The sequence below is a fragment of the Brachypodium distachyon genome, chromosome 4 (genome assembly GCF_000005505.3).
Source record: "Brachypodium distachyon strain Bd21 chromosome 4, Brachypodium_distachyon_v3.0, whole genome shotgun sequence".
In the NCBI taxonomy this organism is placed as follows: domain Eukaryota; kingdom Viridiplantae; phylum Streptophyta; class Magnoliopsida; order Poales; family Poaceae; genus Brachypodium; species Brachypodium distachyon.
Window position 1 is genome coordinate 37,278,451 of NC_016134.3, and position 69,884 is coordinate 37,348,334.

Genomic DNA, 69,884 nt, shown 5'->3' on the forward strand with positions numbered 1-69,884 from the left:
TGAAGAAAGCGGGCTCAACATTCCAGCGTGCATTGCGTGAGTGTTTGGAACCCCAGCTAGGCCGAAACGTTGAGGCCTACATGGATGATATCGTCATCAAGTCAAAGCGCGGGGACTCGCTTATTGATGACTTGCGGGAGACGTTTGATAACCTCCGCAAGATCAAGTTCAAGTTGAACCCTGAGAAATGCATTTTTGGTGTAGATTCGGGGCAGCTTCTGGGCTTCTTGGTTTCACACAGGGGGATTCAGGCCAACCCAAAGAAGATAGAAGCTATCAAGAAGATGGAGGCTCCCCGCAGGGTGAAGGACGTCCAGCGCCTCAACGGCTGTGTAGCCGCGTTGGGGCGCTTCATTTCAAGGCTAGGTGAACGTGTCTTGCCTTTCTTCAGGGTAATGAAGAAGAGGGGCCCAATTGATTGGACCCCCGGGGCTGAGGCGGCGTTCCAGTACCTGAAGCGGTACCTGAAGTCGCCGCCAATCCTCGTCGCCCCCAATCCGGGCGAGCCGCTGCTGCTCTACCTAGCGGCGATTGACGAACTGGTCAGCTCGGTGCTTGTTGCTGAGAGAGAAGAAGATCTCCCGAGAGCTGAGCCTACGGGGCTGGAGGCTGAGTCAGCCCCCGGCAACCGCCTCGGACCCGGGAACCGCCATCGAGCCGGCGGCGTCGACGCCACGCAAGCGACTCATGCAGCACCCTGTGTACTTCGTAAGCACGGTGCTGCACGACGCCCGCGTACGGAACCCGCAAGTGCAGAAACTGTTGATGGGGATTCTGCTTGCATCATGCAAGCTGCGCCATTACTTCCAGGCACACCGCATCACGGTGGGTCAGGATTCTGCCTCGAGCGGGCCCTCACCAACCGCGAATTCACCAGGAAAGTGGCTGAGTGGAGGATGGAGTTGTCGGAGTTCGATCTGAACTTCACGAACACCAAGAGTATCAAGAGTGCCGCTCCGGCTGATTTCATTGCAGAATGGACCTCGACAGGCATAGAAGAAGAGGAGCCGGAGACCAGCCTGCCCGGCAAGCTGGACGAAGGCCACTGGATCATGTACTTCGACGGCGCGTTCAGCCTGTAGGGGGCTGGCGCCGGAGTCGTCATCGAGTCACCTACGGGCGACCAGTTGAAATTCGCCATCCAACTCGACTTCCCCAATCCACCAACAACAGGGCTGAGTACGAGCGGTTGCTCGCCGGGTTGCGGGCGGCCATCGCCCTCGATATTAAATGCCTGGTTGTTCGCGGGGATTCCCAACTCGTGATCAACCAGGTTAACAAGGACTACGACTGCCTGCAGATGGCAGCGTACGTGGATGAAGTCCGCAAGCTGGAACGCAAGTTCAAGGGTTTGCGATTTGAGCACATCAAGCGCAAGGATAACTTCGCAGCTGATGAACTGTCCAAGTGGGCAGCGGAGCGCCGGAAAGCCCCGGCGGGAGTGTTCTGGCACAGGCAGATTGCACCTTCAGTCACTCCCAAGCCGGCTTTCGAGGAAGCCCTCCGGCATCCGAAGGAAACCCCGCCACAACGGAGGTCCATGCCGCTGACGTGGCGGCATGCATGAGTAGGGAAACCCCGCCTTGGGCAGTGGACATCGCCCGCTACCTCAAGGGGGGAGCCCTCCCTGAAGATGATGTTGCCACGGAGCGTGTAGCCCGACAAGCCAAGATGTACGCTTTGGTAGACGAGGATCTCTACCGGAAACGTGCAAATGGAGTAAAGCTCCTCTGCGTGCCCCAAGACGATGGGCGCGCACTTCATGAAGACATACACCGAGGCACATGCTCGCACCATGTGGCCTCTCGGGCTTTGGCCGGCAAGGCTTTTCGGCACAGCTTCTACTGGCCTACAGCATTAGCTGATGCCGAGCAACTAGTCAAGGCATGCGAGGCGTGTCATTTCCATGCAAAGAAGAGTAATCAGCCGGCACAAGCCCTGCAAGTTATTCCATTCTCCTGGCCGTTCGAGGTCTGGGGGTTGGACACCGTCGGCAAGTTGCCGAGAGCGGTGGGCGGCTACGAGTATTTGCTCGTGGCCATCGACAAGTTCTCCAAGTGGGTGGAAGTGGAACCAGTACAGAAGGTGACTGCTCAGGCGGCCATCAAGTTCTTCAAGGGCATTGTGTGCCGGTTTGGTGTGCCTAACGGCATCATCACCGATAATGGCACAAAATTTACGAGCGCCGTGTTCCAAGCTTACTGCGAGAACATGGGCACCAAGATCCATTTCGCCTCTGTTGCTCACCCGAGGGGCAACGGACAGGCGGAGGGAGCCAACGCAGAGGTACTGCGGGGGCTCAAGACGAGAACCTTTGACAAGCTCAAAGGCCACGGGAAGCACTGGGTCGAAGAACTCCAGCCCGTGCTGTGGTCGATCAGGACCACACCTAGCCGGGCAACGGGTGAAACTCCTTTCGCCCTTGTCTACGGGGCAGAAGCGGTGCTGCCCCTCGAGCTCAACCACGGATCCCCTCGAGTACGCGCGTACGGCAAGCATAGCCAACACGAGCAGAGGGTTGACGATCTTAACTTCATCGAAGAACTTCGATGCCGGGCTGCTGTGCGAGCTGCGCTCTATCAGCAGGAACTCCGCCGTTATCATGACAGGCGGGTTCGTCCCCGGGAGCTCGAGGTCGGAGACCTTGTCCTGCGCGGGATACAAGGAACGAAGGCCGAGAACAAGTTGGCTCCGAAATGGGAGGGGCCCTTCCGGGTAGTGCAGGTGACCAGGCCGGGGGCTGTCCGGCTGGAAACTGAAGAAGGCTTGCCGGTGCAAAACAGTTGGAATCTTGAGCACTTGCGCAAGTTCTACCCGTGAAGCGGCGGAGCCTGACCCATGGGTTATGCTGCTGCAGCATGCCTCTCAAACTAGTGTAGCCGGGCAACCCCCAATTGTAATCCGCTAGTTTCTATGAATAAAGATAAGTGGTTTCCTCTGAATTTCAAGTTGATTCGATTATTGCATGTGCTTTCTTCTGTCTCCTGCTCTAGGTGCACAGAAGTCTCTTTCCATCCTTGGCTGTGAGCAGGGGGCTGCCAGAGCCTCAAAAACAAAAATCGTGTCATTGCCGGATCCCCCGCACCGCACACAACGCAGAAGCACCGTCCTGGAAACGAAAGAGTGCTCACACCAAAGTTTGGTATCGACCCTTCTGTGCCCGGGAGCTGGGAGGCAGGAGGGTTGTCTCTGCTGTACCGTTTTTTCGTGCATTTCAAAACAATTTGCAGCATCTCGGGCTTGGTAAGAATCTGACATGCAGGATAAGGGTAGGGATCTGGCACACTGTGATGCTCGTGGAGTACTCACGGGCCGTGTTGTCTAGCAGGGAGCCACTGGTGCAGGATTCTTTGCCGTGCCTACAAAAGGACATGGTGGCCACAGAGCAACTCAGGGAAAAGCCAAGGAGATGGCTACAAAGGCGAGGGAGGCCACATAGACACGGTGGTGGTGCATGCCATCCGTGCTCAGTGCCGATGGGTGCATCGCCACCGTGCCCTTGCCGCATCCCTCCAGCAGGCGGTTCCAAGGCGAGGGTTGCCGCAGAGATGCTTTGGTGGTGCATGCCATCAGTGCTCAGCGCCGATGGGTTCACTGCCACAGCGTCCTTGCCGCGCCCCTCCAGAAGGCGTTCCAAGTGCAGAATTGATACGTTCAACATGAGAACAGACAGCTAAGTGCATTATCCTAGGCGCCTAGCTTTTTAATACTCAACGCTGGCTCGTTGGTGTGGGTCGGGTCTGGCGTGTGGCTGGAGTGTTAGAAGGACATTTGCGAGGGAAGTGTGCTCCTCATGCGGCTTGCGGGTCCGTCCCGTGGGCGCGTGCTTGGGAGTAGCTAACCTGCAAGCGGAGTGGCTTGCCGCTGCTGCTTGGCCCCAGGTTCTCACCACGGGTCCGTCCTGGGTCCCTGGTCTGGTTAAGTGGGTAGCGTGCGAGTCCCTTGCAACACAAAGCGCAACACACGAGGACAGGAAGATCCGCCCCACGAGTCAATTCCAGAAGCAAGTGCCAAGTAGAACCAGAAAGCAAGATTTCTAAAAGTAGCAAATGATTACGTGGACTAATAAAACCATCATTGTTCAACGGCGGCAAGCGCCACTTGCAGGAAACAAAAGGAAAAACAAAAGCTTGCAGGGGACTATGACGCTGGTTGCCGAGGTCTTCCGCAGGGGGCTCCGGCTCTGGCTCCGGCTTCCTCTGCATCCGCTCCACCACTTCGTCGATGAACCTGCCCAATGCCCTAGTGTGGGAGGGGCCGTCCTCGCTGTCCGATCACGCGTCCAGCAGCGTCTCGAAGGAAAAGTCGCGGTGGTGGTAGTGCACCCGGGGGAGGATCGTCTCGGCGATCTCCCTGGCGCACGACGCTATCTCCCCGTCGCAGAACTTGGAGATCCACACGTCTAGCGCCCCGAGCTTCCCCACCATGTCGAAGAAGAATGGGATCAGGGTGCTGACGTCCGTGCCATCCACCTTCGCGGCCTGCAGCTCGAAACTCGGCAGTAGCTCGCGTACGGCCTGGGCGATCTCGTGCACCTTCTCGGTCTTCCTCCGCCGTTGCTCCGCCAACTTGTCGTGGTTGCCGCGCGCTAGCGCCACCGCATGCTTGGCCTTGCGGAGGAGATCCATGATCCGCAAGATCTCCTTGGGCTTGCCCACGTTATCCTCGCCCATCTTGACGAGTTCGCCCTGGGCAGTGGCCAATTCGGACTCGAGATCGGCGCTCCTTTCCTTGGCGGAATTGAGCTCCTTCTCCCGCCGTGCCAACGCCGCTGCCGCGTCCTCCGTGGCCTTGGCCTGCTCCTCCAGCTTCGTGCGCAACGCCTAGAGCTGGGAGGAGTAGCTGTTGACCAGCTCACTCTTCTCGTTGAGGCGAGCTTGGGCTGTTGCAAGCACCTTCTCGTGCTCCTTGTTGGCCTTCTCCCGCGCCGCGGCCAACGAGTCCAGTACTTGCTGGTGCTCGGCGCGTTGGGCCTCCAGCTGCCGGCGGAGCTCTGCCTCGGGGACGACCGGCGTTGTGGCCTCGTCCCTGGCCTGCCGAGCCAGGCGGGTCTCCTCCCTCAGCCAGGAGAGCTCCTACCGCTCCCTCTCGACATCCCACCACACTTCGCCCAGCTGGCCCTTCGCGAGCTCGTGGTGCTCCCTCACCTTGTTGAACGAGGTGACGAACGCCAGTTGCTGCTCCTTGATGGTGTCGAGGAACTGGTGCCCCTAATCGTAGATACTTGGGTCCCAGGTGATTGGGTCCCAAGTCGCCCCGGCAAGGACGCCGAGGTCCGGGCTGGAAGTAGCGGTGGACGAGGGTGAGACCCCCGCTGCCCTGGTCTAGTCGGGGGGAGCATCGTCCCCTTGCAGGGGAGGCGCCTGCTGCTCCCCAGCCACGTCTTCCTCCACACTCGCGCCGGCAGGTTGCGGGTCTGGAGGGGGGGGGGCACGCCCCCGGCAGGAGTCACCTCCTGCTGAGCGGCCGCGGGGTCCGCGCCTGTGGGGCCAGGGACGCGCCATCGAGCCCCACTCCGGTAGCGGTGGCGGGGCTTGGCGTGGGAGCCGCCTCCGGCTCGTCCCTCAGCTCCGCGTCCTCGACGTCGGAGGTGAGGTCGCTAGGCATCGACAGGAGGCAGTATCCTAGGGAAAAGGCCGAGCGGCGATTGAGAAGTACCTTTGTGGGCGGAGGGAGATGGAGTCATAGAGGGCCGGCGCTGGTTGTAGAGAGATACCAAGCTCCTAGGCCACATAATGCGGTAGTTTGGACAACCGCCTAGGATATCCACGCCTTCCTCCGGAGGTAGCGGGATAGCATAATCACGATGCTCCTCGACGACGGAGTCCACCATCACACTCACTTGTGTGTCATTCATAAAAATGCTGTGCATCAGTGGCGGTGATTGTCTTTGCATCAGGCGGCCAATGGCGCCTACAGGCTTCCCAGGCTTGTCTACGTGGATACGACACTTCACCGGTGCCTGCGCGTAACAAGAAGAAGGCATATGTGTGTAAGATCTTTATTCATGAAGGTAAGGAGTGAAAAATAGTTTGAAAAGTATGCTTACAAGGATGTTGTCGCTCGGACCCGGATCGTTATCCCGGATGCCCTCGCTTGGGTCCGGTTGGCTAGCGGGGGGCTTGTCCATGCTAGGAGCCCGGGCTGTAACCTGGGGTGTATGTGTCATCGTCTTCCATACGTGTGTCGGAGGCGGCGCTGCTCTTCAGCGGGGTGCTCTTTCGCGGGGGAAGAGGAGGAAGGAGGTTCCTCAAACCGTCCACTCCTCCCCCGAGTATGGCGTCAAGGGCGGGGTGGTCTTTGGCCAATGCCGACACCAAATGATGGACGGCTTGCACTGCATATTCTCGAGACACCAAATGATGGACGGCTTGCGCTGCCTCCGCCTTAGCTTGTTCTATTATTTCAGCAGCAACGGGGAGCTTTTTCTGGACCCTACTTCGCTTCGGAGCAGGCGAGAAATAATCATCCCAGCAGGCCCCTTCGCCTTCCCCTAGAACACGGCCCGTGTGCTCCGCCTTTTGCAAGCCAGCGGTCACAGCCGACTCCCACCTCTTGCTCTGCACGGAGTCGGCGGATGTTTCTGACCTCTTGCTCTCCTCCCATTTGTGGGCATTTTCCTGTTATCATATAAGACAGGACGTGAGTCTATATGGATCATGAGTGTCATAATTAACGCCGAAAACAAATTAATGCACGTGAACCCTTACCGTAAAATTTTTAACAGGCGGCTGCATTGGCTCAATGCCCGTCCACTCCTCTGGTGTCATGTGCTGACACGTAAATTCTCTAGCACGTTTATCCTCCAGCATGTTATGCACTGAAGGCACCCTGCCTGCCGCCTCAAGAATTTGGTCCTGCTTGCGCCAGACCTTCTTCTTCCCCTCTTTCCCTACACTCCCTAGCCTATGGTTCAAGGGCTTCCTCACGCGCAACGCCCTCATACGTTCACTCTTCGCAATGAAGGCAGGGTCAGATGATTCCTTCTTGAATTTTTCCCATTCGGCCTCATCAGTTATCGACGTCCATTTCTTCTTGATGATCTCATAGGGTTTGTCCATCCACTTTCTGGCGGTACATTTTCAAATAGCAAGACCATTCCGCACTGCTATGTTGATGGACACTAGGAATCGCTTGCGCCACTCGTCAGTGACTTGGAACCTCCTTGCAACGTCCGCTATGCACGTGTTTCTAACGATGTCGGAGATGTCATTCCACTCGTCGGTGATCTTGCAATATTTACGTGCAACGGCTCCACAGGTGGTTGCGAAGGCCTTCTGTGCCCTCTCAGGCGACTCCGGGCGGCCTCTGTTAGAGTGCCGGGTGACCACGTAGCAAAACTCCTTCAAGTTGTGGCTCCCCCTCGGCGTCTTCTTCCTTGGCTTCTTAGCCGTACAAGCAATTGGCTGCGGGTTACTCTCTTCCACCCGTTGCTCGTTGTCTTGCTCTTCTGAACGAGAGCTACCTTTGCCAGAGCTGGCAATTTGCTCTCCCGATGAAGACTCTTCATTGACACGATCTACCTCCTCAGGAGCTACGTCCTCAAGAACTGATTTCTAGCTACTCTTGCCCATTTCGTACCTATGTCATCAAAACCATCAAATATATTTCGGCCAAAAATTTCGGCATGACCTATGCTATAAAACTAGCAAATTTTGTCTACCAGGAGCTCGAAACCTGCATAAAAAAACCCACCCGCATATGTACCCCCTCGGCACGATGGCCGGCCCCTTCTCCAATGACCCAACACGACGGTCGGGCCCACAATTCATTACTCAAGTCTCCAAAATAGCATATAAAACCACATGTATAGCATTTAAAACACCTAAAATAGCATATAAAACATCATGTATATAGTATATAAAAAAACTAAAATCATATATAGCATGTATATCATATAAACAGCATGTATATATCATGCAAACAGCATTATTCTCCTATGAGCATATATATGACAATATATATGATTGTATTATTCTCCTATGAGCATATATATGACAACATATATGACAGCATTATTCGATCTCCTATGGGCATATATATGACTGTATATATGACAACAACTAATTTGACACACTTAATATGAGCATATATATGACAACATATATGATAGCATTATTCTCCTATCATATATATGACAGCAACTAATTTGACACACTCAAATCCAAACCCTAATTTGATAGGGAATCAAATCCTAACCCAAACCCTAACCTGTGTTGGAGGAGGAGGGCGCGGGCTCGGGCCTCGGGGAGGAGGGAGACGGCGGCACGGGGTCGCAGGACATCGGCAGCGGGCCCGGGGAGGAGGGAGACGGCGGCGTCATGCTCGGGGAGGAGGGAGGCGGCAGCGGCGGGCTTGGGGACGAGGTCGACGCGGGGTCACAGGACGTCGGTGGCGGGCTCGGGGAGGAGGGAGACAACGGCGTCAGGCTTGCGGTCGAGGACACGGGGTGGCGGCGGGCTCCAGGTGCGGTGGCGAGGACGACGAGGCGGCGGGCTCTGGGCACGGTGGCGAGGACGAGGAGGTCGGTGGCGGGCTCGGGCAGCGCGGGGTGGACGACGACGGCGGCGCGAAATTTCGGCAGGGCATCGCCCGCGCGAGGGTCAGAGCGCCCACTGCTGGTCGACTGTGAAGTGACGCGCAGGCGAGAAGAGGCGAGAAGAATAACGGGTTAGGATTTGGGGTGTTCTTTTATATGCCGAAGCACATCAGTAACGGGCGGCTAGTAAATCGACCGCCACTGATGAGTTTCTATACATCAGTAACGGGCGAGCCACTAAGCGACCGTTACTGATGTGCATCTATCAGTAACGGGCGACAGAGCGACCGACCGTTACTGATGAGCCCCTATACATCAGTAACGGTCACAGAGTAGTTGACCGTTACTGATGTGCTCCTATGCTTGTTGGCATTTGTACCAATTTAAATTTAGAAAACCCGTCCCTTCGAAATTATGTTTGATGAATAAATTCATGCATTTGTCTAGTATTTGTGCTAAATTATATTAAAAAAATTCATCACATTCATACACAAAAGTATATCGATCACACATAATTTCACTTAGTACAAAGTTTGGCATTGCAATTAAGTACAAGTACATTACAATGTGAATACTAGGCCTTCTCCTTCCTTCGGTAAGTCATAACTTCACTCCTCGCAGTACTGCTTCTGACGTAGGGTTTTTGTGGTATTTTCTTGCTCTCGCTCCCATCAAGTCTTCTTTTCCCTCTCCTTTTCCTCGTTAATATCGTGCGTTCTACTTCTTCATCATCTGCGACGGTCGTCGGATCATGGAAACCTTCGTAGTTTTCTTGTGAAGTAACTCCGTCCACTCCAACAATGCTTCTTTTCCCTCTTCTTACTACGACGCGTCCTTTATTTGCCGGGTCGTCTATGTAGAATACCTGCTTGCATTGTTTAGCAAAGACCCATGGTTCCTCTCTTGCCGGGATTTTTGTCACGTCAACTTGTTCACGAGGGATCTCAGGAGGTAGCACCATCGTCCTGAACCCGTGACTTTCACCTTTGGTCCATCTTACACGGAACATTGGAATCTTTGTGATCGAGTACTCCAATTCCCAGATCTCCTCGATAACCTCGAAGAACGTTTTGGTTTTGCTGTTATCGTCGGTCGCGGTCTCAGAAGTCATGACTACACTACTATTTTGATACGTACTTTTACAGTCCTGAGACGCAGTGTGGATATCATAGCCGTTGATCGCATATGATTGCCAAGTAGAGACGTGGTGAGCAGGTTCCCGTGACAAACATGCAACCGTCTCTTCAGATTCATTGGTCATCTCCCTGCCGTACCAATAATTCTTCAGCCACGCTGCGAATGTTTTATTGTGCTCCCAGTGGATCCAGACTTCTCCTCTTTAAGGGTTTTCATTTCGCAGTTGTTCCATGTGCATTTCCTGATAAGGCCGGTAGCAATCGACAGTTTGCAACACAATCAAATGTGCTCTTTCAAAGTCAGCTTCCTTTCCTCTTCCATAGACATTAAGGAATGTATGTCCAAGGCCACCTTCGCCTTTGAGCTTGCCCTTGTGCCGTGATTCAGGAACACCTATTGATTTCTGATCGGCCAACCAATCCGTGCAGAACTCGATGCACTCTTCTTCTCTAAACCCTTCCACGATGCTACCTTCTGGACGCGATCTGTTACGAACGTAACGCTTCAGAACCCCGTTGTATCGTTCAGGGCCATACATGTTATGCAGGAACGAGGGCCCTAGGGACAAGATCTCATCGCATATGTGGATCATTAGATGGACCAGGATATCGAAGAATGATGGAGGGAAGAACATCTCGAGTTCGCACAGAATCTGTATCATACTATCCTGCAGTATCTGGCATCGTCTAATGGTGATTGACTTCTGCGAGATGATGTCAAAGAAGTCAGAAAGCTTCATGATTGTCTCCCTTACGTGCGGCTCCATGATACCTCCGATTACGACTGTAAGTAACTGAGTGAGTATGACATGGTTGTCGTGAGACTTCATGCCAGATAGCTTGTGACTCTTCATGTCAACTAGATGCTTGATGCTCAACGAGTAGTTCGATGGGGCTTTAATGCCCTGCAGGCACTGGCACATCCTATGCAACTCATCTTTGTACAGTTTGTAACATGCAAGACGACACCGCGAGGTCACCGTCACGAAACCATTCTTGTCAGCTGCCGACACTTGATCTTTGCCCCACAACTCTTTTTTGATAGACATGAGTTCCAGGTCCTTCCGTGCATTGGGTCCATCTTTCGTCTTCTCTGGAATGTTCATCAGCAACCCCAGCACGTTGTCGCATGCATTTTTCTCCACGTGCATGACATCTATGCTGTGGCGGCATTCTAAATGTGCCCAGTACTCCAGGTCCCAGAATGACCTCCTTTTCCACACGACGCCTTCAGGTTCCTTATATTTCTTCGCAGCAATCTTTCCGGGGACAACTTCAAGATCGTTCACAATTTCGAGGATTTGCATACCAAACTTCTCCTTCGGCACTGTCCCGTGCTCCGTCTTCCCATTGAACCTTTCCTTGTCATCCCTCCAAGGGTCTTTAATATCCAACCACTTTCGGTGACCCATGTAAACAATTTTGGATGAAGCGGGCAACTTCTCTGATTTCGTGTTTTCCACGCACTTTGTACAAGCTTTGTAGCCATGTGTCACCTGGCATGAAGTATTTCCATTCGCGGGGTAGTCATGCACGCAGGCCAGAAGCGCTGCTCTCATCGTGAAGTACTCCCTCCTGTTTGCGTCCCAAACCACTCTGCCAGGGTTCCAAAGTTGCTTCAGCTCATTCTTCACTAGCTGCAGATACACATTTAGGTCAGCTCCTGGCTGTTTGGGACCCTGTATGAGCATGCACATGTGGATGTACTTTCTCTTCATGATTAACCATGGAGGAAGGTTGTAAACAAACAAGATCACTGGCCATGTGCTGTGCTTGTTGTTCATGTTTCTGAAAGGATTTATCCCGTCAGTGCTGAGCCCGAGCCTCAGGTTTCTGGGCTCTGCCCCGAAATCTGGAAATGCCGTGTCGAAGTTCCTCCACTGAGTCCTATCGGCAAGGTGTCTTAGGACCCCAGCTTCCTCCACACGGTAGTGCCCGTCAGGATCGAATGCAGCCTACGCCAGATCGTGATAGATGAGATATCTCGCGTCCTTAACATTCTGCATCCAACGTTCAACTCGGCCACCTGCCGTAAGATACCAGACAGTCTTTGCCGGCCTGCCCTTCATCACTTCTTTCCCATCGTCTTCGCCAGCTCTGGCGTTTTTCTTCTTGTATCTCGATGCACCGCATATGTGGCAGCTCTCATTGTTCTCGTACTCTCCAATGTATACCATGCAGTCGTTTGGACATGAATGATGTTTCACGCAATCTAATCCAAGCGGGCATGTAATCTTTTTCGCCTCGTATGTGCTCTTGGGCAACTTGTTTGGCTGTGGAAAAACCGAAGCAAGGTAACTCAACAAGTCGTGAAGCCCTTGTCTGACCTGCATGATGCTGCCTTCAGCCTCCAAAGTTTGAACGTTACTTCTAGCACGTTGTTTTCTTCGCCAGCTCCATCATACAAGGGTGTGTTTGCGTCCTCCAACAATTTTTTGAACTGAGCAGACTCTGCCTCATCTTCGGGGTCCTCCAGTTGGTCCCGTAGGTACGGGTCGTCTAGCATTTCGGCAATCCTGCCACGTGGAGCTCCTTCACCTTCCACATTAGCCTCCTCATCGACCCTTGTTTCTTCCTCAGAATCATTCGGCAGATCATATCGCAGGACATCATCATCTTCACTACCGCTACCGACATCAACCACATCCTCCCCGTGACAAGTCCAGTGAGAATAACCTTCCACAAAACCCGATACCAGCACGTGAATCTAAACATCTTCAGGCTTCATCATGCATGTGCTTCCACATTTGCGACATGGACAACACGTCATCACAAGTCCTTTTCGTTCCATATCACCTTTCGCGACTCCAAAAAAGACTGTCCATTCGGTTATCCATCGAGCATTGATTCTTTCCGTGGCATACATCCAAGAACGGTCCTTCGATCTACAACACAATACACAAGAAAACACAAAGCAAAATAGTTAGCCGGCCTAATCATTAACAAGAGGATTAAGGTGTTAATTAACCAGGGCTGACTAAAAATTTGAAATTAGAGACAATCAGAGAGAAATTGGAGGCCGACGAGAAAGATCGGGAGGGAGAGAGAGAGCTCGCAAGGGAGAGGGAAGCTCCGGGCGACGACGAGGAGGCCGCATTTTGGCTGGCAGTCGGAGCTCAAAAATTTAAAATTGGGGAACTTCGGAGAGAAATTGGAGGCCGGCGAGATAGATCGGGAGGGACAGAGAGCTCGCAAGGGAGAGGGAAGCTTCGGGCTCGAAGATTGGAGCTCGTCGGCCGCCCGAGCTCCAAAGTTGGAGCTCGCCGGAGATGGGCCGCCGCCGGCCGGGGGAGAGAGGAGGTAGGGAGAGGGAGGAGAAGGGGCTACCTGGGATCGCCGGCGGCCATGGCGGCCGATTTCGACAGCGCTTCGCCGTTGCTGGGGAAGAAGGGCCGTAGGTGGTCCATTACGGCGCGCAGCGCGACCAGCTGCAGCTCTGCCCCGCGCACTTAAACCCGGACAATCATCAGTGGCGGTCGTGATTTGGGCGACTGTTACTGATAATAGGGGATACATCAGTAACGGTCGCTTTAGTTCGGCCCGTTACTGATGTATCACACATCAGTAACGGTCGGGCCGAGGCCGCCCGTTACTGATATGTACCACACATCAGTGGCGGTCACGTTAGGGTGACTGTTACTGATGTGTGGTACATCAGTAACGGTCGTCTCTTACTCGACCGTCAGTGATGTCTCTCGCGAGGTATGATGGTACATCAGTGGCGGTTGCCTCTCGCGACCGTCACTGATGTATGACTAGGCGGGGACGGGCAGACCCCGCTATGTTCATCAGTAACGGTCGTGTCGGACCCGTTACCGATGTGCCGTGAGATAATAGACCGTTTTGTAGTAGTGAGGGGAATCTGGAGGCAGAGGATTGGGCGTGACGAAGATCGAAGAAGGAAGATACCTCTAAGGAGCCCGTGGCGGCCCTTGTCCTGGAGGTCGGGAACGCAGGCGACGATGGCCTTCTACTCGTCGGGGGAGAAGACGGCGGTGTGCAGCTCGAGGCCTTGGAGCACGTTGAGCATCCAGCCTCCGCCTTCTCCATGGGGCAGAAGTCCTTCTTCCGCCGCACCCTGTCTATCCCCCTCGTCCCATGGTGGATTGCCCCCAGGCCGCCCCTGATTCCGCTTCGGAGGCGCCTTGCTAGCCCGCTCCCGAGGCTCAGAGCTCTGGTGGCCACCAGCGGAGAAGGGGGGTCAGAAACCGCACGCGGGTCCCTCGTTGCCGGCGTTGTCGGAGATCCGTTGGGGAGAGGAGCTCGCGTCAGCCCCAGATAACGCCGCGGCCGTGGCGCTGAAGGCGGCGCGCGAGGGTGAGCGGGGGCGCGCAGGGGCGAGCAGAGCCAGAAGAGGAGCTTCGGTGGGGGAAGGAGAGAAGCAGAGGAAGAGTCTCAGGAGAGAGAGGAGACAAAGTCAATTGCCACGCTGGAAGGTCACGTTGGCCTGACCGGTGGACCTCATCCATCGGAAATGGGCTTAGACGCTAGCGATGTAAAGGTTAAGTAAATCTGGTGGGTTTTAGGAAGTAAAATAGAAACCGGTATCTACGTGAAACACTAGTCTGGTGATTTTTTGTAATTTAATTTTTCTCACGCCCATAACAACTTACTCCCAACGTAAAAAAAAGTAATACTTCTCAGGCCCATGACAACTTTCTTCCAACGTAAAAAAAAAAGTCTAATCGAACTTTGGTGCATGCTGTACCTACCCTAGTATGCCTACTATGTAAGACTATGGCTCTCTCTGTGATCGTTGGAGCACGAAGAAGAACATTTTTATTTTGCTTGTCTTGTAGTGTAAGTATTCTACGCACTCGAATATTTAATTACGGTGCGGTAGTTCAGTTTAAAAATTGAAACGTGTGTACCGGGAGATTATGTACTCTCTCCGTTCCTAATACTTGTCGTTGTTTTAGTACAAGTTTGGAAAAAAACAGCGACAACTATTTAGAAACGGAGAGAGTAGTAGTGTAGGAGTGGATTATAATCCTGTACTAGACCATGGTCGTGCGCGTTGCCGCGCTGTCCCTTAGTTAAGAATAGTTGAGAAAGATAAGTTTGGATGTAATAAAAAATGAAGTGATCGATAAAGCACTTGAAATGAGAATATTATTTTGTTGGATCAATACTCCCTCTAGCCCATATTAAGTGACTCAAATTTGTTTAAATATGGACGTATCTATATACTAAAATACTTCTAGATACATGCAATATTACAACACTTAATATGGGACGGAGGGAGTATATAGGCGACTATACATGACTTTGAAAGTAGCATAGGGACCATGAAAATACCTACGGAGTATTTATCTTGTTTGGCATGGAAATTAAGTTAAAGAAAGGAAGCATTGCATTCTTTTGGCAGACATATAGTGTTCCCATAGTAGATGAGCTCAAGTATTGAATGAGCAGTCTATTTGTGTTGTGATGCGACAAAACAATGTTAAAAATAAGAACCAGGAGAAGCCAATAATGTGATGCGACAAAACAATGTTAAAATAAGAACCAACTGACAGTATCATTTCAGCATAAGTATATTGACATCAAATTAAAACGGTTTCGCTTCTCCTTCGTGTATCATGGACCATATTTCACTGTCTAGTAACTTCAGATTTCTAACTCCGATCTACAAAATACCGTATCATAGGCACATCATATGCAATATGTGTGCAACTAAACCGCTGCAATGGCATTCCAGTGTCAATTTGATTCCTTACATATTTCTTTTCGGAGCTATTTTAATCTTCTCGGCACTTTGTTCAACTTCACTTGCATATGTAATAGATCGTGCAATCAATACTTCAATTAGAAATGGGTGACCACTGACCAGATCCAAGTTAAGCATCCGTACCTGTGGATATGAGACATTCAGCATAGCGAATACCAATAAATGCAGTTCCAATTCGGTCAAAAACAAATGCAGTTCCAAACTACAACATTTTACATTGATATCTTCTCTTCCAGAAGCATGAAACTTGAAACCATCACATCTGCAGATGGTACGTACATCTCCAATAATGTCCTACAAAAGGGTGTAGCAGTTTTCAACTGTCTCTCTTCTTGAGTTGGGACTTGACTCTTGAGACAGAGAGAGGGAGGCAGTGTGTTTTACCTCAACTAATGCTCCCCCCTTCCTTCATCATCAATTATCCACCATGACTGACTTACATTTTGTGAAAGCTGACAATAGGGAATAGTATCATGAGGGATTCATAACCTGTTTGTAATATCAACTGAAGAGCAAACATAGATTCAGCAAACATAGACGTAGTATGCATAGAGAAGCACTTACCAAGTGACATAAAATTGATATATGGTGCAATGGTACATTATTATATTTTTTAAAGAAATATACTTGATTTTTTAACCACCTTTAATAAGGTTGGACAGTGACTCACAGAATTACATAATTCTTGACGGAAGTAATTCTGCGAGGAAGCAGTGATTAACAAAAAAAATTCATAAGTTTGCTATTGGGAAAATTATTCCTTATTGATCGACAACAGAGAGGTGCATTCTCTGCAAGTGACAATTCTCGTAAGCATACCTTCAACTATCTTCCACAATAAGTATGGACAATGTTAGGCAGGATATCACAAGATGGCAAAGTTTTAACATCTGAAGGGGAATCATGTCGACCTGAAAATCAGTAAAAATACATGGCCAATATCTTGGGTAAATGAATCTTATAAGTAGAAAATTGGCACCTTTTCAGGAGGGAGCTGAAATAAACTACAAAACTCAATATGTGTTTATCATCGTCTGTTTCACTCAAGGGTTTTGTGAGTGAATGAATCTGTTTCACTCAACATGTGCTTATCATTGTCCGTTGAATTTCTTCTAGAATCAGTCCACTCTTGATCTTGAATACACTCAAGGGTTTGGTGAGTGAATGAATCTATTTCACTCAATATATGTTTATCATCGTCTGTTGAATTTCTTCTAGAATCAGTCCCTTCTCTTGATTCTGCTAAAACATCATGTAAATCAGAATATGAATGAAAAATAGATGCATACAAAAGGATGATTAAATTAATTTGTTAAAAAAATGGCCACTCTTCAAGAAGTTCACTCGGTTTTTGCGGCGATGCCTTATCTGCTTTTCTTTTACGATTACGGTCATTTGGCAATAAACTTTTGAGCTTTTGTCTATGCTTGGAGAGAACACCTCTGCCGCCTGCCTTGCCATCGCCTGAAGAGGGAGTCACAGCCGTCTGTATAGTCTCCGCCGTGGTAATATCGAAGCAAGACATAAAGCTAATTCCCTGCAATCAACCAAACCAGCTGGAACCCTTCCCCAACGACCCCTGTGGGAACACAGCAACAAAGCAGGTGAATTAGCATGTTCCAGAAGAAAAACAACTTCAAAGCTGGATTGTATTTATCCATACATGACAAAACAAAACCTCTTGCATAGTAATTTTCCTGCCTAAACATGATGTATAACTTGTATGAAAATATGAAAGATATAAGCATACAAATGGCTACCGTACTAAGACAAAATTAAGCTGACATCCATAGGAAAAAAAAACCTACCTAGGCAACAATCATGGCTGTTGGCAGGGGAAGTGGAAGGGATGAGATTAGCAAAGATGGAAAAGAAGTATAAATAGACGGGAGACCAGAAAATTGTAGGCAACTGGAGGTCGAGGGGTACCAATACCATAGCATTGAAAACCATCTTGAAGGCGGCAGTTTCCGTACGGGAGCGCCTGCTCACCTCCTTCGGCGCCGCGGTGCGCCTGTCCGTCTCCGCGACGGCAGCGCACGAGGGTTGGGGTTGGGCCGTTGGGGACTGGGGCACCGAGGCCGCCGGGCTGCATCGGCCACGTGCCTGCGCCCAAAGATTTGGGCAAAATGGGAGGAGAAGCGAAGGAGGGACCAAGGAGCCAGGCGACGTGAGAAATGGGCCGTTTACCGGTTTACCAGCCTGGTTAACCAACGGCCATATTCCTGGCCGAGCAGCGTCCAGCCCAACCGGAGAAGCCCAGCCGCGAGGCCCAGGTGCCCTGAGAATGCTCGAAGTCCGCCCCATTTTGTTGTCTCTAATTCGTACGGGATTTTACGTTCTCTCTTGTAAAAGTAACTAGACCTGGGCCGACTGCAGTTTCAATACTTGCTTTTCCGTTGGTCTTGACAGATTCCGGGATGAGATCGAACTGACTCAGCGGCGAGTCGGAAAGTGCCCTTTCCTACGAGAAAAGCAAGAGGCAGCAGCTTGGGTGCATCGATCTCGTCTTAGGAAAATTAAAAACATGTTTAATCACTCGCAACTGGGTGAGGCGGCAGGACCAGTTCTAACTGTTGGGTTTGACCTGCCGCGACACGAAAGTACCAAACATCCCAGCGGTTTACGGTAGTAGAGCTAGCCCAGCAGCCACGAGCTTACTACGAGCCCATCCGCGAAAGCAACCCAGATAAAACAATTCTGCACACGTGAGCGGTGAGCCGATCCCGCGCCCAGCGGTTCGAACGGTTCACCCAACAGGCCAACACTGTGGAATCGTTCGCCGAACCACCCTGCGAGTTGGCTACATGCACACGACGGAGACGGACGAAGGGTCGTCTCCCGCGCGGTTCTCTGGTTCTCTGGCCCGGCAGCGGTCAAACGAGCCCGGCTCGCCCTTATATAAGGGCGCGACCCCCGCCTCCGGATCTCCTCACAAACAATATTCCTTCTCGACCCATCTCACGGAAGATTTGCTTTAGTAATTCGATCGCTAGCTCGTGCTGTGCCATCCGTCAGTCCGGCCGTGTGATCAATTAACGACGCTCGGGAGCTTAGCTAGCCAGTGGCATGGAGCTGGAGATGGGGAGCCACGCGGCGCTGATCAAGGTCGGGGTGTTCGTGCTAGTGCAGGCGCTGGTGTACCTCATCCTCGCCCAGTCCTCCGGCGTCTTCTCCAGGGCCAAGAGCCACGGCCTCCGCCCGGCGCGCTCCCTCAGCGCGCGCGGCATGGTCGCGCTGCTTTCCGACATGCCGCTCGGCGGGGAGCCGTCGCCTCGCGCCGTCTCCGGCGTGGAGCAGTCGCCCGTACCGAGCGCCCACCAGAAGAAGGATTAACTCCACTCTCGAAGGAAAAAAAATTAAATGGAGGAGGATGGTTAACTCGAGGCCATTTTACCTTTTGGTGGTTGATGAATGATGATACTTTAGCTGATTCCCACTTCTTTCTAACAGCAAGTGGCTAGTGTAGGCGTGTAGTTATGGAAGATTACCATTCTTTGATTGATCTGTTTAAAAGATGTGACCATGTGTTGCTGTATCTGGTCGTGGTTCAATTGTTCTTGTGTTTTGAGCAGAGATTTGTGGTGAACGAAGCAGTGTTGGCACACGATGGTGATGCGTTGATCGTTGTCCTAGTCAACGTACAACCATTGGATTTCGCCCACTTGTCACTTAATACTAGCAGAGTGCCCACGTTTTGCTACGAAAAAAATAATAATAGACAAAAACAGTTTGGAAAAGATGGATTATCATAAAAGCGATGCCAAATTCAGCCTATGAATTCAACAAATTCAAATTCTTTTTCTTGTGTCCTGCACAAATAGTCGGACACAATGCCCACAGACTTGGCTTGTAACCTAAAAAAATGCTTCAAAATTACTGCCAGCAAGATTCAACTTATATAACTCGTAGGGTAGGGTCCAACTACCACAATGTACTCATTAACGTGTATGCGTCGGTAAAGTTAGTTTCTTGATGAACCAAGTGCATGGCCCTTTTTAACTCCCTCTAATCCCAAAATCATTCACGTACTGCCCACTGCTCCCACAAATACTAAAAAGGAAACAATCAAGCAGCACTAGCGAATACAAACTCGCCATATTACTAATGTAGATTCAATTCGGAGAAGGCAGCAATGGAAGCTGGCGACAACTGTGGAGTTATTGGGGGGAGGGTTCGAGATAATTATGGAAGATGGACATAACTGTGCAGTTTGGGGATGCCGGTTAGTTGCATGATGGGATTTTTGGATGGGGTGGGCAGCGTTGTCGTGGTTGATTTGGAGAATCGATGGGCATTTTGTTGTGGGCCTGGGATCGGGGGACCGCTGGAGGGAGGACGCACTGATGGACGTACCAACTGTGGCTTAAAGAATAGTATAGATTATGAAAGATGGACATAATTGTGCAGTCTGGGGATACCGGTTAGTTGCATGACGGAATTTTTGGGATGGGGTGGGCGGTATTGTCGTGATTGATTTGGGGAATCGATGGGCGTTTTGTTGTGGGCCTGGGATCGGGGGAACCGCTAGAGGGAGGACGCACGGAAGGATGTACCAACTCTGGCTTAAAGAATAGTATAGATATAGATATACCTATACGGCGAAGTATCCGGTGAAAACCCTCATTCAGTGCAAACCGTGCAAACTCCATAAAAACCACATTTAGAATTTTCAAAAAAATTCTAAAAAAATACCATATGTTGGGACTGTGATGTTCCACAAACCTGCAAAATTTTAAGATCAAAATCAAAAGCATTTGGGAGAAATTAAAAAGATAAATTTACAATGAATAGTGTCAAACACTGAAAAACCACTATTCATGCAGAATTTGTCTTTTTCGCTGCTACCAAACGAAATTGAGTTTGGACTTGAAATTTCACACATATATAAAACATCAGTTTTCTAACATATTTGATTTTTTTTTGAATTTTTTGAACATTTTTTGATGGAGTTTTCACAGTTTGCACCGTAGAGGTGGTTTTCACTGGATACTTCGCCTACCTATACAGCCCAACTTACTACTACTATTTATACCCTGACATGTAGAAAATTATGATAGATTTTGAAGGGACGTATGCATGGAAAACTTGAAAGGGGGCAAAAATTATAGGCGAAGTATCGGTGAAAACCCTCGTTCGGTGCAAACCGTACAAACTTCATAAAAACCACGTTTAGAAGTTTCAAAAAAATTCTAAACAAATACCATATGTTGGGACTGTGATGTTCTACAAACCTGAAAAATTTCAAGTTCAAAATCAAAAACGTTTGGGAAAAATTAAAAAGAGAAATTTACAATGAATAATGTCAAACACTTAAAAACCACTATTCATGCAGAATTTGTCTTTTTTGCTGCTACCAAACGAAATTGAGTTTGGACTTAAAATTTTACAAATATATAAAACATCACTTTTTTAACATATGTGATTTTTTTGAGAATTTTTTGAACTTTTTTCGATGGAGTTTCCACAATTTGCACCGTAGAGGTGGTTTTCACCGGATACTTCGCCAAAATTATATGAAGGAGAGACCAAAATCCTAACCATCCAATTTGATCGATCATTCACGACTAAGGAGATCTCCAACAAGATGAGTTAGTTGTTTGGCAGAAGATAAGAAATGGAGGGAGTAGTTTCTCTCTAGGGAAATTGGTACTACAAGGTACATGTTCTAAGTAACAACTAAATACACTGCTGAGGAAGATGAGTTGTTACTTAGCACCATGTTTCAGTGGGACCAACTATATGAACAATGTAAATGTTTTTTTTGCGAAAACAATATAAATGTTTTTAAGTCATATTAGTACTAACAAGGTGAAGAACTATTTATTGAAGAGTCTGTTACGACCTTTAAGTTTGATTGTCCTCTCTCTCCTCCTGGTATCAACCATTGTTGAGCATGACCTAAAAAATTTAGAATCATGAAAATTGAAAAACAAAAGACCATAGTTCTGTCTGGACTTCTGCATATAGCATGGCTTACCTTGTCACCAGTTGTAAGGTTGCACCGGCTGCGCGTAATGGTAGGGATCAGGTGCGGCTCAGCTTGTGTTGTGAACTGTGGAGGGCAAGGCGGACCGACGAGAGCATGCGGCCTAGCGGTGAATCGCCCTGGCCACGGTTATCACCAGGAAGAGGCGCCAACGGTAATGGTCAAGGGCTCTGGGAGTCCGGTTGGCAATGAGTATCCGAAACCCGGACACCCGACGGTTCTAGACCCGATTAGATGCACGTCTGGGGGGAAATGAAACCCGCAGGTATGTAAATGGGAAAATCTTGGACCCGTCGGGTACTCGGGTGTGGTGGGTCCGGGTCTGGTAGTGCCCTACCCGAACCCGGAAACCCGGTTATTTGTCTAGACCCACATGTCATTAGTCATTGCACTGTCTACGGTTCCCAATTTGGCCTGGCCCAAAATTCCTAATCCGGCCCAACTAAAACCCTAGCATCCCAAATTCCCAATCTGGCTCCTACCTGATTCTCTTCCCAACGATGCCTCCGCGCCACCGCATCCATACGCACAGAACCCTATTCGCTTCTCCTCCTCGGCTCCTCGCATTCTCCTCTCTAGTCCCCACTCCCCATCCCTCCGCCGCCAAAGCAAGCGTCGATGACCGGTGGCCAAGCGCCGTCTCTCCATCACTCCCTCTCCCGAAGCCCCAGTCCCCATCGCTCTCTCCCCTCACCGAAACCAAGACCTAGCCGCCGTCGCTGGCCACCTCCTCCAACCCGAGTCCCCCAGCCACCTCTTCCACCACCAGCAACCGCCACCTCATCCAGCCACCCGCCGGCGCCACCTTAGGACACGCAAACGGAGTTGAGGGAGGCCAGGCCCTCGCACGAGTCGCCACTGCCACCAACTCCATCTGCCGCCGCCAACCCCGACTCCTCGAGCCACGCCTCTCCGCTCTCGCCTCCTCCTGCCCTTCTGCATCCGGATACTTCTACGTCACTGTAGAGTTCGTGGTCAAACTGCGGTGGAGAAGGGCTCCTAGGACTTGATTGCTTTTTGATATTTTGGTTCAGGGTCCTTTTTGTAAAATCGCTAGAGCCGGGTCGGGTATACTCGTGGGTCCACAAGACCCGAATCAAGTCCGGACTGATAAATTTTCAGACCCGGCACCGGATCCCGGTCCTGGATCGGACGTGGGTGGCCGGGCCCGGGTCTGGCATGGCCGAAATCGGGTGTGACTGCGGCGTCCCCTCGTCTATTTCACGGGCTGGCTGGGGTCTATTGGCTGAGGTAGCATTTTTCTTATACCTGGGCCGTATACCAGCGGGCTGAAAATGTAAGCGAGCCGTAGGAAAATCCTACGGTGATCAACGACTGACTAGGCACCCACGGACCCACTCCTCTTGGGAAAAAAAGCTGCTCCGCATCACAACTGCATGGGCGTATATACTGGGATCGCTCCGTTGGTGCAGGCTCCAGATCCGAACCGGTCGGATCGGACGGTGTAGTTGAAAGTTGACCGATCGGGCAGTAATCACCAATTCACCCTGCAGGTTAGCATACCCATCTAGAGAATACAGGAAACGTCTCCCCGTGCTCATCTGCCACATGCGACCGAACAGACCATGGACGTGGCCAGCAGCTAGCAGCACGCTCCACCAAAAATTGCCTCATCTATCTCTACTCTGCGTGACATGTAAGCACCTTCTTGTTAGAGCAAAACCAAGATGCGTGACTACAGCTTACGCTCACGTGAACGAAAAACCACACAATTCCAACGTTTGTCTGCAGCAAACGCTCGGTAAAGCGAGACGGAATTTTTTTTTTCCTCACACGCCGTGCTCATGAGCTGATTCCCAGGACGCGAGCGAGCGAAGCCGCCTCCAGAAAAGCTTTTGCGGTACCCCGGATTTAATATGGGTCGTCCATTTGTCCCGATCCAGCGGTTAGTATTATTTGGCACTCCATACTTAATTCCACGGAGTACCAAGTCGAAAACCACCGGAGTACCACGGGTTTAGGGTAAAATCGTAATTGTGTAAGGGTATTTTGGTCTTTCTCATGCTCAACTGGATAAAAAAAAGAAAAAGGCTTCATGTGGCGTGGAGCGGACGAGATCGTCGTGCCGTTGCAGCGGACAAAGGCGCCGCTCAGGTGACTGAACGGACGAGGCCGTTGTGCCAGCAGGAGCGGACGACACTGCTGCTCGAAGGACCGCTGCGTTCGTGGGACGGACAAGGCCGGTGTGCTGCAATTGGGCGGACGACGGTGCCGCTCGAAGCCCCGCTGTGCTGGAGGGGACGACGCCGTTGAGACGGCGGGAAGGACAAGGCCGCCGCGCTGCGATTGGGCGGCCGCGCCGCTCGATTAGGCCATTGCGCTGTATTAGGGGGGCGAGCGGACAAACGCCAAGCCAACACCGGCGGTGGCGCCTTCCAGCGCGCGGAGAAGAGGCGACCTAGTCGGTGGTCCGGCCGGCGAGCGGGCGGCGACAAGGTATGAGCGTCGATCGATCATTCGGGAGGCAGTGATGAGAGGATTCGGCAGTGAGGCCGCTGTCCAGCGCCCGAAGAAGAGAGGATTCGGCCGGCAATCCGATGACGAGTACACAACGACGACGAGGTCGATCGAATATCGGGCTGGGGCTGCGCCGTGGCTCGATTGGCGCTTTCCAGCGCTCCGGACGGCGAGCGGACAGTGAGAGCAGGCTGGGGGCGGCGGCGCAACTGCTCAATGGAGACGAGGATATCCGAAGCCAGTTGAACGCACCTGACGTGATCAGGACGGCGTGAGAGAAAAATTACCAAATTACATTTGCAAAATGACTAAGTTACCCTTTCTAACGAACGGTTAGATATACTTGGTACTCCATGTTTGTTTTTGGAGTACTGGATACTGTAAAAAATCTCACAGAAAATGGGGAGACTTGTCTAATGGCAGCATCGTGCGCGCGTATCGTCGCTCACATCCACAGCTCTGCAAGAACCCTATCTTCTCCCCTGGATTGCAGTCCATCCTCCATCAGTCCAATCCAAGATAGACTCCCCCACAAAATCCCATCCGGCGTCCGTACCCAAACACCCTAAAAAGCTTCTCATTGTCCGGTGAATTCGGGTAGCCAAATCCTATGGTTTACTACGTTGGTAGAGCTAGCCCAGCAGCCACGAGCTTACTACGAGGAAGCCTATATATCCGCGACAGCGACCAAGACAAAAAGAATCTGCACACGTGAGCGATGACTCGATCGGTGAGCTGAGCGCCTACCGAGCAGGTCGAACAATTCACCCAACCCCGTGGAATCGTTCGCCGAACCACCCCGCGAGTTGGCTACATGCACGACGGAGACGGGCGAAGGGTCGTCTCCCGCACGCGCTCTGCCCCCGCCCCGGCAGCGGTCAAACCGGCGTCGCGGCTCGATCGCCACTATATAAGGGCGCGACCCTCGCCTCCCGACCTCCTCACAAACAAAACACAAGCAACGACCTATCTTGATTTAGTAATTCGATCGCTAGCTCGTGCTGTGCCGTGTGTGTGATCAATTAACGACGCTCGGGAGCTTAGCTAGCCAGTGGCATGGAGCTGGAGATGGGGAGCCACGCGGCGCTGATCAAGGTCGGGGTGTTCGTGCTAGTGCAGGCGCTGGTGTACCTCATCCTCGCACAGTCTTCCGGCGTCTTCTCCAGGACCAAGAGCGTCGTCGACCTCCGCCCGGCGCGCTCCCTCAGCGCGCGCCGCATGGTCGCGCTGCTCTCCGACCTGCCGCTCGGCGGGGAGCCGTCGCCTCGCGCCGTCTTCGGCGGCGAGCAGTCGCTCGTACCGAGCGCCCACCAGAAGAAGGATTAACTCCTTTTTTTTGGAGGGGAAAAGAAAGGAAGAAGAAGGAGGGATTAATTAGCTGGAGACCATTTTACCTCTTGGTGCCTTGGTGGTTGATAGCTTAATTAGCTGATTCCCGCTTCTTCTAAGAACATGTGGATAGTGTAGGCGTCTAGCTATGGAAGATCACCGTTCTTTGATCGATTTGACGAAAATGTATTGTTGTAACTTGTATCTGGTGACAATTCAATTTGTTCTTCTGTAATTTGAGCAGACATATGTGGTGAACGAAGCAGTTGGCACACGATGGTGATATATGGGTTGATATCTGTCCTTGTCAAGCTACGACAGCCTGTGGATTTACCCGCTTGTCACTTGCCATACGCCTACAGTGTCCAACCTACTACTCAGAGCATACGTAGCACCCCCGTATTTCGTTCCGGTCCGTAATACTTACGGGTTTAGCCCGAAAAAATGCACCGAATACAACATGTAATACGGTGCGGCCTGTAGAAAAAAATACGGACCACCCTAAATCGGCCTCCTCGCATGCCATATCTAGGGCACGATTGGCGATTTATGGGTCGGCCTCATCATATTTGCCGGCAACCAGCGTAAACTATCTTCCCCCACCAGATATGGCAAGCCCGACGCCCAATGTACCCCGTCAATTCTTAATCATCGGAGGGTGCACGGGAATGCGGTGCCCTTGTCCGGGCCAACTGGGCTCTAGGTCGGCCAACGCATCCTCGCCGTCCGCCACGCCTTGGAGAGGGAGCTCGCCGCTCTTAACCCGAGTCGGAGAGCTCCCTGGCCGGCATCCAACGTGCAATACCGGAGCCTGAGAGCTCCAGGACGCCACCCACCCTTCGACTCCGACGAGGAGGAGGCGTGTGGGTCGTCTGGCACGTCACCCAGAGAGCGGCCGAGGAGGACCGCCGCCGGGCATTCAACAACAAGCAGCTCGAGCGCAGCATCTACAAGTCAGAGGAGCTCGCAAGGAAGACGACGACGTGGCATGCGGAGGCGGGCCTGCAGACCCTCATCGAGCTCTCCTCCAACTTCGAGTGAGCTCGCTTACGACACCACATCCGAGTCCGAAAGCTCCGGTGAGTTCGGACATTTTACTACAAATTTTTAGGTTGATAAATGTATGAACTATTGTTTGTGATGACGTGATGTACTACTAGATGTTGCTATGTCTTCAAATTCTCGCGCGGATGTGTGTTTTAATTTAGGGTACTAGTTTTAGGTACTTGTTCTGTCCACCGCAAATTGAAATCGTAAAACGTTTTTCGGCAAACCTTTGGACAGATTTTGATATATCGAAGGAATCTTTGCATATTTCACCTCTTAGTTGTGGATTTAGTACATTTTGGTTTGTTTTCCAAATAGCAAGCTGGTCTGGCATGTAAAGATATAAACGGGGTCCGCATATGGCTCACTTTTAGTTCAGCTCTCAAATCTTCTAATTAGATTTTGAGCCACCTTTCGACAAAAAGATTTGAGAATTTAACCAGAGTGAGCTTTATGTGGGATCCCGCTTGCATCCCTGCTCACATGTCAGGATGTCACGGGAACTGATTGGACGACTAGTCGGACATGTATTCATTGTAAACTTATTTGATACTGGACTCTATGGTGCGGCATTTAGGATTCAGCCTTCGCTCTCTGTCGATTGTTGTGATATCCCGGACCATCATTGTGAGAGTCTGGAGCAGTTCATGTTAAAATGTCGTGAGATTAGCCCCACATGGCAAGTTTAACTTAGTTTTATGTTCAAACATAATGTTTAAAAATAAGTTAAATATATCACAAGATTACGAGTAAAGGCACAAGGTAGAGGAGAGCCTATTTTTTTTAGCGGAAGGAGAGCCTACTTTTTTTTAGCGAAGTACCCCATTTTATTAACTCAAAACCTATGTTGGGATACAGGATATATCAGGAGAACTAAGCAGCCATACACGGCGCCCCTGTCTAGAGCTGAAGCAGCCTTAGAAAGATTACGAGCATCAACGTTTGCCTCCCTCTTCTCATGCCCCAGGAGAACCTGATCAAAGTGCTTCTTCATCTCCAGAAACTCCCTAGCCATCGTGCTGTATGGACAGAGGTTATCTTGATGGAAATTCTTCACGACATTATAGGGTGACGACATGGGTTCATGTCGTAGCTAACATTTTAAACCAGGTGGTCCAATTGACGTTTTTTCCCCATAATATAGCATGTAAATATACTACTCCCTTGAGCCCACACAGATTAAAAAAAACATACCCATTTGGGCTTGTTTTGGGCTGAAGATGTAGGAGGTATGAACAGTAGCAAAATCCTAGGATGGTCGGTCACCCTGCCACCAATCTGGAAAAAGAAAAGCGACACCGCTGCATGGGCCTGCTAGGATCGCTTTCCTCCGTTGGTGCAAGCTCCAGATCCGAATCGGTCGGATCGGACGGCACGTGTAGTTGATTCACTTGAGTTGAGTGTTGACCAAATCGGGCAGTAATCACCAATTCACCCATCTAGAGACTACAGGAAACGTCTCGCCGTGCTCGTCTGCCCCATGCCACCGAACAGACGAGGGACGTGGCCAGCAGCGGCAAGCTCCACCAAAAGTTGCCTCATCTATCTGCCCTGCGTGTCATGTAAGCACCGTCCTGTTAGTGCAAAACCAAAACCGGCGCCCACAGCTCACGCTCACGTGAACCGAACAACACACAATTCCAAAGTTCGTCCGCGGCAAACGCTCGGTAAAGCGAAACAGAAAGGGTTGGCTGATTCCTGCGGCAAACGCAAGCGAAGTCGCCTACAAAAAATGGAGAGACTTGGCTGATGGCTCAGGCATTTGGAGAAGCAGCATCGCGCACATCCACAGCTCTGCAAGAACCCTATCTTCTCCCCTGGATTGCAGCCCATCATCCATCCGTCCAATCCCAGATAAGACACCCCCACAAAACCCCGTCCGGCATCCGTACCCAAACACCCTAAAATGCTTCTCATTGTCTGATGAATTCGGGAAGGAAGGAGAAGATTGTAGCAGAGTTGTAGGCATAGTTTGTTTGCGGCGGTGATATAGTTTGAGAAGGTAGCAGGGGTTAATTCTAGGTTTTTTTGCAAGTCCTATTTGGTTGCCGTGCCATGGATCTGCCTGCCCCACCAACCAATTATCCGAAAACTTTATCCTCCATTATCTTAAGCCGCCGTCGTCCCGACGCTGAGAGGAGGCCGCCAGGGGCGAGAATAAACAAGTGCGCAAGCCAGCGACTCGTCTCGCCTCCACCACTCCCTCTACACCACTCCCTGCTGCTTCGACCCGACCCGCCCGGGCGCGAGCGATCCGTCGTCGTGAGATCCAGCACCGTCGCCGCGCCGCAGTTGGTGCCTCCGATGACGACGCCGAGCCCGAACCCGACGATCCGGAGGCTTGATGTGGCCTCGCCGGTGCCGGCGGACATCGACATCGCCAACGCCGTCGACCCGCTTCCCATCGCCGACATCGCCGCCGAGCTCGGCATCCCTCCCGAGCATTACGATCTCTACGGGAAGTACAAGGCCAAGGTGAAGATGCAGTTCTTTGATTGGTTTTCGGACCACCGATGTTGTGTGATGTGATCATGTGATGTGATCTGATTGAATTTTGTGCGGCTATTCGGTGATGTGCAGGTGCTTCTGTCGGTTCTTGATGAGCTGAAGGGGCAGCAGGACGGCTACTACGTGGTGGTCGGCGGCATCACGCCGACACCGCTCGGGGAGGGCAAGTCAACGACTACCGTCGGCCTCTGCCAGGCACTGGGGGCGTTTCTTGACAAAAAGGTGAGATTTTCTCAGTTATTTTCGTTTGTCGATCACAGACGAAGGAATTTGCTTCTTCGTTAGAGCAAAATCTGCTAATTGGTGTAAGAACTTTGTCTTGGGAAAATAATCATGTCGAGGTAAACGAATTGCTGTCTGGCACGACATTGGTAGGATTGGAAATTATTTGATGTAAACTTGGACTGGATTACAATCTTTTGCTTCTGTCGCTTGGTTAGTAACATATGTGTACTATTATCACAAATTTCAGCGTGTGTGTGCCAGTTTGATTGATATATTTGTCAAATTATGTTGACTTGAACTCCTTTAGAGCTGTAGAATTGTCAGAGCTTATGATAGAACTACATCTTTATGACTATTGGCGCTTGAGAAAGCAAAATCTCTTCTTTTTTTTCATTTACCATATATTTGTGTAGAGAACATGGTACAATGATGTGGGCTATCTGTTATGTATAATCCTGATACTCTGATAGGCTGCTTCTTTGTTGGAAGAACCATCTGTGCACATATATTATTTCAAGTATCGAAGACACAACATAGCCACATAGAAGGTGAACTTGTGATGTGGAATACACATTACACAATCCGGAATATATGGAAATGATTGTTGTGTATTTGATGTATGTTTATTCTAATTCATGGCTACACAAATTGACTAGTAAAGAAAACAAGACAACTTACAAATACTGGAACCATAAAAGCAATCAGTTGACATATTTTGCAAGCCCTAAAACAAGATGGTGAAATTGTGGAGATATGACACCCGCCAATCAGGATTGCTGACAGACCAGCACCACCAACTCAAATATTTATAGGGGTGCAAATTATGATTCGTATGGTTTGCTAATTTAATTTCTGTGTTGTGGTTATAGGTTGTCACTTGCGTCCGTCAACCATCACAAGGACCTACCTTTGGTATCAAGGGGGGTGCTGCTGGAGGTGGCTACAGCCAAGTTATACCCATGGATGAGTTCAATCTCCATATGACCGGAGATATCCATGCAATTACAGCTGCAAACAATCTTCTTGCTGCTGCTATCGATACAAGGATTTTCCATGAAGCTTCTCAATCAGACAAAGCTCTGTTCAATAGATTGTGTCCACCTAACAAAGAAGGCAAGAGGCGCTTTGCTGATGTAATGCTCAGACGCCTGATTAAGCTTGGCATCTCAAAGACAGATCCCAATGAGCTAACAGCGGAAGAAGTTAGACGTTTTGCAAGGCTTGATATTGACCCTGCATCCATTACTTGGAGACGGGTAATGGATGTGAATGATCGCTTCTTGAGGAAAATCAGTGTTGGACAAGGCCCTGAAGAAAAAGGTATGGTGAGAGAGACAGGCTTTGACATATCAGTGGCAAGCGAGATAATGGCTGTATTAGCTCTGACAACTTCCCTTGCTGATATGAGGGAAAGGCTTGGAAGAATGGTGATAGGGAACAGCAAGTCGGGTGAGCCAGTTACAGCTGATGATCTTGGTCTCGGAGGTGCCCTGACTGTCCTAATGAAAGATGCTATTCATCCTACCCTAATGCAAACTCTTGAAGGCACTCCGGTTTTGGTGCATGCTGGACCTTTTGCTAACATTGCTCATGGGAACTCTTCAATAGTTGCTGATAAGATTGCCTTGAAGCTGGTTGGGAAGGGTGGCTTTGTTGTTACAGAGGCAGGTTTTGGTGCTGATATTGGAACTGAGAAATTCATGGATATAAAGTGTCGGTATAGTGGATTGGCACCACAGTGTGCTATTATTGTGGCCACAATTAGGGCTCTTAAAATGCATGGAGGGGGGCCAGATGTTGTGGCTGGAAAGCCTTTAGATCATGCATATGTGAGTGAAAATGTGGCTCTTGTTGAAGCTGGATGTGTCAATCTTGCTAAGCACATCTCAAACACAAAGAGTTATGGTGTCAATGTTGTTGTTGCAATCAACAAATTTGCATCAGACACTGAAGCTGAAATGGAGGTGGTGAGAAATGCGGCTATGGCGGCTGGTGCTTTTGATGCTGTCGTCTGCTCCCACCATGCACATGGTGGTAAAGGAGCGGTTAGTTCTCTTTCCTTACCTATATTGTTAATTCAGACATCTCTTTGTGGGGAAACATTTAACTCTGGGTCTGGTATATACTCCCTCCATTCCCTAAAGGAGAGCATATTAGTTTTGACATGAGTCAAACATTTAAGTTTGACCAAGTTTATAGAAAATATATTAACATATACAATGCCAAATTACTACCAATAGATCCACTGCTAAATATGCTTTCATGGTGTATTTATTTGTTATTGTAGGTGTTGATATTTTTTTTATCAATAAACATGGTCAAACTTAAAAAGTTTGACTTAAGACGAAACTAATATGCCCTCCTTCAGATAATGAAGGTATTAGGTGATATATTATTGTCTTCTAATGCTGATGGTTTAATGAATTATGTTTTAGTACTTGTGACTGTTTTCAACGTCCAACATAAATCAGCTTTTAGTGTAATTGGTATTGTTGCCTGTTGGTAGATTTTCCAACCCCATGGCAGAGTAGTCACTGAACCAAAGAGTTATTATATGCTATGCCCATGTATCCTTCTGTTGCAATTCTATACTAGTGCCTAGAAATGATTTTCATAAGAACATTATGAAGGCTAAACTTTACAGAATTCAACTAGTTGCATAATTCTATCATGCTCTTGTATTCAGGTTGACCTTGGACTCGCAGTTCAACGAGCATGTGAAAGCCAATCAGAGCCCCTGAAGTTTTTGTATCCTTTAGACTCTAGCATAAAGGAGAAGATTGAGTCAATAGCTAGGTTCTATGGTGCTAGTGGTGTTGAATACTCTGAACAGGCAAGTCCTTCCAATCTTCTGTTTTTATTACTGCATTGTGACATTTGTTCTAGTTGTGACATTTGTTCTAATAACGATGAGGACCGCCTGAGATACTTTCCAGAAAATATGCAACCTTCCAAGGGGCTAATTATTTTTTAATATTCTTGTCACATGCTCTTGTATAGTGTGGTGGATAGGTTTACCCCCAATTTCCTGTTTTGGGAGATACGTAAAATAGAGATAGGATTAGAGAGAAATATCGAACACTGCACCTATTGCATAATAGTTAGAACCAGAAGATTTTTATCATGCTGAGCTGACTTCTCCGTGTTTTTCCTATAGGCCGAAAAGCAGATTGAGATGTACACCAAACAAGGCTTCTCCAGCCTCCCGATATGCATGGCGAAAACACAGTACTCCTTTTCGCATGTTCCATCCATGAAGGGCGCGCCATCTGGTTTTGTACTGCCGATAAGAGATGTGAGGGCCAGCATTGGAGCCGGTTTCATCTACCCGCTCGTTGGCACCATGAGTACAATGCCAGGTCTTCCTACAAGGCCCTGCTTCTATGAAATTGACATCGACACAGCCACTGGGAAAGTCATGGGTCTGTCATGAGGTGTGCCCGCACCATTATCTGGACTGGGTTGTGCTGTTGCGAAATTAGCTGTGTGCAGTTACAGTTTTGGGGACAGTTCTGGAGCGGAATAAATAAAAAGCCTAGTTGGCTTCCTGCGATAGTGGGAATGCTCTGTAACTTGATGTCTGTAAATTTGGTTGAACCTTACCCGATTAAACTCTTGTTCCTGATTTGTGCCCCATGCTTGATGGCTTAGCTTTCTGCACTTTAGTATTTGACAGCGTTTCGGTTTTTGTACATTCCGATTCTTGCCGTCCTTGCATGGTAGTTTTTGTTCTGAATTTTCTTCGCATTCCTTGACATAATGATGGACTGGGTAGCTGCAAGTGGTGGCAAATCAAATATGAATTGGGCTGCTCCGCCCAGGCACGTTGGGCCGCATCAGACGACAACAAAGAAATGTCGCGCTACCCCTAGAAAGTAGAAACTAGAACGACAGAAGCTTCTAAAAAAAAAACTAGAATGACAGAAATGTCGCGACCCCCTCAAATGTCGCGTTTTCTCAAAATACACTGGGTGTTAAGTGGGAAAAAATAGTTTTTTTTTAAAACACACACAAGATTACAAGACGGAAAGAGCAAAGTCAATGGCCGAGTCGACTACGTCAAACAAGAGCCACAAGATACATTTGGAAATCGTCAGAGAGTCAAAGACCTCGCGGATGGGGCGACGCCAGGCGCCCGACATTGACATGGTGGCTCACAGGCCGCCTGTTTCCTCGAAGGACACCGGTTCGCTTTCATCGGTCATGTACGCTCTCGATCACTTCACTAGTCAAACGGGACGAAATTGCTGGCTTCATGGTAGCAACAGGTAACCGTTCACGACTTGGTCAGGCATGCATGCTATTTGGCGAGCGCCAGCCCAGCGCCCAGTGTTATGCTTGGCTCTGAATTTGTTTGCACACGGATGAGTCCGGCGTACTTCGCAGTAACAGCATCAGTGTGCAAACATCTCGTGCGCGGAGATCATTGCTTGGATGTGATGTGAGCGATGTGATCTTGGGGTACACTTTTATAGTTTCTAGTGTGCTAATGCGCCGGACCTACCATAATGCTGTGCGTTGCCGGCAGGGGCACGAGATGGGCCAAAAGGTTTGCCTTCGCGGTCGGCATTTTTCAGTGCATGCCTATGAGTGGATGCTGGATGCGTGGAGGATGCCTTTACTAGTGCTGGAACTAGCTTCCTTTCTCTGTAATCTCCAATCCTGCCAATCTGAATGTTCTTGGTACGCCGTAGCAGGGTACTACGTCGTTGCATATGAACTCGGCGCAAAATGACCCACGTCACGGTCTGGCTCTTTCTGTCCAAAGTTGGACTTCCGGGAGATCTAGAAATAGCGTTTCCTTAAACCTGACAAAACATGTGTTTTTTTAATCTTTCTTAAGCTCCCGCCATCATAAAGTCACGTACTCGGTACTCGCCGTCTGACTTCCCGTGATTCGTATTTCAACGCCTGTACAGTGACCAGTGAAAGAAACGCATCTGTAAAGTTGGATGCAGGAATTGACCTCAGGAACAAGTCTCCAAATAGGCCCAGAAGGAAACAACCTAGCATGAACCGTGACTGCACGATCCGGAGGATTACACTTGACCAGTAATAGACTAAGTTCTACCAACACACACCTTTTGGTCTTAAAACAATTTCATCTATCGACGCTCCGTAGTTTATTCGGGGCCAGATCATCCAAAGATTGGGATTTGTATGCGTGGCTGGGTAACATATATCGACTGTCCTTTTCTGAAGGCATGCGTGGCTGGGTAACTTAATACGTGTCGCATGTTTAGTAACGTCGAGTAATATGGGTCGATCCCATATGGGTCGGAGGGACCAGATGAAGCCGCACACTTCCTTTGCATGTAGTACGTCCTAAGTCCATGGCACGTGACACGAGAGAAAATTCAAACACAAACGAGAAGCGGACAACACGTCGAACTCGACGTTAATCTGCGCTCCTTGCTTACAGACGATCATCAAATGTCCTAATTAAATTGCCGGGCCACCAATATACAAGTAGCTCAATCCGGCGACCATAGATGAACACCCCAATCACATCAACACCAAGTGTTTGCCCCACACCCAAGCATATATGAAACATCAGGGCTAGGTGGAGAGCTCACTCAGTCCCGGTACGAGACAACAACCCCGACGTGCAAAGGGGGGCTCATCATGCTGCATGTGCTCCGAACCCGGCCCGATCGATAGCCAGCTGCCGGAAGGAGGCAGCGGCAAGTGGCCCGAGATGGACAGGAGGCGCCAACCAGGGAACATCGCAGAGGACACCATGCAAACTCCACAATCAGTTTGCCCCCTCCTTTCGCCGATCGTGAGGGTTTCCTCTGTACAGCGACGTACGGTTCCTGATCAGTGCTGGGTGATGTCCCTCAGCTCGACGCCTCGACCAGTTCTGTTACGGGCAGGCTCGATCTTGCTAGTCTTTGCTACCTTCCCTTCCATCGTAAGCTGTCTCATGTGTGTGTAATTTGTTTTCAAGAATGGTCCAACTTTTTTCTTAAAACTTTGTCAGTTACAGACTAATAGGGATACAATCTTTGAGCAGCCAGCAGCTCGTCTACGCAGAAAAGGGCAGCAACCGGGAGACGGCCAAACAGCATTTGACCATGCACGCCACGTCACCATCACTCACCAGAACAGAATAACTACATTTCGATCAAGATTGGCCGGCGCAGCCGCGCGCGCATCGCTGCTGAATCTTCAATCCCGCGATCAGTCGAAGTAAAAGATCCATCAAGAACTTGCAGGATATTCGGCTTTCTGAGGTACGACTCCTAGTCCACGCATGACCGCTCGCTTCAGTTAACCCCGGTCGTAACAAACATAAATCAGGGCCGTCATGAAGGTCTCGGCCTCCTTGACTGGAGTAACCGGTGCTACTTACTGGTTGGTCGGCGCGCCCCGGCCCGGAGCGTTTACAACCGGCATTGATGGGGAGCATGAGTCAAGAAGCCGTGATCCCGGGAGAAAGATTTCGGGGGTATCCATGACCTGGGCCTCGTGGTGCGCGGTGGACTCATCCATCTTCTGGAATCTGGAGTTAAATGATTCCGTCTTCACTGCGAGTCGTGGAACGGACTATGCATTCATTCATCGCTCGCCTCCCTCTTTGTCACGAGGGACATGGACTGCGATGCTGACCCGCGATTCGTATCTTGGTTCGTTCTTCTAGCGGAGAAATCGTAACCAAAATCATTTTACACCCAAATCGGAATAATAATAACCAAAAAGCTGTAGCGCAGCCTAGCGTAGCGTAGGAACCATCTTTTTCTCCTTGAACAAAGGTGAAAAAGACTTCTACTCTCACGTCATTGAGAGAACACAATGAAACATTACTACACAATATGTTGTCTTCTAGTTATCATACCGTCGTACGATTAATACTTGAATGGGAAAAATTAACTAAATGAATATGGAAATGCGAAATCTAGTACAATGAAAAAGTCGTCTTTTGCGGAAAAAAAAAACTGGTCTTTCGTGTGATTCCGTCTTGGGTCGCGGCGAGGAAGGCTGCGGCATTCCGGCGGCGGTGCTTCGGCGACGTGCGGCCCACTGCCTCCTGTGTGCAGTGCACCCGGAAGTACAAATGCACTGCATCGGGCACGGGAAAAAAAAATCTGCGCGGTGAGACAGGGAAATGGTTGGTTTGAGGTGGAAAACAGAGGGTTGCATAATAGCAAAAATTAATATACTACATAGTATATTCCATTATTAAATTTATTATTTATGGTACAATTAAATAATATTGTTGGTACACAGTGATTGATTGCACCGCTTTATAATCTAGTTTATCTTAATATATGGGGTATTTAATCAATGAAATAATATTTATTTTTATATATTGAAATTAAGTTTGCTATCTAAATGGGGGCGTGCACGAAACAATAAGAACATCGGAGTGAACCTACCTAGTTTCTTCCGATACGAGGACCACCAAAGTGTTTCTTCACAGGTCCTGTTGTGTATTGTGGGTGCTAGACAGGCAACGATCACGGTCGGTGCTATACAATTTTAGTGCATGCGCACGCTACCGTTTGTAGGAGCAGCTTGTATTTTGTCTCAATGCCCCAAAACAATTTCAATACAGAAAAATCTTGTACGGAATACTGACCGAGTATCTACGCTCTTTTTAGTACTCTGGGAAGAGTTAAGTGCCCGTATCCATCTCACAAAGAAGAAAATAAAAGAGTGCGAGTGTCAGTTAAGACCACAGAGTACTCCTGCACCAATACTCGATGGGCGGATGGAGTCATGATTTCACAAATCAGCGGTGCAGGCTCCCAACAGCATCGCGGTAAGGGAACAGCGTCGCCGCAGTACTACCAACACAGCTTTCAGCTTACCAAAAGTGAAACCAGCTGTAATTTTCACCCCGTCGCGGAACAACCACAAATCATCTGAACACAATTTTGTTTGGAAGGCACGGGGATTAAGGTTAATAAACTCTATTGCAACATTTTATCCTTTTAGCATCCGGGAACGTCCACGTATCCAATCCCACGACAGACGCCCTACTACTTGGGGTTCTTCCCATTTCTCGCAAACCACTTGGCAAAGCCACAAAAAATCCCAAAGAACCAGAGGAGCGAGGAGATTGAACATGGAAAAAAAAAACAGGTGAGCGTATTTACAACCAGGCCCTTCGCCGGAGGTGAAGACTTGACGACGAAGTCAGGAGCTCGACGGCGCCGGCGCCGGCGCTTGCGTGAAGCTTCGTGCCGACGAGAACAGCGCGGCGAACGATGACGGCGGCCTGTGTTCCGGCGCGGCGGCCGCAATGCCGCCGGCGGCGGCGGAGGCCGGGGCGGAGTTGGAGGCGACGCGCTCGCAGGACGGGCACATGGAGAGGGTGGTCGCCGGGAGATGCATGTAGAAAGGGTGCACCGTCTTGAGCGCGCGCAGCTCGGCCAGCTCCTTCTGCAGCCGCCGGTTCTCCTCGGTGAGCGTCTCGCAGCACCGCTTCAGGTACTCGCAGTCCACCTCCGTCTGCTTCAGCTTCGTCCTGCACGTGCCAAAACAAAGGCAAAAACACTTAGAAAACGAAGAATATTTTCCCCTTTCAAAAGACTCTAAGGATAGTAAGTGAGACAATCTTTCGAGGAGCAAGCGTGGGCACCTTGCTCTGCGGTTCTGGAACCACACCTCCACTTGGCGCGGCAGGAGATTGAGCTGCTTCGCCAGCGCCACCTTCTGCTTCTGCTCGCGACAGACAGAGTCACGGGAACGAACACACAAACGTCAAGGGACACCAAACAAATCAAACATCTCTTAATTTCCGCGTGTGTTGGTTGTTCTGCTATGTGGACGCTTACGGGGTTCAGGGTGCTGTGCTCCTTGAAGCTCTCCTCGAGGAACGCGGCCTGCTCCTTGGAGAGGCGCAACTTCTTGCGCGACGAGCCGCCGTCGTCCTCGTCGCTGCCGCCGCGCGAGCCGCCGCCGCCGCCGCCGCCCGGGGCACCATCGCCGCCCTGCGCGCAGAAGTCCATCGGGAAGGATCCCCCGCTGTTGTTGGGCGAGGAAGACACGGCCGCGCCCGCCACCGCCGCCGTGTCCTCCTGCTCTTCTTCCTCCGCCGCGCATGCCCATGCCGATCCCCCGGTCGACGGCGCCTGGTTCACGTCGAAGCCCCGCGGCGTCGACGCCTCCAAATGCCCTGCGAATTCAACAGATCGGATCGCCCCCAATTAAATACTGCTATTTCACTGGCGATCTCATGCACAAATCTGTATAATAAACAAAGAGAAAAATCTCATGCATCACTCACTGCTCTCGGACGGCCACGGGAAGCCGAGGCTGGGCACCAGGGGCAGAAGCGCGAGCCGCATCGTCGTCGGCTCCGGCGAAGAACCGCACCCCATCGCCCCTAACCCCAGGTCCCTCCTCGCGCCGGCGACGACCTCCTGGTCCCTCCTCCCCCTTCCAGTCTCCTCCTCCCTCCTCTCCCCCGCCCCGACCCCAAGCCCGAGGACCAGCTCCCTCCCGGCATCCGCCATGGTCTCCCCCAAGCTCAGGCCCAGCTCCATCAGACCAGATCAGAGCCGTGCCTACCAAGAAGACGATCGATGGGAATGGGGCCGTGTAAACGCCGCAAGGATTTTCCGAGGTTTTATAGGAGCGGGGATAGAGACGGGACTCCTCTCTCGTCTCCTCTTCCCTCCGGTTCGTATGTGTGAGATATAATGGCGAGTTTGACCAGTTGACGAGCCCCCGCACGTGACCCGGGAAAAAAGGAGCGCGACGTGGTCAATGCAATTCGCGTGTTCGCGGGGGTGCTTTGTGGCAAAACGGCTTGGGAGGAGAGGAACTGGATGGCAGGCGGTAATAATGATCTTAATCATTATCGGGGGCTCTACGTATCTTTCCCCTTTTATAAACAGCACCCGCGATCTTTATCAGAAAGCTGGAGACGCAGCAGCAGCTGCTGGCTACTACTCCTGCTGCTCCTCAGCTCCTGCATGCCTCTCCGCTCTCCCCACACGGTTGCCAGATTCTTTATGATGGAATTTATGTCTCAGGGTCGTGTGCGTTGGACTGAACTGTACATTTGTGTATCTTTGCTCGTAGGATGCACTGCAAAACAAAAATTTGGAGTCGACCTAGTGTTGTTGCACGATGAGACAGAAAGTTTTTCTTTTCCTTTTTTTCAGGGAAGATGAGACAAGCATTGCGTCGCGTCGCGTCGCGCTGCTACAATTAGTAGTAGTAACTCCTATTTAACGAGGGGTATTTCTTTGCTTTTATGGTATGGTCACAAATCATGGCGCATAACTGCCATGAATAATAGCACTATCAATTTGCAAGAGTTGCCCAAACAGGCGAAATGATTGAATCTCCAGTACGTACGTACAGCAGTACTCCGTAGAATATTGTGTGTTTCTATGATCTCTTCTCCCGTTGGCCTGCATGGAAGTTCATGATGGTAATTAATTAGTCCCCATAATTGCATGGAGTAGTAGTACGTGGGGAAAACGATACTATCTACTCCGCAAAAGACCGTACGTCTGGCTCGCGTTTGTCCGCGAAAGACCGTATGTCTGACGATGGAATTTTTCATTCACCCCCCCACCCGGTTGCCTCGGATTCAGTTTCCCCCGACGACCCGCCCCAACCCCAAATCCCCATCTTCTCCACCAACTTCCTCCCTTCCCGATCCAAATCGCAGATTCCCGTCGCAGCAGCCTCCAATCGAAGCCCGTCGCCGTCGTCCCGGAGTAATGGCAGCCGGTCCTTATAAGCTGCCGGGAAGCCCCTCGTGCATCCCACGGAGTCATCAATGGCGGGGGGAGGAGCAAGCGGAGGAGCAGGCGGAGGCGCCGATCCGTTAGCCAGGGCCATCGCGGGCCCCGCGGCGGCCAGCGGCGCAGCACGCGGCCGCGGATCTGGAGGCCCCGTCCGTGCTCGTGCCTCCAGGCCAGCTCGTCCGCCTATGTTCCTGCCGCGGAGGATCTTTCAGCGGAGGCAACGCGGGGCCAAGCTCGTAGACCTAGACGAAGACGAGGATGGCGGTGGCGCTGCAGTAGCCGGCGATGGCGGCGACGGTGCTGTAGCCGGCGATGGCGCCGGTCAAGTTGTTGTGCAGGACGGCATGTCCGCTGGCGCTGGGCATGTCACCGAGAAATCCTGCAAGTGGCGAGTAAGCTCATCATATGAACGCATGATCTGTTGGATGATTTGCTGGATGTTGCGTGTATTCTCTATGAATCAGTCTTGCTCGTTCTTTTATGGAATAAAGTGGTGATTTACCTTTCGTTTATAAAGCTATTTTGGGTGCACAGATACATGTTGGTGCACAATTTGGTGGGGAATGCTTTTTTCTTTTTCTTGAGAGATGTTGATGCATGTTGTACTAAATAAGATTGAGGAAAATGTTGTTCTTATAACCAGACACAACTAGCAAAATTCAGAACAAAGGTGGACAAATCTGAACTATGACATGTAATACATTATATAGAGAGATGACTAAAAATGTATGATGATTTGGTAGGGATCCTCGGTCAAAAAAAATGATCTGGTATGGAAATCTGATGGTTACTCCAATCTTTTGTGTGTGATCAGAAAAAGCAGTACTAATCAAATGTATTAGTTTAAATGGCTCTACACTTTTGTGTTACTCCAATCTGACTTGTTAAATAAAGATGATGCAATTAAACTTTGAATCACTAGATGTAGAACTTCAGATGCATGATCTGGTTCTGGTCTTCTGGAAATTTGGGTTGTTTTTGTCCTTTGCAAAGGTTAACTAAAAAGTCTACAAAATCTGGGAACAAAGCATCTAAATGTATGACATGTTTACCAGATCTGGGAACAAAGCATCTAGATGTAGAACTTGTTATTTTTGGTGTTTTTTGGGTTCTAGCTGCACTACACCGAAAACTGAAGATTTTCTACACGAACTTGCTATCTCTTTTACCAAGGAAGCTATAAGCTACAGATTCTTGCTCTCTGATCTCAAGACTGATCCCAATTTGTGCTACCAGAAATAAGCTGTTCACTTGTACTGTAATACAAAAGTCCAAAATTCCTGCATCTGATTTAACCAAAGTCCACCAAAACCATCAAAGTTAAACATAGGAAAACAACCAACCATGCATCTGACTTAACCATAAGTCCAGCATTACAAAATGTTACCACGTCCACCATTACAACTAGTCGACTAAGGTTTGTAGAACGCTCTCATAGAGTTCATGGTCACAACCTAGAACATTAGGAAGATTTCTTGTACGCTCTAGGCCATCCTTGTACATGTGGGGGATCTTGTAGCGGTTGCCTCCAGCAATCTTCATGACCTCAAGCAAACAACTTTGTAGTGTAAGGAAAACCCTATTGATCTTATCGGCATCATAAGCATCATATTCTTGCTTCAGATTGTTGATTAGCTCATCTAAATTGTTAGAGACGAGTCTAGATGACATGGACTGTAGCGAAGAAAATAGGCCACGATCTAAGATATTCATATCCGGTGAGTTTGCAGGTTGTTGCATGAGGCGGATATCAAGCCCTGTTTGGGCAACAGCATTAGCAAAACCTGGGTCATCACTTGGGACATGTGAGGGTGCATTATCTTGTTGGATCCATATGGTCTCACTGGCGAGCTCTTGGGGCCAAACCGCCTAAATAGCAGGTAGTACTTTCTGGATCAAAAACTGCCTCGACGTTTCCCTTTTAACTTTGATAGTTTTGGTGATAAGAGTCCTTCTTGGACGATTACCACTACTCCTTGGCGCTGGCTCCTAAAATAAACAAACAAATGGTTGAGTGAACCAAAAACAAACAAACAAATAAATTTTATGATCAGGCTAGACTAAATGCTGATGTGCACAATAATTACAAAGAGTAAAAGTTGAAATTCACCTTTTTGATAAAGGGCCAAATGCCTATCTTCCCATCAAAAACTTGCTATTAAAACCAAAAACATTACTTTGCCAACGGAGTTTTTATTTTGCACAGTCCTATGTGGGTCCTCTTCCGTTGGTAGCTTGTAGAATTTCATGGTCTTTTGGGTGGCGTTAAACCACTTCTCATCTAAATGGATTATGTTACGCATGTCCTTGAATGTCGGCCTATTTTGCAAACTCTGTTGGTCAAACATAGAGATGCAAAACCGAAGCCTGGTCTTCTTGTTTGCTTCCCTCAAATATGGCTTGAGCGAACTTGAATTCCTATCCAGCAAGCCTTCCGTAAAAATCTTATGAAGTGTGGTTTTCTTCACACCCAAAGCTACTGCAAGACTACGTATAGTTCTCCGCTGATCCCGAGGAATGTTAGGAATAGCACTAAGGTCAACTAGAATCCTCTTGCGACCACAATTTTTTGGCTTCCTTGATCTTATATCAACGAGTATGCCTTGTTGGCGACACTCCTTCACTCTCCTCCAAAGACGTCTGACCTTGTACACTGAAACATTGAAAATGTTTGCAACTTCTTTGGTTGTGTTCTTCTTTAATTTCCAATTATTACTTCTTACTAGTAATTCTGCATAAATGCTGGACCTTTACAACTCTGTTAAATTCTTGTATTTGTCTTCATCATGTACTTGCTCATTATGGGCTTGCTCGTGCTGCACTTCCACGTCTTCTTTTGATCCTGAATCAACAAGCTCTTCTTCCTCAAATTCAATCTCTACATCACCTGCATACACACCATAGTCGTCCTCGTCAACTTTAAGATCTTCTAGAGCATTATTCATTGCTTGTAGTTCCTCTTCCATGGTCTGGAAAGCACCATCTTGGTCTTCAATCTCGTTGTCTACAAGGTGAGGTTATGTGAATATTTGAAAAGTATACTAAATTAGAAAAGTAAGGTAAACTAAACTATATTGCTGGACTATTTATATGCTACTATGTGTGTCATTGTTCCAGTTTTTATATCCTTCCCAACACTATTTATATGCTAGTATGTGTTTCATTGTTCCAATTGTAATCTAATTTGACAGTATGTTGTTTTGACAATAAAGTTTAAAAACTTGAACACAACAATATGTTGTTGCAACAGTAAATAATGATCTGGATCCACTTAATTTTTTTGCTGCCATACAACCATACAGTACAGATCATTATCTTTTCCCCTCTAAATCTAGCTTCTGTACTAGCCTGATTAGTTTAGTAACATTGTAATGAAACATTCAATTGTGAGTAGTTGTTTCACTAACCTGATTCATCTGAATCTTGCAGATCCTCGTCTCCATTTTCAATGTAGGTCTCATGTTCATCTTCTATGTTTGGGTTCATGTTCAAATCAAAGTGATGACCGGCCTGGAGCTCTTCTTTGTGTAAGGGTGGCTCAGGTTCATCTTCTCCCTCACCATGTGCCATGTTCAGATCAATTGCCATGGAGAGAGAGAGGAGAGAGGGAGGGAGAGAGAGAGAGAGATTGTGTGTGTTTGTGTGATTATTTAGCTGGACCCAAATGTATTGATGTATAGCCGGGCAAGTCTTTTGGACTGCCCAAATTGATTTTTGGCGGCTATTCAAATTTTTGTACTAATTGTAATCTGGCGGGAAGTAAGCTAATTGCATTGCTAATTGTAATCTGGCGGGAGTCCTAGTAGTACTGCTGTGGCGGTGGCGGGAAGTATTTACTTGCAATTGATGTGGAGTGTGCAGTATTAATTGTTGCGTGAATCAAAGCATGGAGTAATGGAGGGGAGGAGGAGCTTTTCTGCAAAATCCTTAATTCCCTGGAAAACACCGAACGTTCTTTTGCGGACAGAGAAAGTAGCAAAAGAATTCCATCAAATTCTTGCATGTGTGGTGTGCTCCGGCCAGGGGCTGCGACGGATAGCAGATCGATCGATGGGGAAGGAATTCTTTCTGCATGCAGGCATGATTACGGCCATCAATTCCTCATCCACCTCCATGCATCATCATCGTCATCATGTGTTGTGTGTGCCTAGCCGAGCTACCTGCGTGATATTAAGCAATCGTGTTGATGTGTACATCGGGGACAAGCCGATGGGGTCGTTCGCTAGCCGCAATCATGGGGCATGATGGCTGCTGCATACGGCCGCCCGAGCTAGCACTGCTTGCTTGCTTGCCCGAGCCAGCAGCAGCAGCATGCATATAAGCTTGTGGCCGATGGAGCCTGCCCGCCTGTTCCTCCTTTCCTACGTACGATGGCGATAATGATGGTGGCCTGCCGTTGGCTGGCCGGGTGATGCGCGATAGATGGATGGATGGATGGATGGAGGAGTGTAGTGCTGCAGGCGCATAAGGATGCAATCATGCCTGTTTGTAATTGTACGCGTAGTACTACCCAGGGGTTCCTTTCGCAACAAAAGTAACCCCTCGGGTTTTCTACAAGTGTGCAAAGTAGGAATCATGCGTGCATGGCCATAAAAAGGTCAAAAGGGATGGGCAGCACTAATCCTCCCTTCTCTCTCTCGCGTGCCCGTGTCATTTACCAGCAAAAATGAAAAAGGAAAACATACTCGTCACATCATGTTCCACTGTGGTTTTACATCTGGGATGGGTATGTGCCTACGTGAGAATTAGACCGTACGTGTAGCGCGTTTTAATTCAGAGGGAAAATGTGTAGGAACGTGAAGTAGACATATATGCTTATATGTGGGGTATCTCCAAATTAAAAGACATATGTTGCTACTATTTGTGCCGATTGTGTTTCCGTTATGAGTATCTCAATAAACAATATGGTGGTGAGAAAAAAAAATGTTTCACGTGGGTTAGAAAATCTCAGGCACGACGATCCTTCGAGAAACGACCAATGATGGCAACAAGACACGATGTTTGACAATGGAGTTTGTGAACATGTCTACATCTTTGGGAGCCCCTACACAAATATTCTAGGCAGGGTCGATTTTTAGGGTGTGACAAACACGTCGCTAATGAAGTCTCTCTAGAGCAACATTCAGTGCCATGAGCAAGTTCGAAATTTTGATGAAATTTCAATGATTTTTTTATGATTTTGGTGGGTACTAACATATTTTGCATCAAAACTTCTGAACAGGTTCGTCAAACATAACTCAAAATGTGTATTAATTCGAGGAAATTTGTTCGGAATAATTTTTGGTTTCTAAATCTATTGGTTTCTATTTTATTTTTGCGAGGACCTAAATTTTTAGGGGGAAAAAATCACCCAACTTTTAGGATCTTAGTTTTCTACTCCCTCCTTTTTTCTTAAGTCATAGACATTTATTATGGATGGAGGAGTAAAATTTAGGGAAAAAAAACACAATGCTCGATGGTCACTACTTAATGCTCGATGTTCACTACTTACCTGTAAATTTGCATGAAAAAAAGGCAAATATATCGATTTACAGAGGTGTATTGTTTGGTATTATAGAATTTAATTTTCCGGCAGCACACGGGTGAAATAATTACTCATTAAGATTTTTACATGTGTGTAAGAGATTTATGTTCGTTGCATGGGATTTTTTTTTCAAATTGTTCTATAACCTATTAACATAAATTTCTATTATTTGGATCAACTAATCCTGGGAGTCAGAACGCCAAACTACCACTTTTTTCTACTCCACTTTCAGAAAAAAAAATTATGAACCTTGTCAAAGGGTGGGGAGCTCCCGCAATTCATTTAAGAAGAATAGAAAAACCCGATTTATAAGAAAAAATAGACCGAAAATCATACAAGAAAACTCATCCGGCCTAACTCAACTAGACCCAGAACCCAACACACCACAACACACTACTGCCCCATTACGCACACGACACAAGAACAGCAACTCACGCGCAACAACACACTTTCGGAATTAAAAGGCCGTGCTGTTACGGAGCAGGAGTACACGATACGTGCACGGGGCTCCTTCACCGTGGCGTCCCAAACAGGCGTACAGTACCGCCGGCTGCGAAGCCGCGGATGCATGTGCCATGCAGAGAAGCGGCACACGCTGCATATCACACAACTTTCCAAGTGTCAGGCGAAGCAAAGCCCCATCAGCTAGCTCACCCTAAATTCCTCCATGACCATGTTTCAGTTCATGCGCACAGCGGCGGGGCCACTACAGGACGGCATCACGTGCCGCGTGCCCCGTTTGCCTGCGCGGCTGTTCCGTCCGTCCACCGAACGACATTTATTATTGGGTGCGTGATGGCACGCGCGCCGTGGGCGTCCGCCCCCGTCGATCTCATTAAATCGCGGCAACGCGACGCACAGGCAGCCTAGCTGCTTCCTTCTGCCGCGCACTGACCCGCGCGCCTGGGCGAGCGAGCGAGCGAGCGAGCAAGCACGGCAGGGCAGGCGCTGCTGCTGGTACTGCTGCTGCTTCCGTCTATTTTGCCCCTGTCCCTCCCCACGTTACTTCCTGGCCCGCCCTCGTTTGCCCGGGAACCCCGCCCATCCAGCCGAAAGGACACGCAGACGGCTGGATGGGCGTCCGATGGGAAATCTTCAGTTCAGTGATTCAGTCAGCAGTAGAGCTGGAAGTGTACATATACACGTTCACGGATTTTACCGGATTGATCTACAGCTCCGTAGACGTCGGTCTGTAGACAATACGTACTGGTACAACGCAGGCGTGCATTGCGTGATGTGAAGCCACGCTATACAACTTGCTTTGGTCCGCCGTATCGGGTACGTACGGTGAGCAATGCAAGAACGTACTGTACGCCGGATCGGCCGGCCATGCGCGGACCCACGCTGCGCATCGCACGGCCTCGTCAGGCTTGTCACGCCGGTGGGGGCAAAACGTCAATTATTTGAAGTCACACGTACAGCAATCAAAGCCCTCATGCCGACCGCGCACATATGGCTGGTACTACCACGAGTCGGACGGCCGCGACCGGCGCGCTCAGCGCGAATTGACAGTAGCTACTGAGGTGCGGCTACGTTGCGTGGCACTGACGACACTGTTTTGCGGCATGGCGTGTGATTGGCGCCCGCCGCTGGCTTTGATGTGGCGAGCAGCGATGCACATGACAGCTGGTGGGAGGAGCTAGCCAGAGCTTGACGATCTCTTCTCTCTCGTCTCGCCGCCGCGCGGCCGGTCCCGTCGCAGTTGCCTTTTACTGGGAAGAAGATCTTTGGTCGCGATTCGCTGCCCGTTCCATCTATCCGTCGGGTCGGACTCGACGCGACCCCAGAGGCCAATTTAGTGCTGCTGCTGCTATGCATTTTTTGTTGTTGGAAGATGCTGGAATGCAGTTGAGCGCTGGAGTTGGCCCAAGAATCGGAACAGCGCACTAAGTAGGGATCGCCTCCAGTTATGCGAAAGGAAAAGAAAATCAGAAGAGAAACTCGGGGTCGGGGGTATTCCGGTCTTCCAGAAGCAGCATACGCAGCTGATATACGCTACGGGAGATACGTCTATGTCTCGTTTCCAGGAACAAAGAGCAACAGTCCGTCCTGCGATGCATGCAAGAGCCATGACAGTGATAGTACCAAGTCACTGTTGTGATACCACCACACGGCAGAGCCAGCAGCCAAGAGGAATGGACCGTCGACTTGTGGCGGCGCCCTTCACACTGCCACTCGATGACTCGATCGAGAAAAGCGCGATAGTTAATATGGAAATTTTGTCGCGGCTAGTCATGTTTTAGTGTGAAAAATTGCAAGCAGTAAATTCTTAGCTGTGTATGGTAACTGTTTTTGAACTGTTACAAAAAATATCGTCCAACCACGTGATGCTAATTTAGCTCACCTACAACATACATATTCCTGTTTCCTTGCCACGTACGAACCATTACCGGAGCCGGCCGGCAAATTCTGACCACAGAATTAAGGTGACTACTGATGGATGGTAAGTAATTTAGCTGTTGCAATCAATGGCACACAATATACAGAGTACTCCCATTGCGTAATTTCAGGATTGCGCCCATTCTCACGTGAAAATGCATTCACTCTCTCGTGTACACAGAGCAGAAGAAATGTAAAAAAGCCAGAAAAATGGACTCAGCTCTTTTAACACCGATTGATGTTATAGCAGAAGATTGATGATTGATGTGACGGAGAGCAGGCTGGGCCGAGACACAGCCACACAGGTCCGGTTGACAGTGCCCCCGTCAGTCAGTCAGTATGTACTGTTTCCGTCCAACAATAGGTTGCATTAGCTTTCTTTTTACCAATGTTCTGGTCACAAATTACTCTATTAATATATAACTATATAACATATATTCATATTCATTATATTTCTATTTAAGGATATTTGATTATGATTATGGTTTTGATCACATTAGTCACATATTCATGAAGTAATTTGTAATCAAAGTCTTGATTAACCGAATCCTAATATGTCTCGTATTGTTGGACGGAGTGAGTAGGGCAATAGGAGAAGCCCGGCGCCCCGGCCTGGAGGAGCTGTGAGTGCGAACTGCAAACTGGGAAAGCATTTAAGGCCAGTTCTTTTCGGCTTTCTGGACCGGCTTCTTTGAGAAGTTGCTCTCCCCAGCTTTCTGAAGAAGCCGTCACTTAAATTTGAATAGGCTACCAAGTTAGTTTGGCCTAAACTAAATTGAAAGTCTAACTAAATTTGTGATGCGGTTTCTCCAGAAAGCTATGTAAGAGCAGCTTCTAGGAGAAGCCGGTATTAGAAGCCGAAAAAACGCACCCTCGTACGTCGTGAACTTCGAGGTGTCCTTGTACTACTTGCCCGTGATTATGGGGCGGTACATGCTGAGATCCCGCACTAGTATGCGAAGATACTGGTTCGTGTAATCCGCCAGAATCACATAATCTTCATGGCGGCAAAAATCTTTTGGTAAGCACCGAACCCAAGAAGCTCGGCACAGTTCCGACAGTTTGCTTGCAATTTTGACAAACAAATGCCTACGCATTCGGTACCGCCTACGGGAAAGATGTGTTGGGTACGTCCATACCTCGGTGAAATAGTCTTACATCAACATCTTATGCCCGAGGGCTCGATTGCAGGGTATGCAGAGCCGACCCACCTTGGATCCTCACCGCTTCCTCGTCTTCTCCTTGTCCTCCACCTCTTTCATGGTGAGAATCATCAATATGTTCTCGAGGTCGTTGTAGGTGACTTTGTCGTCCGAGGAGTCGTTGGACGACAACGACGACGAATCCTCTAGAAATTGTTTCGCGGCGAAGCTCAATTCGAAAGGGCACGTCTGAAAATTCAAAGATCCACAATTCGCATGAACAAATTCGTGAGATCCCCAATTTACAACTAACGGAATCGGCTGTTGGGGTAGACGAGACACGAACGCTGTGAGATCCGAAGATTGCTGCCAATGGGCGACGGGACACAACCGAATAGCTAGCCCGTGTCCAGGCGGCGGCGAAATCTGAGGGTGGGAGGTGGCTGCGGCGTAGGGAGAAAGAAGGCGCGAGCGGAAATGTCCTAGGACCCAACCATTTTTGGTAGGCTATTGGTACCGAGACGAGAGGCGCGGGAATCATTGAATATGGCGGACCGAGGGGTCGTAGTCGGTACTACCGAAGAGAATTTTTGGGGTTTCCCGAATATAACGTACGTGTTCGTGTCGTTTTTTCCGCCGAAAATCGGAAAGTGACGGTTATTTTGTGGATTTCGCCGATATGCGGGATCTGCTAGAGATGCTAATGGCGGATACGGAGTGTGCAATATGCGCTGCTATTACTGTCCACTACTGGCCTCTACATCTGGCAGAAGCGTTTGGTGGTAAGAAGTTTTATGGCAAGGTCAAGGTCGCCGAGCGAGCCCAAAGCGAAGATCTTCAAAATCTGCTAGGAATTTATGGAGCTGGGAGTGGCAGTGCCATAGATCACGGGGAGTACTACTAGTCTACTACAACTCTACGAGTAGTACGGAGTACGGCTAAACAGGCTGTGCATGTCCATCGGTTCTTTGCGCATCACATTTCTCAGTGCTTCTGCAAAACGACTTTTTATTTTGAAACACTTCTATTTTTTGCATGAATTTTGAAACACTTCTGCAAAACAAGAGTGTCTTTTTTTGTTCTGAGATCAATCAAAACGACTTGAGAGTTGAGAAAAAAAAAATCCAACCTTTGACCCCGGCGTGCATAGCCCAGGCCCCATGTAAAACTCGCCCAAGGACTGAGCCCAGGCCGTGCCCCGCTTTAGGGCCCCTTTGATTCATAGGATTTTGAAAATGCAGAAACAGGAAAAGTACAGGAATCGGATAGGAATGCATGTGTAAAACAGAGGATTCAAAAACACATAAATTTTGTAAGCATGGGTGTTTGATTAACAGGAATAGGAAAAACACAGGAATTCTACAAAACACGATCAAATTAAAGTCAAACCACATGGATTAGTATACTCCCTTCAACAATACGGGGCATATTAGAATTCGGTTGACCAATCCTTTGACCACAAATTACTTCATTAGTATGTGACTAATGTGATCAAAATCGTAACCATAAGCAAATATCTTTGAGTAGGAATATAACGGATATGAATCTATGCCATATAATTATATGTTAATAGAGTAATTTATGGTCAAAGCATTGGTCAAAGAAAAGCTAATACGCCCCTTATTGTTGGACGGAGTTACTCCCTCCATCCAATAATAGAAGGCATATTAGGTTTCGGTTGACTAAGCCTTTGATCACAAATTAGTTCACGAAAATATGACTAATGTGATCAAAATCATAATCATAAGCAAATATTTTTGAGTAGGAATATAATGGATATGAATATATGTCATATAATTACATATTGATAAAGTAATTTATGGTCAAAGCATTGGTCAAAGGAAAACTAATACGTCCCTTATTATTGGACGGAGGTAATAGTAATTAGAATGCACTCTTGTCTAGTTTTGTGTGATTAGGAATTTAAAAAAGAGGTATGAGTGGAGATCGAAAGAAATTTTCGTCCACTTTTTTTTTACCCAATTCCTTTAAATCAAATGAGGGAATAGTGTCACCAAAAGAAAATTTCCAATCCCTGCGCTTTTCCTCCACGTTTACTATGAATGAAAGAGTACCTTAGAGTCGAATAACCGGGTCCCACCAGCCCCGGATCATGCGGCCATGCCAAGCCGGGCCCGCCAGTTGGCGTCGGGCCGACAGCACGCCAGGAGCAATCATTAGTACGGTCGCTACCGCTCCGCTCGATCTCGCGAAGGGGCCCCGCAATTATTTCCCTGTGATTGCCCCGGTTTTGCTTTGCTGCTTTGGTCCATTCGTTGTTCCGCGGGTCGGGTCAGTTGGAGAGCAAAGCCGTAGACCCGATCAGCGCCCGTGCTAACGTGACGGACGCGGGTCAGCTGCTGCGCTGGTTGACGGCGACCGGCGATCCAGGTAGTACTTCTGAGTATTGACCACTGTTTTTCGTATCAGTAGTGTAAAAGTAGTATCGGACTAGTCAAATCATACGGAGCTTAGTTATATATACTAGTTATATGGTCAAGGGAGCATATATGCAGGCACAGGAAAATATGCGGAACCGTCAGGCAAGAATAGGACTGCCGAGCCCCCGCCTTGTCTGGACGCTTGTTGGCCCCGCCGAGCACGCTTCCTCCGGAGCGCCACATGTGTGACCCGACGGCCCGACGAGCCGGCATCATCTCTCTTTTTCTCGAGGTAGCATGGCCTGGTCGGGGCTAATAATTATTGGACTCGAGATCTCATCCGCGTGTGGGCTGTGGCCAGCATCTTGATCTGATCCGCGTTTGCCGGCCTGTTAGTACGGCACGGAACCTCGTGTCACGCGAGAAGGCCCCGTTTCCTGTCAGGCAAGTGAAAAGTAACTTGGGCAGTAACATAGATGCTATGTAGGCATTTTGATGACATGGCATGACAATAAATGAAAAAAAAAGATGGTAACGAGATATATTACCATAACATCACACAAATCAAGACAATATGAATCTACGAGACAATCAATGACACAATACCTGACACCACTGTCACCAGCCTTAAGACCGTCCCCCCGTTTGCATATTCAGACGGAGCAACAGGAGCAGATCGGCGTGAAAACAGTCAGCACCTGAGCCACTCGCGTGACGAGTCACGTCCTCCTCCATGCACAATCATGACCCTCATTAGGCCGCGGAGGACCCGAGAGCGAGGGGATTGAGAGATGAGAGCCTGGTGATATGGCATAACGGACAACGTAATAACGGCCGCTCCGGTCCTACGAGGTGCGATCATTATTGGTGCGAAAATAAGAGGAACCTAAAGTAAGCTAAACAGCGAGATATAAACAATTTTAAGTCAAACGGATTAACGGAGCGATTGATCGAGTAGGTGCATGCGAGCTTGCAGCAAGCATCTGGATCTGGATCTCTCGCATGAAAGAAACGGTTCGAAGAAAATGTGAAAACGAAATGATAAGCGATTTTTTTCTTTTTCAATACGGACTAGATGAAAAGCATTCCGATTCGCACTTTCTTTGACCAAAGAGCTCTCCTGTCAAGTGGAGCACCACGCAGTCACCGAGAAATGGCCCGGTTGCACTTTTCTGTCCTTTACCAACCTTTAATAGATCTCTTTCTGGAAAAGCACTGAACTTTTGTTTGTAAAACTAAGTGCACAAGATCACACTGGCACAAATAGTTGAGCTACCGGATATCCATCCATCAATGCATCACTACGGTCTACGCCTCCACGGAGTATAACTATAATGTGCTACAGTGCTACAGTGCTACTAGTTACTAGCTACGAAGTTTTGGCTGGGTTGGCAGAATGGCCGTCTTCGTCTTCGCTTGTCTACAATAAGGTAAGTACAGTAGTTAGTAGTAGTATCTTCACTCGATAGTTTTGCCCTTGGTGCTGTGAGGACGGGTCTATAATATCAGCATGTTGTCCAAGCATGTCTACAAAAACAGAGCAAGAGAAATAAGCCAAAAACTGTCTACAAAAACAGAGCAAGAGAAACAAGCCAAAAACTGTCTACTGTCGCATCGTTCATCTGCACGTGTGTACTAGTAGTGTTTTCCTGTGCCGTTTGGCTCGGTGCGATCACTGAAAATTCTACAGCCTTTGGTGTTCTGCTGTTTCTTTTTTTTTTTTACAGCTTTGGTGTTCCGCTGTTTTCTCGCGCTCTCTGGCGGCTCTTTCTTTTCCCTGCTGAGAAAACAGAGGAGAAGCCAATTCATTTGGATGCTCTCAACAAAAAAAAAAAGCCGATTCATTTGGACCGTCAAAAAAGTTTGGTTTATTTTCCCTATGGCACCTAACGCTGATGATGACACTGTCATGGAAAAGTGATCGGGGATCTCAAGTAAATCCACGTGCTTAGCAAAGTAATAATGGAAAAAATCATGATGATTATACTTTCAGGGATGAAGAAGTTTTTATTATTATTTTGACAAACTTCAACAGCACTGATTTCATGAATCAAGCAGCATGGAGTAAAATAAAACGTCGTAAACTACTTCCTCTGGTCTATAATATCTTGGTATAACTTTGTACTAAATCCAATATACTTATATGAATCGGAAGGAGTAAGAAGTAAGAACTGGTGTAAAGGATGGAGAAGTTTTCAACTGCGGATTCATATCATGATCTTTTCCTCGGCAACGTTACTATACTAGACCACAAAGACCATGATGACGTGCATTATTGCACTTGTCAATTTTTCTGATAGAATGAATGTATGTAATACATAAAGTCATGAAGCATGATGCCCAGTTTTCATAAACTACCCCATATATTTTAAAAAATCGGAAAGATAATATGGTAGATCTGAATTTGAAACAGGGAGGTAAACTGAGAAGAGGACAATAACAATATCTTTTTTTTTGTGGGTTATAACAATAGTATCTCTGCATTGAAAAATCTACATCAACACCAAAATCTTCAAACTGCTTGATTGCCTGTTACAAGGCGAGTTGATAAGAAAATGACATTGCCCATAAAAACAATTCATATAATCAACCTATCAGGCTGCGATTTATTACCAGAAATAGCATAAACACCATTGTACCAAGATAAGTTTAGGGGCAATGGATCACACGTCCTCTGAGCAAGTCGTCTTGATTTCTCCACAATTGTGACAATTCATGCCGACTGGAAGGTGTAAAAAGCCAAAATAGTGAAACCTTAATATTGCCATTAAATGTGTGATTGACCCAGCGCTACAGGATGAACCAGGTTCTAGGGCACACGTCACCCGGCAATGCGAAATTCAAGGGCACACGTCACCCGACAATGTGAAAGCAATTATAGTCGTCCACCTGTTGGCAACGCTAGCAGCCAGCGACCATAACAATTGAATATAAAATCTAAAAAACACTATTGACTACAACATAAAAGCCGATCCCGCCAAAAAATGGTCCCATTTGAAGCAATGTGCCTGGTTGAAACCCTCCTTTTTCACATCCGATGCCCTCCTGTCTCGTGACCTTGAGACCATCCAGATTTGACCATCTTGATCTTCAGGTAGTTATCATTTTACTTCTCTATATAATTGTCAACTTAAGTAATGACGAGAGACATGTCATTGGAGATGCTCGGTCCATGCTTTAAACCATAAACATCCATCTATGCTCTCAACATATACCGGAAGAACACATAATTCTCCGTTTTGCCATAGACAATCGATCATCGCACTCACTATTCTAGGACACGATGATAAATTTTTATGCCGCTTCATTGTACGCGAACGGTATAATCTATATATCACCACAATTAACGAGCTATTACTACTTTGATCTATTTGTCAAGGCGTGCGCAAAATAAACAACTCCATGTGATGTTGTATATACTCGAGAAATGGGTGGATGGGTGGATAGTCTAAATAAGCACACCAAAAATACCAATGTTCATGAAGTACTATTTATCTTAACAAATATTCATATATGTGAAAATATGACTTCATGAAAATCGATTTAAAAGCGCCATATTTTGGTACTGAATATTAATCATTCATATTTATGGCTGGATATCAATTACTCCTTGCTAGGCTAGCAAACATTTATTCGTGACCAGCTACCACGGGACCCACCCATCCCTTCCCCTCCCTTCCCCCCCCTCTCTCTCTCTCATTCTCTAATTCTCTGCGCACAGTTGACCACATAGCTAGCACAGAACTTCAGATGGACTCGTCCTCCCCTCGTGCGCCCCGGTCAACCTTCCCAGCCACCGGGCACGCTCCAACCAGCCTCACAAAGCCTGCTGAAGACGAAGCAGCAGCGCATATGGCGCTCGATCTGGTCAAGGAGAAGGAACACCATCCCGTCCGAGCCGAACCTCTCGAGATCATGCCTTTCCGTTTCAGTTCATCCCAGGTCGAGGTCGACGGCGAATTAATCCCATCTGTCTCTAAAAATACCACACCGTTCTTTCCTTTCTAGCCAAGATTTCTTTCCCTCAGATCCATCCATTTCTTTCCAGGCGAGCAAGGACGTGGAGGAAAAAACTTTGGACAGAACTACGGTGATGATGACCTCCAGATCAACAGAGGGGATCCGGTATTTATATGCTCTAAAGCCCTACGTTTCACTTTTGCATCTGTGCGCATGTATCGATCTTTTGTTGCGTGTTTTAGATCAGGTGAGGACTAGAGATGAAAGGCTGAGTGCAGTCAAGAGTTGATTGATCTATATAACCGTGGTTTATGGCGTTCTATTTTGCATCCACGTAGCCAAGAGGCTCGTGCGTTTGATATTAAAAAAGAAGACTACGGCTACTAGAGAACACACCGAACTGCTCAATCTAGAGTTTTCATCTGCGTGAACGATTAAAGCCGCAGAACAAGGCAATGCTGATTTTGACATTAACTGAAATAAATCAAAAGGAAATTTATGATATCTCAATCAAAGATTGTTCTGATGTTTTTGCAAACCGGGCTAGCCCCATTTCCATTAACAGCTTGTTTGACACTTTGACTCCTATTATTTAGACCATGAATCCTAGAACCTAGTTTGGCTGGCACATCGGTATGATTGGGCATGTGCTATTTACATTTCTCGAACTCTAAATTTATTGTACTATTCCTTTACCTCGGTAATGACAATCGAGTTAACCCTGATTGGAAAAATGTAGAACATATGCTTCTTTTGATTTAATTTTGGTATCTATGTAGAATACAGATTGTCGTCTAGCTGCACAATTTAGACTACCATTTCTTGGTTGGTACTTCGTGCATACTTACTATATGTCGTAGAAACATTTTGGGTACTAGCTTGGTACTACCTCTGTCCTAACTTTGTGCTAAAGTCAAATTTCTTAAAGTTTGACAAGGTTTATAGAAATGTTTTACCAACATCTGCAACTTCAAATTATAAATTCGTCATGCTATGTATCCTCATAGTATACTTATGTTTTGGAATGGAGGCAGTACAATATTTGGTAAGACTTAGTTCTCTTGTGTCTAGTTTTCGGTACTCAGCATTGACAAAAAATGGTTGTTTGTGTTCATTTTGTACATTTCTTCATTTTGAACTGATATTCCATATGTTTTATCCAGTTAATATAATCCTGATCCATGTCAATCTCGAATTCTCGATTTTTGTGTTAGTATTGTTTTGCTATGGATTTTGTTAGTACATGGACGCAATTTTTCGAACTGCAAAACTAAGTAATGCCATGTTTCTCGTGGCAGCGATCAAGCACTAGGGGAGTACGGTGGCCAGCCGCTGTTGATGGAAGAAGTGCGGCGGTGTAACCGTGGCAATGGCCGTGGCAGCGTGTGCAGAGCGATCGCACACCCCGGCTACGTCTTGTGCTTGAGGCACGTCGAGGCCCGTCGCAATAGCTACAACAAGTTGCAGTTAAAGAGGAAGCAGCAAGCCTCGGAGGCTGCAGGAGATCTGAAGGACAAGCATACAGCAGCTGGTCCACCTAATCATCTTTCATCTCAGATAGTACTCCTTCCGTCCGGTTTTAAGTGTCGCAAATTTTATCTAGATACGCATGTACCTACACAATAAAATGTGTTTATGTACATGCATATCTAGGAAAAATTGCGACCGGACGGAAAGAGTGCTTGCTAAGACGGGCGAACCGGTAGTGGTTTATGATGCTACTACATACTCCCTCCGATTCATAACAAGTATCTTAGATTTAGTATTATGGATCGGAAGGAGTATTGAACTGGCTTAATTCGCCGAGAGGCAGAAGCAAACAGTAAGATCGCTCCATGGCGAGCAGATGGTGCCAATCAGATGGATCTTTTGCAGCGTGGGGGAAGTCCTCCTTTTCGAAAAAAATAAAATTGAGCCGTTGCCAGGGCCCCTTTTGTTGATTTTATCTCTATGTGTTTGCTTTGAACTCTACTGTCTCGTAATGTTGCTGCACACTAGGTTGTTAATTTCTGGTCTCGCTTTTGCCCAATGGAACGTATGTTTGATTCTTAGTGTGCACAAGCGAGAAAGGGTATGCTACTGCATCTGGTTTCAAACAATGTCCAACTTTTCATTGTATTTTTCTCTATTGTTACTCCTCCTCTTTATTCAAATTTGCTCTGTTTCTTTGTTGGGGAAATTGGCCAGGAGACACCGTTATTTTGCGGTCTTTGCCCAAACACCGTCCGATTGTGGATTTGTCCAATACCATTACCATTTTCGGACCAATTGCTGAAACACAACGCCCGTCCAGAAAAGGAAAATCTTGTGAAATTACATTCTTACCCCCTTCTCTTATTTCTCCAGCACAAACCGTTTCCCGTCACTTCCTCTTTTTTTCTCCAGTCACCCGTGAAGAACCCTAGCTGCGACCGTGCTGCTCCCGTCGGGCACTGCTGCCTCTGTGCGGCCACGCTGCCCCCGCTACTGCCCTTGCGCCCGTCCGCTGCCTGCCCTGCTCTGTCACGCCCAAGACACGTCGACATGTTCCATTTCCTTCAAAGATTTTTTTGTTCGATGAAAGAGAGCTTTATTGATAATTTATTAAGTCATTGTAATCAAACTCGGTGATATAGATCGGTGCAGCCAACCATCAAACTGCCGAGTTTATGTTCCATAGCATTTCCTGTCTCTTTTAGTATGTGTGATCATGACCTCAATCAGATTTTGTGCACTGGTTCGAATTGAAGCAAAATGCCGACAATCTTTTTAAGATTTTTTTTTCCAAAATTGGCGCATACCGTACTAACTGAAAGGGTCAAAATATTCATTAGAGAAAAAAAAACTATTCAAAAAAGACATCCCAAGCAAAAAAAACGTCATGAGCAGTCCAAAAGGTCAACTTTCTGTTTTTGCACTGACAGTGTGTTTCATCAAATGACCCAAAAATTGTAATGGTACTCAGTAAATCCACAATCGGGTGATGTGTTTGGGCAAAGGCCACAAAATAACGATGTCCTCTGGCCAATTTCCCCACGAGCTAACTGTCCGTGCATTGCAACAGATATCAAATAACCATAACTTTGGCATGTGGCATTATAACTGTATCAAATAACTGAAACTTTGGCACCATAAACTAAGCTTCTGTAAAGGTATAGCAATTCTCCAATAGACACACCTATGGAACATGGCTTGACTGCAAATGAAACGAAATTTTATTCAAACATTAGACTGCTCCCAGATAAATCACACTTCATACGAGCATTGGCGAATTGCCAAGACCTTTGACTGAGCAGACCCATAAAACATAAACTGCTTCATTTGGTACCAACAGCAGTGCTACAGGGATAGCATGCTGGCAGTCAAATTGGTAACAGCTTTGTAACTACTTGGGAAGGATATTATTGCTCATCAACTACTCCGAAGTTCAAATTTACATCCTGCAGACACAAGGTCCTCGTTGCTACGATGATCTTCTCTTTCCAGCCATCAATTAAGGTGTTAACAGAAATAGTTCTATCGTTAACGTACAATTTTGCAAGTGCATAAATCACAGATCTTTCCTTGCAGATGTAGTTTTCTCAGTACCGCCGATCAATGCACCAAATTCTGGAAGCATAACAATTCTCCAATGTGAAACTGAAGGGTCTCTTTTTTTTTAAGCAAACAGCAGGCTGGGCTGCTGAGTTTCATTGCAAGGGGTAGAAATACAAAAGGAACTACAACCGCTCGAGCAGAGCAACCAAAGGAAAAGAAAAAAGGGAACTACGGAGTAAAAGAAAAGCCGAAGAACCGAGGACGGCAAGAGAGGAACTAAGACACTAATCTCGCGGCATCAGAGTTCCTCGCCTGGCCATGTTCCAGAGCTGAACAGCATCAGTGATCCTCATCATCTACCATGCAAGCACAAACTTCGAATAAGATCAAATAACTTTGAATAAAATCATGTTACCTAAACAGAAAGCATGCGTACTGTAGCATAAAAGAAATCACAAACTTTGAATAAAATCAAGTACCTCGATGAAGACATTGTTGAGGACTTTCCAAAAATGAAGAATCAAATGAGATATATACCTCCAATAACCTTTTCAATGAGCCCCTTCTGCAAAATGTTGGGTGAGGGTCAATATACTAACACAGTAGGGAGCTTCCCTGCTGTTTTTCGTTAAAAAAAAAGAGGTCAATATACTAATTACACGACCTGCTGTAAAAAAAAGAACTAATTACATGACCTTCACAAGCTAGAACATGTCTCTATGTTTTCTTCTTCTTTGTAATAAACTCATAACAGCACGACAATCATCATGTGCTTCAGATTTTGATGGAGTGGTCGATCCCAATGGAAAATGTTTCTGAAGATACAGTTCAATATTATTTGTCACCTCTCATTGGATGATGTTCTCCAATACTTCGATGGAGGCCGCCGAGGGGCAGCAGTGAGCGTGGAGGATGATTGGTCAGGGTCGAGTCTAGCGGAGGCTGGTGGCTCACGGCCGCCGGAGGAAGAGTGCTTGAGCACGGGCCTTGCGGTTGCGGAGGACCACGGCACAAGCTAGCACGGTGCCACGGTGGAGGTACAGAACAGGCGACCTGCGCTGGTCCAGGGTGGGAGAGGTTGGCGCTGGTCTGTCAGCGACCTTCACCCTTCCGGCTGGGCTGCACAGTGGGCCATATCGTTCATGGGCTACGGCCTGATATCAAAGCACGAGCCGCAATACAAATGTAAGGATCTCGGCAACAAGGAGGTTTGCTAGGAACGGACTTGACGGCGGCTTCGGCCGAGGCGTGGCTTAGGGCGTGTGTTGCTTCTTCTTCCTCCTCGTGTTCCTCATCTTCTCCATGAATCCTTGAGTTGTAACCAAACTAGATGATGATTCAGTAATACAAGTACTAGGTTCCTTACATCTGGTATCAGAGCCAACCATCACCCTTCCCAGTCGATCCCCACCAAAAATCCACAAATCCTCTTTCAATTTTTCTCCCCATCCACCATCTGTTCGTGAGAATGTCCAGCCAGCCAGCGCTTCTAGATCGTGGTGTCGCGCTTGTTGTCGACTGTGCTATTTACCCAATCAGTGAAGAATTATTCCATGACATCTTCGATCCATATGGTGTGGAGCAGATGGTTGTTTATCCACCCCTCACATCTAAGGGAGTCACCTCGGTGGCTGCCCAAATCCTCTTCTGTTCCCGACAAGCAGCGACACAAGCACGAAAGGAGTGGAATGGCCAATGCATCTACAAAGGTTGCTGCTCCCTAAGAATCTGGCAAGCTTTGTGGGACGTGGAGCCATCGGCCACATCGACGACTGCAGCCATTGCAGCGTCATCTGCGGCAGCGCCGGCTTCCTCCAAGCCCTCTGTAGAGGCGTCCGCCACCGTCCCGGTTGTGCTCGTGGTCAGCGAGGGCGGCGGTGATCTCACATCGGCGGCCATGCTCACGGACATCTCCACACCGGACAAGACTTCTGCTACATCCACATCGGGCAATGACCTCATTGTCATGTCGCCCACCATCTGCTCGACGATATGCCCTGGAGGCACGGGATCTTCCCCAACAACTTCACCGACTCTCGTCCTTGTAGCTGTGGCGGACTCAACGGCGATGGTGACTACTCCAACAGCGGCCACAACGACGGCCCGTGAGGACGATGTCCACTTCGCGGCCTCCAACTCCTTGGTCCGCGCACCACCGTACAACGCAACGCCGATGGCTGCCGATCTCATAGTGGCCGTGATGCACAAGGTCGACGAAGATGACCCCAACTCTGTCACCTCTGTGGCGCCCTCCACTATACTTGACGCCAGCCACAACATAGGCACCACCAACTTCAATCTCATAACACCGGCTCACTGCTTGGCTGTGTGTGTGGTGCATAAGGGAGGCTCCCCTGTCGCCGCATCCTATATCAGGGCTTCGGACAAGGACGACTTGGTCTCGCAGTTGATCCTGTTTTCGCCAACCGCCACGACAAACTGCATAGCGACCATGGCAACTCCAGTGGTGGACTTGTCGATCTCTTGAGTACTCTCCATGTGTGTGGCACCGGACTCTAAAATTAACGATGGCTTGCAGCTGAAGCCTCCATGGCCGTCACTTGGTTGCTTCTTTGGCAATGTGTATCAAGTACAACCATGGCAACCACTTCAAAGTCTGCAGCAACAAGCTGTTGCAAGTTCATCACTGGATGGTATGATATTTGATTCTAATCAGTCCTTGTTTCCTTGGAATTTGGGTGGTTGCCTGCATGGAAATAGAACTCGATTGTTTGCTATAATTGGCACTGTTAGCAGAGACTCATCATCATTATTATTTTGTGATGAATGCTTGGGATCACCATGGGACCCGGGACAGCTAGCACTTGTTGAGCATGAGTACAAAATTCACTATTCCAATTGTTCTGTGTTCCTGACGGTTAACACGTTGCAGAATTCAGTGACTGCTATATTCAAACAAAAGCCGTGTTGTACTTGGGAGGTATATTTCTGTGACCAACAATTGCAATGTTTTGTTCAGTTGGATTCAATTAGGTGGGTTCAACTCAAGCACATACCTAAGCAATATCTTGGATTAGTTGCCTGTGAAGATTTTCAGTGGGCAATCGCATGGTTCTTTTCATTAGAGTATTCAGCTGTCTACAACAATTGTCATGGCTTTGCCTCAACCAAGACAAGGGTACTGACTAATATGCATTACATTCAGTTATGTGAAGCAAGAATCATACTGGAGCAGTGGCCCTTTGAGCTGTGCTCATTGATTTACATGGTGCCAATTGAATTGAAGCCATCATAACTTCATATCTGAGGACATTGCATCAGAAGTGTGTGTTGTTTATTCTCACAACCCCATGAACTCTCTGGGCTACTGACAACAGGTGCTGCACATTTTGGTTTTCTATATGTTTCATGGAAAATCGCATGGTTGGTAGTGGCATTGTCTTGTGCATATTCAGATTTGGGAAGTGGTGAGAGTCTCATCAACAGGTATAAGCTACTTGACTCCAGGGAGGAATTGATTTCAGCTCTGTTTTTCCTAGTCCTTGTTTGCTGTGTATCATTACAGTCAGCATCAAATGGCCTGAAATTTTAGTTTGCTACTATTTTATACTTGTCCATACAACCAACCCAAGTACATGAAAATTGGAGTGCTGATTCCACAGAAATGAGCTCATGGATTGATACTTGTGGCATCCTGAAGGCTCATCATATCCTGCTGGGTGTTTTGCTTATTGGAGTGCTGATAGTATGGTCACATTTCACAAAGGGGGAGGATTGTCAGTGACCTTCACCCTTCCGGCTGGGTTGCACAGTGGGCCATATCGTTCATGGGCTACGGCCTGGTATCAAAGCACGAGCCGCAATACAAATACAGGGATCTCGGCAACAAGGAGGTTGGCTAGGAACAGACTTGACGGCGGCTTCGGCCGAGGCGTGGCTTAGGGCGTGTGTTGCTTCTTCTTCCTCCTTGTGTTCCTCATTTTCTCCATGAATCCTTGAGTTGTAACCAAACTAGATGATGATTCAGTAATACAAGTACTAGGTTCCTTACATGGTCCAGGGTGGGTAGGCAGCGATGGTCTAGGGAGGGCCGGCGGTGGTGGTCGAGGGCTGGCGGCTGGTGGACATCTATTTTCCATCGTTGTGGATACGAACGATTTTTTGGGAGACGAATTGTAGCAGTGAAAATTTGATACGGCAGTTCGTTTTAGATCTGAACTGTAAGAGTGGGTTTAAGTTTTATTTTTGAGCTTAGAGTGGGTTTAAGTTGTTGTTTAGTTTTCCATCTCTAATCTGTGCCATTCGTTTTAGATCTGACGGCTCATGACGAATTTTCACATTTGCACCAAAAAGTCATTTTCACTGGATATGTTCCCTTCGTTAATAATCATAGTTGCTTAAAAATGTATACACAGCGTAAATTTATCACTACATAAACCCCAGAAAATGGCTTTTAAATCGAAGAATTACATATAAATTACATAACCGCACTAACCATGTGCCGTTGCTTACATCACGGTCAAAGAACACCCTATGCACACGGTGTATCACCGGAACACCGGCACCGGCACGGCCTTGAGCGGCGTGACCATTTTAAGCGACGTGCCAAACCGGTCCCTGACATCCACGTCGGATGGCTGCATCCCCTTGGGCAGCCTCCACTCGAAGGCGTGGAGCAGGGACGCGAGGATCAGCGTCACCACCCTTGTGGCCATGGGCGTCCCGGGGCATGCCCTCCTGCCGGCCCCGAACGGCATGAACCCCAACCGGTGATCTTTGCTCCGGAAATCCACGTCCGTCGCGGCCGCGCCCAGAAACCTCTCCGGGACGAACTCGTCGGGCCGCGGCCACGACGCTGGGTCACGCATGATAGCCCACAGGTTGACGATCACCTTGGTGCCCTTGGGCACCGCGAAGCCGCCGACCTCCGCGCCGTTGGCCATGGCTTCGTGCGGCATCAGGAGCGGGCTCGCCGGATGCAGCCGCATGGTCTCCATCACCACGGCACGGAGGTACGGCAGGCTGCCGATGTCGGACTCGTCCGGGTGCTGCTTCGAGCCTAGAGCTTCCCGCAGTTCGGCACGGACTTTTGACATCACGGCCGGTTGCCGGAGTAGCTCGGCCATCGTCCACTCCACCGTGATCGAGTTCGTCTCTGCCCCCGACACGAAGAGATCCTATACACGCAAAAAAAAATCTGGTCAGTTTGGTTTCGGGTCAACGGTAGTTTGACCAAATGGCATTGAATTCAATCAACGACTCAAGCACACATCTTGAAAAGATAAAATCCAAAAGATCAGTCTTCTCGCATGAGGGAGATATCCGTTCAATTTTACTAATGGCATCGCATCAGTAAAATACTTCCAATTTATAAACTCAAAAATAAGAGTTCAAAATTATAAGTTAAAAATATAAACTTCCAAATTTTAGTTGCTAGCTAGTAATACAGGTTAACATGGCGGTAGTATAAATTAAAAAAAAACAATGTAGCTAAGACAATGATTTGTCAGATGTATGATGGAATTCTCCATTGCCTATTTTGGTCTTTTGGTAATTTTTTTAGAAAAACGATCTGGCTTTTTTCTCCATTGTCTATTTTGGTCTGTTATTGATCAATAACTAAAGGCCTAACAATCCGTAGCCCGTAATTTGATTCCTTAGTTTAGACATTGTTGTTTTTAGCTAGGACCAACTTTAATTTCTTTCCAATTTCGTGCCGTTCCAAGAACTAGAAAGTCCACCGAGACGGCAATACGGTGGCTTGCAGGGTTTGTTTAGATTTGTTCAAAATTTGTCCTACCAAATTTTGAGCCATGTCTACGGGCCGTATCTAGAAATTTAAGGCCCAGTACCAAATCTAAAATGAGGGCGTACATGGATTGGATGAAGCGAGCAACTAGCAGTTTGTTTGCAAATATTTTATTTATATATATACTCTGCGACTCAAGTCTCGAGAAGACGTTCCTGTGAATGTGCGTGCGTTTGTGACTGTCGATACGTGTGCACTTACGTTGTACGGGATGGATTAACGGCTTTTGATAACCAAAACAGTCAAGATGGCAACGTACTTACTATTGTTTGTACGGACTATGAAAACGACTGATTACATACCGAAAGAAATGAATTGATCGTCTGAAGGCTGAGCTGATCCTCGGAGTGAAGCTGGAGCAGCACGTCCAAAAAGTCATCTTTCCTTCCACCTCGGCCGGTTTCCATGCGGCGACCGATGATCCGGTCGAAGAAGTCGCTAAACCGTCTCAGGCGCCCCGCGGTCCGCCGCCGGCGTCCCTGCAAGTCCAGCGCGGAGAGCACGGGGAAGAGGTCCGACAAGTTGGGCTTGGTGACCTCCTCGACCATGCCTTTAATAAGCGTCTCCAGCTCCTGCGCCCGGTCGGAGCTCACGTCGGCCACGTCCTCTGAGAAGAGCACGTTGGACACGAGGTTGAGGACGCCCGAGAACACGACGCGGCCGACGTCCACGGCCTCCCCCGCGTGCGCTACGCGGCCGAGGCAGCGCACCAGCTCCCGCACCTTGCGCTCCCTCACGGCGCGCGTCGCGTCGAGGCCGCGGGCCGAGAAGAGGTGGCTGGCGCACACGGCGCGGAGCCGCTTCCACAGCGGGCTGGTGCAGGGAAGCCAGATGATGGAGCGCTCGTGGTTGCCGAGCGCGCGCCCGGCGTCTGTTATGGAGCGCGCCGCGAGCAGGTGGTCGTGCTTCTGCAGGACGTCACGGGCGCCCGCCGCGGAGGAGGCCACGATGGCGGCCGCCGTGCCGAGCTTCAGGGACATGACGGGGCCGTACACCCCCGCGAGCCTCGCCAGGGCGTGGTGCGGCTCCTCGCCTTGCAGGTGGAAGATGTTGCCGAGGAGAGGGATCGGCGCTGGGCCCGGCGGCCGCCGTGCCCGTGCATTGCTGGAGCATGTCTTCGGGCTGTTCTTGCTGGAGACGAAGACTTTGTATAGGACGCAAGAGGCAGCTAAGATGTAGAGGAGCCATAGTGTTGTGGAAGCTTCCATCTTCGATTTTTTAGCGAGTTAGGAACTTCGATGTGCTATGGCGCACTGTTGTTGAATCAATTGAGCGGTACGGTCTCTTATATAGTGGCGCAAGCATTTTATTTGGACACATAAAACTAGGCAAAACCTAAAGATCTCAGCTTAATAATAGTCGCCGATGATCGTAAACAATTCTTAACCACCTTTCTCCAGCTGAATTTGAGTATCTGGATTTGAAATTGCCTACAACTTGATCGACTTATAAATATACTATTCCCTCCTACCCATATTATTTATCTCAAATTTGCCCAAATATGAATGCATCTATGTTTAAAAAACGTCTAGATACATGTAATATTCCGACAAGTAATTCCGGTCAGAGGGAGTAACTATTTTCTCAAACAATATGGAATAGTAATCTCTGAACTAATAACTAAATTTATGTACATTGAGATGAACACTGACTCTTTATACAACAAACATTGAGTTGAAGAATATTTTAGAAACGCTGTACAATTTGGTCAAATAGAAATCCAAAAATAATACTCCCTCCGTCCAACAAAGGATGTCTCAACTTTGATCAAATTTGAATGCATCCATACACTAAGTCATGTCTAGATACATTAAAATTTTGACAAACTTGAGACATCTTTTGTTGGACGGAGAGAGTAATGAAATTTATGTAAAATGAACAAAATATAAAATAAATATATGGAATAGATAGTTAGAAAGATTTACACCCGCATATCGGACAGATTCAACAGGAGAGGGAGGAATGGAAGGTTTCTTCAGTATCTTCTTGTTCAGTGTTACCGAATTGGAGCATCCGTATCGTTGTAGCATTTCGGTAACACTAGACAAAAAACTATGAATTAAAACAAGTCTTGTGTAGTGCACCAATGCAAAATGTCACAATAGCAACGAGGTGTAGTAAGAGTAAAGTGGTGAGTGTGAAGCTTGAATATAGCGCACACTACATAATTCCACATATTATTTTTGGATATCATGAAGTCGTCTTAGTAATGAAAGACTAAATTCATAAACTTAAACTCACTAATACGTATGTTGAAAGAGTACTTATGGTGGCATGAGAATATAATAGGAGTATCATCGTTGTACCTGAGCTATATATCTACTAGGTAAAAAAGCTTAGTTACGACGATGAGTTTACGATGCACGTGGGTGTCCGAGGAAATACATCCCGAGGTTACACCAGATACCTCATTCATGTTTGTTACTCAGTGTCACCGAAATAAAACATCGCTACTTATAAAATACTGAGGGTTGTACCACATTGACTGTAAACATGAAACGTACGTGAAACGAATAGTAAGTTTCAGACATGATCAAGGGCAACTATTTGTAAATCTGCGTGAGTCTAAAGAATCCAAGCAATGTTCAAGACCTGCACCGCATCCATGTTACCTGTTGGAAACAGCAAGTGTTTGATTATTGACTTGCCTCTGACTTTTTGAACATACGAACATGTTCCCCGGCCGCCCATCCAACCACCCAGCAGAGGATTCCCGGCCGTGTGATTGGATTGGATCAGAGAGCTTATCTGCCTCCAGCACACTAGCAAACGCCTCTCGTTTGATTTTTTTAAAGCGGGGGGAGTGCACGAACACGATGGCAATACAATACGAGCTCGCCCACCGGCCACCGGCCTAGCGGAGTCGTCTGATTGAGTTGAGCGGAGACGACGGCAGCCGTGTCGCGCGCCGGCGCGCGTTGCGGAAGCCGACATCGCGAGTTGAAGTAAACAAACGCGCGGGCGGCGGCATGCTCTCTGACTCTGCCACTCACTGCCGGTGAGAGTAAAAATACTTGGGCCAGTTTCTCGGTGGAACTGGAGTACTACTGGAGAACGACAGTAGAATCACAAGAAGATTAGCGGATAGGAGCTGACATAACGAGATAAACCACTTGCCCCCAGTTGAGTTTTTCTATCCCACATGTGTCACTTAAAATTAGCACAGTTGCAAATCAGCCAGCAGGAAAAAGCTGGCATGGGTAGTCAGCTGGAAACAAAGGTTGACGGCAAGGAAAAGCCCTGCGTAACTGCGTAAGCGGGGGATGAGTACACACGCTATCTCAATAGATGGCTTCCGGATAGGCTATTCGAAATAAAAGTATGTTTTTTTTTTCAAATGAGTTTGGCGAAAGAGGTTTCTCGACTGGGCTCTGGGCTCGCCCATTTTGCAACAAATGGCATATGGGTTTTGGACCCATTTGCTAACATGTTCTGGATGTGGCCGAATTTGAGTTCCCAGGATAAGGCCTTCCTTGTTCACGTGAATTGGATTTTTGTAGGACTGTAATTTTTGGGATAGACTTTTCTCTGTATCATTCCAGTTTTATTGGATGTACCCGAAGGGACTTGGGATATCTTTTTCTATTTACGTTATGCGATTTGTCAGATTGTAGTTCGTAGTTTTCTTTTTAAAAATTCTCCTTTGCATAAATAGGAACATATTGGAAAAATTCCTATGGCCATTACAAATGCTAAGTCTTACGGCTGAGAGAGAAGGAGGTTAGCCTCCATCACACAAGGATTGTATGCTTGGTTTTTGTGTTGTTTTCCTGACTTGCATTATCTTTTCTGTAGCTACTCTGTGCAATTCTTTTTTTTAAAGCTACTCTGTGCAATTTGTTTTTTGTATACAGGCCATGCAAAGAAAAAAACTTACACCTGTAATGACAAGTGTACAGGAATGCTCACTACATCTATCTTTGTTTACAACAAACGGAAGAAGTATTTGAAATCGGGGTAGAGCAATAAATCCAAACGCTTCAAACACGTCTCTATTCTATTAGGGTGTCTTTGGTTTGAGCCCAAAGTTGACCTACCAAAAATTTGCCTAGCCAAATAATTGCTTATGATTTTGCTAGCCCATGAGTTAGCCAATTTTGGCCAAAACATTAAACTAGAATTGACTATGGGACATTAGCTAGCCAAATATTTGGTCACCATCCAAACAAACACCAAATTTTGGTTAACGATCAAAAATTTGGCTTGGTATGTTTTGGATCTAGTCCACAATTTTATGTCAAAACGACATAAAATTAAAAAAAAACTTATCATTCCAGAACATGGTATAATTCCGTAGTGTGAATATTTAATTCTATTTTTTTTGTAGACGTGCATTTATAGCTTCCAATTGTGCTGGTGAAGTGTATATGTGTAGTGTGGTCTATTAATTCTGCGTTTCTAAGAAACAATCGTGCTGATTTTTTTATTACCTTTACAATGTTCTAATACAACATACAAGTAACACATACTGCTCCATTCAACAAAACACCGCATATAAATTTGTGCACTTTGAGTTTTCGGTCAATACAACCTGGATTCTAGTACCTAACCACTCATATTGGATTAAAAGTAAAATGTGCGTGAACAGTTATTGGCTCCGTGCGGAAGCCAAGAGAGAAATGAAGTATATGGAACAAATGATAATTTTTTTTTGAAACGGAGGGAGTATATCATTTCGGTTTTGCTAGAGAGAAGTCGGCTGATTTTTAGTTAGAGATAAATCAACGTGTTGACCGTTAGATCTTAATTCAATGTCAGTGTGTGGGAGGTGAGAAAATAGGGATGACATCTACATTTAATCCAACGGTTCAAATGCGTCGACTGAGATTCAAGATATTTTTCTCATAAATCAATCGACTAAGAAATAGCCACGCCCGTATCATTTATTGAGAGCTTTTTAAATTGATATTTTTAGCGAGACATCATACGCAATAAATAATCAAAGAAAATGCAGGGAACGCGCAATTCACAGGTCCGATCACGAAGTCAAATCTTCCGTGCGTTCCACCGGAATCGGCACGGCCCAGAGAGGAGCGGCGAGCTCCAGCGCGGCGCCGAACCGGTCGCTGAGGTCAACATCGCCGGGCACCATGCCGTCCGGCAGCCTCCACTCGAACTCGTGGAGCAGCGACGCCAGCACCATGGGCACGACCGCCACGGCAAGCGGCATCCCGGGGCACGCCCTCCGGCCCGACCCGAACGGTATGAACTCGAACGCCCTCCCGCGGAAGTCCACCTCCCTCCCCAAGAATCTCTCCGGCGCGAACGCCTCCGGCTCGTCGCCCCACGCCTCGGGGTCCCTCCCGATCGCCCACGCGTTGATCAGGACGCGGGCGCCCTTGGGCACCGAGAAGCCCCCCAGCGTCACGCCGGGTTCCGACACCTCGTGCGGCAGCAGCAGCGGGCCCGCCGGGTGCAGCCGCAGCGTCTCCTTCACCACGGCCTGGAGGTACGGGAGGCTGGCGAGATCGCCTTCCTCCGCTCTGCCCGATCCGAACGCTTCCCTGAGCTCGGCGCG

The 69,884-nt window shown here is 48.1% G+C and overlaps 7 protein-coding genes across 8 annotated transcripts in view; 4 read left to right on the forward strand and 3 right to left on the reverse strand.

The window, feature by feature from the left end:
- The first annotated feature begins 18,342 nt into the window (after nucleotides 1–18,342).
- Nucleotides 18,343–19,077, forward strand: LOC100821640. Its single transcript, XM_010239922.3, has one exon. The coding sequence runs from the start codon at nucleotides 18,476–18,478 to the stop codon at nucleotides 18,740–18,742; it is 267 nt and encodes an 88-aa protein (XP_010238224.1). The 5' UTR covers nucleotides 18,343–18,475; the 3' UTR covers nucleotides 18,743–19,077.
- Nucleotides 19,078–24,797: 5,720 nt separating this feature from the next.
- Nucleotides 24,798–25,497, forward strand: LOC100837121. Its single transcript, XM_003578152.4, has one exon. The coding sequence runs from the start codon at nucleotides 24,930–24,932 to the stop codon at nucleotides 25,197–25,199; it is 270 nt and encodes an 89-aa protein (XP_003578200.1). The 5' UTR covers nucleotides 24,798–24,929; the 3' UTR covers nucleotides 25,200–25,497.
- A 2,447-nt stretch (nucleotides 25,498–27,944) lies between these two features.
- LOC100821958 (formate--tetrahydrofolate ligase) lies at nucleotides 27,945–32,625 on the forward strand. The gene is made up of 5 exons (XM_003576538.4): nucleotides 27,945–28,724; nucleotides 28,830–28,979; nucleotides 29,852–31,027; nucleotides 31,669–31,815; nucleotides 32,140–32,625. The coding sequence occupies exons 1-5, from the start codon at nucleotides 28,305–28,307 to the stop codon at nucleotides 32,413–32,415; spliced, it is 2,169 nt and encodes a 722-aa protein (XP_003576586.1). The 5' UTR covers nucleotides 27,945–28,304; the 3' UTR covers nucleotides 32,416–32,625.
- A 4,257-nt stretch (nucleotides 32,626–36,882) lies between these two features.
- Nucleotides 36,883–38,718, reverse strand: LOC100822266 (homeobox-leucine zipper protein HOX11). Its single transcript, XM_003576539.4, has 4 exons — nucleotides 38,218–38,718; nucleotides 37,766–38,106; nucleotides 37,570–37,649; nucleotides 36,883–37,455 (listed from the first exon to the last, which is right to left on the reverse strand). The coding sequence occupies exons 1-4, from the start codon at nucleotides 38,474–38,476 to the stop codon at nucleotides 37,125–37,127; spliced, it is 1,011 nt and encodes a 336-aa protein (XP_003576587.1). The 5' UTR covers nucleotides 38,477–38,718; the 3' UTR covers nucleotides 36,883–37,124.
- Nucleotides 38,719–54,804: 16,086 nt separating this feature from the next.
- On the forward strand, nucleotides 54,805–57,025 carry LOC100837429. 2 transcript variants are annotated; one of them, XM_014902496.2, is made up of 3 exons: nucleotides 54,805–55,068; nucleotides 55,169–55,245; nucleotides 56,379–57,025. In XM_014902496.2, exons 1-3 carry the CDS (start codon nucleotides 54,871–54,873, stop codon nucleotides 56,704–56,706), a joined length of 603 nt encoding a protein of 200 aa, XP_014757982.1. In that variant the 5' UTR covers nucleotides 54,805–54,870; the 3' UTR covers nucleotides 56,707–57,025. The 2 variants fall into 2 exon arrangements, with proteins under 2 accessions (XP_014757982.1, XP_014757983.1); XM_014902497.2 differs by having other exon boundaries at nucleotides 54,805–55,062.
- A 5,953-nt stretch (nucleotides 57,026–62,978) lies between these two features.
- On the reverse strand, nucleotides 62,979–65,720 carry LOC100822889 (cytochrome P450 76M5). The gene is made up of 2 exons (XM_003576540.3): nucleotides 64,669–65,720; nucleotides 62,979–63,734 (listed from the first exon to the last, which is right to left on the reverse strand). The coding sequence occupies exons 1-2, from the start codon at nucleotides 65,572–65,574 to the stop codon at nucleotides 63,105–63,107; spliced, it is 1,536 nt and encodes a 511-aa protein (XP_003576588.1). The 5' UTR covers nucleotides 65,575–65,720; the 3' UTR covers nucleotides 62,979–63,104.
- Nucleotides 65,721–69,188: 3,468 nt separating this feature from the next.
- The window catches only part of LOC100823196 (cytochrome P450 76M5), a 2,264-nt gene continuing 1,568 nt past the window's right edge, over nucleotides 69,189–69,884 (reverse strand). Inside the window, exon 2 of the mRNA XM_003576541.4 lies at nucleotides 69,189–69,884. This exon is cut by the window's right edge and continues 93 nt beyond it. Coding sequence (XP_003576589.1) covers nucleotides 69,345–69,884 — 540 coding nt within the window. The 3' untranslated portion in view covers nucleotides 69,189–69,344.

Excerpts from the sequence above, each read along its gene's own strand:
- LOC100821958 (XM_003576538.4), top strand. The coding sequence starts at position 28,305 with ATGGATCTGCCTGCCCCACCAACCAATTATCCGAAAACTTTATCCTCC. Across the intron at positions 31,028-31,668 it reads CACATGGTGGTAAAGGAGCG|GTTGACCTTGGACTCGCAGT; the intron begins GTTAGTTCTCTT and ends TCTTGTATTCAG. Across the intron at positions 31,816-32,139 it reads GTGTTGAATACTCTGAACAG|GCCGAAAAGCAGATTGAGAT; the intron begins GCAAGTCCTTCC and ends TTTTTCCTATAG.
- LOC100822889 (XM_003576540.3), bottom strand. The coding sequence starts at position 65,574 with ATGGAAGCTTCCACAACACTATGGCTCCTCTACATCTTAGCTGCCTCT. Across the intron at positions 63,735-64,668 it reads CGATCAATTCATTTCTTTCG|GATCTCTTCGTGTCGGGGGC; the intron begins GTATGTAATCAG and ends TTGCGTGTATAG.
- LOC100837121 (XM_003578152.4), top strand. The coding sequence starts at position 24,930 with ATGGAGCTGGAGATGGGGAGCCACGCGGCGCTGATCAAGGTCGGGGTG.
- LOC100822266 (XM_003576539.4), bottom strand. The coding sequence starts at position 38,476 with ATGGAGCTGGGCCTGAGCTTGGGGGAGACCATGGCGGATGCCGGGAGG. Across the intron at positions 38,107-38,217 it reads CCCGTGGCCGTCCGAGAGCA|GGCATTTGGAGGCGTCGACG; the intron begins GTGAGTGATGCA and ends TTGAATTCGCAG. Across the intron at positions 37,650-37,765 it reads AGCACAGCACCCTGAACCCC|AAGCAGAAGGTGGCGCTGGC; the intron begins GTAAGCGTCCAC and ends TGTCGCGAGCAG.
- LOC100837429 (XM_014902496.2), top strand. The coding sequence starts at position 54,871 with ATGGACTCGTCCTCCCCTCGTGCGCCCCGGTCAACCTTCCCAGCCACC. Across the intron at positions 55,069-55,168 it reads TCAGTTCATCCCAGGTCGAG|GCGAGCAAGGACGTGGAGGA; the intron begins GTCGACGGCGAA and ends ATTTCTTTCCAG. Across the intron at positions 55,246-56,378 it reads AGATCAACAGAGGGGATCCG|CGATCAAGCACTAGGGGAGT; the intron begins GTATTTATATGC and ends TTCTCGTGGCAG.
- LOC100821640 (XM_010239922.3), top strand. The coding sequence starts at position 18,476 with ATGGAGCTGGAGATGGGGAGCCACGCGGCGCTGATCAAGGTCGGGGTG.